This window comes from Podarcis cretensis (genome assembly GCF_951804945.1).
Source record: "Podarcis cretensis genome assembly, chromosome: Z".
In the NCBI taxonomy this organism is placed as follows: Eukaryota; Metazoa; Chordata; class Lepidosauria; order Squamata; family Lacertidae; genus Podarcis; species Podarcis cretensis.
Window position 1 is genome coordinate 7,932,276 of NC_137184.1, and position 57,410 is coordinate 7,989,685.

General features: G+C 44.4%; 1 protein-coding gene and 1 long non-coding RNA gene across 2 annotated transcripts; one reads left to right on the plus strand and one right to left on the minus strand.

Moving 5' to 3' along the window:
- Positions 1 to 17,774: 17,774 nt before the first annotated feature.
- Positions 17,775 to 22,889, minus strand: LOC307207958. Its single transcript, XR_013834891.1, has 3 exons — positions 22,480 to 22,889; positions 19,255 to 19,380; positions 17,775 to 17,842 (listed from the first exon to the last, which is right to left on the minus strand). It is a non-coding gene; the product is annotated as an uncharacterized lncRNA (long non-coding RNA).
- On the plus strand, positions 20,079 to 47,147 carry TNFSF15 (TNF superfamily member 15). The gene is made up of 4 exons (XM_079962257.1): positions 20,079 to 20,514; positions 40,127 to 40,181; positions 42,315 to 42,347; positions 43,489 to 47,147. The coding sequence occupies exons 1-4, from the start codon at positions 20,335 to 20,337 to the stop codon at positions 43,935 to 43,937; spliced, it is 717 nt and encodes a 238-aa protein (XP_079818383.1). The 5' UTR covers positions 20,079 to 20,334; the 3' UTR covers positions 43,938 to 47,147.
- The last annotated feature ends 10,263 nt before the right edge of the window (positions 47,148 to 57,410 follow it).

A 57,410-nucleotide genomic window follows, 5' to 3' on the forward strand; every position in this document is an offset into this window, starting at 1 on the left:
ACAGCGCCACTACTCCCAATGGTAAAGACGTCCCTGCACACACCATATCTGTAAATAAAACATTCCCAACACACTAAATCAGGTGTACATACAGGAGGAGAAATTTGATTCAGCTTGCATTAATAGGTGAGCAGTGGCGTAGCGTGGGTTATCAGCACCCGGGGCAAAGCAAGTAATTTGCGCCCCCTAACTCATGGATTTGCACCCCCTAACCCGTGGATTTGCGCCCCCTAACCCGTGGATTTCCCTAACCCCCAGATGTTGCGCCCGGTGCGGCCGCCCCCCCTGCACCCCACGCCACTGTAGGTGAGCCTACCAGATTCACAGTTTATGAAGCAATATGCTTCAATTTTGCAATGTAGTTCCCTAGCCAGTATCTTGAAGAGCAAAAAAGGACAGCATGAGCTGCTGCTAGTCTGAGCTGGGGGAAGAGGTACGTGCAGACGTGTGGAGCCACAATAGCCACACCCATGAGCCTCTTTCCCCATCTCGGGCTGGCAGCTGCAGTGGTGTGCAGAGCAGCCTGAACCCGAACCACTCAAACCCAAGCCCAACTCCCCCCCTCCCCACAATTGGACATTTCCCAGATGGGCATATGGGTTTTCCCAAACGTATGACAACCCTAACATATGCAAAACACTGGAAAGCCCCCTTGCCCCTGCTTGCTTTCTACTGTACATTGCATAATTGTTAGTATTTGTTGCTGCTGCTGTTTTACTTGCATTTCTGAGAATTTGGGATGCTGTTGGACAGAGCAGTGTGCACTGGCCTCCTTGCCTTGCTGCCAAACTCACATGTCTGCTTATCTCTTCTTGATGCTTTGTCAGATGGGGCTCACTCTAGCTTATGCAGCAGGCAATACAGTGGTACCTCGGGTTAAGTACTTAATTTGTTCCGGACGTCCGTTCTTAACCTGAAACTGGTCTTAACCTGAAGCACCACTTTAGCTAATGGGGCCTCCTGCTGCAGCTGCGCCACCGGAGCATGATTTCTGTTCTCATCCTGAAGCAAAGTTATTAACCCGAGGTACTATTTCTGGGTTAGTGGAGACTATAACCTGAAGCGTATGTAACCTGAAGCGTATGTAACCCGAGGTACCACTGTATTATAACAGGCTGTAAATTCCATATTTGTTTTCCACAAATTTTCCCAATCACTCATCAGAATAGTATGACCAACATCCTGGGCCCACCTAATGATCAGTGGCGGAGGAACCCTCTCTGGCACCCAGGGCGGTGCAGCCCATACAGACTGCGCATGTGTGGTATCCCATGTGTGCGCAGTCTGTACGGGCTGCCACTTGCACAGTGACCATATGGGCTGCCACTTGCACACAGCAGCCGTATGGACGCCTGTACGGACATCACGCAAGAGCAGCAGCCCGTACGGATGCCGCATGAGCGGTGCCCATATGGACTGCACATGCCCTCGGCCACTCTACAGCCGGGGGAAGGCAGGGGCCATCTTGTCACCCCTCCCAGAGTGGCACCCAGGGCAGCCCTGCCCCCCCTCCTACGCCCCTGCTAATCATTACTGATTTGACCTCCTCCTCCTTGACTTCCCAGTCAAGGAGGAGTCCGTATATTCTGGAAAGTATCTTAGTTTTATTATTTAACAATTCTGTTTCCAATTTAGAGGATTCTTTGGCAAAGCCCTTCTTTTTATTAAGTGTAAAGGTCTCGTTTAGTTGGAAGTACTGTAACGATCCTGAAAAATGTTCTTTCATATCATCATACTGTTTTAACTTTAGTTGGTGCCTTTCTCCATTAATAATGACTTATACGTGAGCCAGCCTACCTGCCTATTCTTTTTCTTTACTGCATTAGCCCCCAAGGCAAAGATCCACTGTGGGGTTTTATATTCAATCAGGTCTTTATATTTTATCCAAACTGTATATAGCGCTTTTCTAATAATGTGATTCAGAAACCCCTTGTGTGCCTTAGTCTTGTCGTAGTTAAGGTAAGCATGCCAACTGAAAAGATTGTCATGCCCTTCCAAATCAAGCAAGTTCGTATTTTGGAGTAGACACCAATCCCTTATCCAGAATAGGCAGGCTGCCTCATAATAAAGCTTCAGGTTGGGAAGGCCAAATCCACCCCTCTCTTTAACGTCAATTAACAATTTGTGCTTAATTCTAGGTCTCCATCCTTCCCAAATGAATTTAGATATTTCTTTTTGCCAAAATGTTATGCAGCCTGTTCCCCCCAAGATTGGAATGCTCTGGAAAAGAAAAGGCATTTTTGGGAGGGTATTTCATTTTAATTATCAAAATCCATCCCCAAAAAGATAATTTCAGTCTACTCCATATCTCCATTTTTTTTAAAAAAAAATTCTGACCACGTCTTGGTAAAGATTGGTAAAGATTAATATTTTTTTGGTGTTTATATAGATTCCGAGATATTTTACTTTTTGGCAGACTTTAGGTTTAGTTAGAGTTTCGATTTCTTCTTTTTCTTTCACTGTGAGATTTTTAACCATACTTTTGGTTTTGGAACTGTTTAACTTGAAACCGGCTACTTTCCCATATTTATTTATTATTTCCAATGCATTTGTTAAGCTCTCTTTTGGGTTTTCGGTTGTAATAATCCAAAATCTCCTTTCCTTGATGCTTTCCACAAAGATCCAGGGAGCCACATTTCCCCCCCCCCTCCTCTAAAAAACGAAAATTGCAGACTGCTGTGGAAATGCAGTGACCTGAACTTAAGACTGGAAAAAATAAGAAAGCATGGGAAAGCAAAATGGACAAATTCTTCCATCACTATTACCAGCTCAATCTGCTCAGAAGTAAGTCCCACTGTGTTCATTGGGGCTGAATGGAGCGTGAACTGACCCAACAAGCTGACCCATTACCATGAGATCCAGTGACATGTACCACCAAAGAACTGATGAAAACCTGGAGGATTGGAGACACCCATTGATAATCGCATAGTATCTGCTGCTGGTGGTGGTCATGCTTTCTTTCTTAGAAGATGCCAGCAAAACATAGGACTGGTTGCAGTGACAGACCTCGGGGTCTCAATTTTCAGCAGCACCCTGTGCAACACCAAAATTTGGGTCCCCCCCCCCACCTCTCACCTTCCATTCTTGCAGCACCCCCTATGGCACCCCCAAGGCTCCATGCCCTAAATTCACCTCTGCTGCTTGAGACTTACTTCAAAGTAAACATTGTAAGATTCTTGAAAAAGAGTAGATTAAGTGCAGTTGGATGTCCATGGTTATAGTAGAATCCATGTTATTAGATGGAGTGTGGGGAAAGTGTTGCTGACTCAAACTTTTCTGGTAAAGGGCTCCTGTCAAGTTGCTCTGTGGATTGTTTTGCTGAGTCAAGCTGATGTCACAGAATTGGGTTGTTGTTGTTTTACTGTGGCACTGGAACAATTCACTTTGCAAATGTTCTCCGTGCCACTTACAATACAATACAATACAAATCAATAAAACAGTAAAAAGCAGGACCAAAAAAAATTAAGTGGCAGCAAGTAAGCCTATGATAAGATGCACAGCATCACCAAAAGCACATATCAGATCTAGGATTCAGTAGATTAAAAATAAGTGTGTGTGTTTATCTCCAGTGTAATCCTCTGAAAAGTAGTGATGGATGAATCACCCTATTTCCTTTCCCTGTAAGTTTTGCATAAGTCAACTCCACTCATATCCATGCTATAAAGTGAAAGCACTCTTTCAATTTGACAGTCATAGCTTCCCCCTAAAATTCTGGGAAATGTAGTTGGTTAAGGGGGCTGGGAAATGTAACTTTTTGAAGGGTCTCCTTCTAACTCTCAGCCAGTGGTGAAGCTACCTGCTCCAACACTGGGAGCGGCATACATCTGGAGGAATGGCTGGCATGCCTCCCAGGGGGCGTGGCACGCATCGGGGGGGGGGTGCACAGCAAGCGTCACTCATCACAGGGCATGAGTGGCGAGCATCGAGCATCCCAGGGGGGGCGGCGAGCATCACAGGGATGCATGGTGAGGGCCAAGCATTGCAGGGGGAGTGGGCGCAGGCATGATGGCACCCCCCCCCCGATGGCACCCGGGCCAGGCTGCCCCCCCCGCCCCCACCTTCATCCTCCAGTGCTCTCAGCACCATTAACAAACTACAAATCCTAGGATTATTTGGTGGAAGCTATGACTATTAAAAGAGTGCTTTTGATGTATGGTGTGGATGTGACCATAGACAGCTGCCTTTTAGCAAGTCAGACCAACTTCCACCTGGTTCACGTCACTGATGGGCAGCAGCTCCCAAGTATTTCAAGTGGGAACTGCTCTCACCCCTACCTGGAGATAACATCTCCATTCAGAGGCACCAGCTTGCAAGGGCCATTGCAGGGAGGGGGGGGCGGACGTCATGCATGTGGTGTCAGTACATAAGGAGGAGTCAGGGCGGAGCCAAATTCAGCTGCAGTGCAGCTTCAGTGGCTTGTGGCTGCTCCTCCTCTTCCTGCCGCGACCACCACTGGGGGGGCTGCTTTGACCCTTCTTCCCCTCTGCAGCAGTGGGAAAAGGAGAGGAGCGGGCCACGAAAGCTACACTGTACTCAGCTCTGCGCTTTGCATCTTCCGTCCCCTGATTTATTATTTTTTACATTTATTATTTTTTACCCCCGAAATATTGGAGGGGGGGGGGTGAAAGGGCTAAGCTTCCAGGAGTTGGAGCCCCTGTCCCCATTCATCTAAAACTGTATGTCTCCAAAATATCCTTCCAGTTGTTTGGTGATTGCCAGCTTATTGCTGCCCAGTGGCCCAGGGCCATCAATCATCAGACAGATTACCCAAAACAGATGAGGAGAGGTTAAATAATTTCTGTTTTACCCACCTCCAAATTGGTAAAATCTTCTATTGTGTGTAGATTGTTTCATCAGCCAAAGGCGTGGGAGAAGAGAAATGTTTTTGACTGGCATCTAAAAATATGTGATGAAGGTACCAGGAAAGCCCCTCTGGGGAGATCATTCCACAGATGGGGAGCCACTGCAGAAAAGGCCCATTCTCATGTTGCCACCCTCTGGATCTCTCATGGAAAGGGCACAGGAAGAAGGGCCTCCAATGATGATTACAGGGTTTCAGTTGGTTCATATAGGGGAGGCGGTGCTTGAGGTATTGTGGTGCTGAGCCATTATAGCTTTATATGAGCTTTATAGGTTTTAAACCAGCACTTTGAATTGGGCCTGGAAACTAATTTGCGCCAGTATAGTCAGGCCAGGATTGGCACTATATGCCTCAGTGTGTGACCTGGCCACTGGCATCCTAGACCAGGGGTAGGCAACCTAAGGCCCGGGGGCCGGATCCGGCCCAATCACCTTCTCAGTCCAGCCCATGGATGGTCCAGGAATCCAGGTGTTTTTACATGAGTAGAATGTGTCCTTTTATTTAAAATGCATCTCTGGGTTATTTGTGGGGCATAGGAATTCATTCATTCATTTATTTTTTCAAAATATAGTCTTGCCCACCACATGATCTGAGGGACGGTGGACTGGCCCACAGCTGAAAAAGGATGCTGACCCCTGTCCTAGACGGAACAAACATGCCTTCAAATTGCAACCAATTCTGACAGAAAAAGTTAGGGGTTTTTTTCTTTAAAACAAATGGTAAAGGGTTAAAACAAATGGTAAAGGGTTTTCCCTACAGAAAACCCGCTGAATTCGTCTGCCTGTAATTTGGCAGACTTGGTCTGCTTGCAGGCACTTTTATTGGTTTTTCAACTCCTCATTATAGTCAGTGAGAGAAAGTAGTGCTCTGTAATTGTTGATGTTATTGTCCTACTCCCCCACCCCACCCCCACCCCCACCCCCCAGAACTGGGACTCAAGGCAGCTCACAAAAATCAAAGCAAACATGGATAAAACACAAAAAGTTTAAAAAGAAGATAAAAGATAATTAAACAAATTCAGGTATAATGGATCTGAGTTGGACCTGAAGAACAAGTTGAATCGAAAAGGCACAGAGCAGATCCAAAATTGATCAGTTTGCTGTAGAAATTAGGTTACATCTTGTCTAGTCTGTCCAGGGACTCCTTTTCCTGTTAACTTCCTGTAACAATGTAACATGCCTCACTTGAAAGAAAGGCAAGACTGAACAAAACTATAGAGAATGACAAAGTTCCCAGAGTTACTGTGAAGAGCACGGTGCTCCAAAACACGTGGAAATGGGTTCTGTATCAAGTGACTGGAATCACTAGGTCATCAAAAAAGAATTCTGTTGGCTTTCCAAAAGCTACTAGAGACTCAGGATGCTTCTCAGAACTTCTGACAGGTTGAAACGGCAGACTGGTGTCTCCTTTTCATGGGCTTCCCAGAAACATCTCATTGGCCACTGTGAGAAACAGGATGCTGGACTAGACAGACCCAAATGTCTCTTATTTCATCCCTTCTCCCCGTCTTCTTAGTTTGCCTACCCATGGTCTAATCTAGTCCTGCTTGGAGTAGCAGTGAGTGGTAGCAGCAGCTGCCAATCCTGATTCCTCCCTGTCCTCAGTCTGCCGTGACTAGAAGCAAGCCTACTCCAAATACCAGGTGTTATTTGAGGAGGCATTATGCACTGGCATAGTTGTCAGCCACCTGACATGCCAAACAGGAGCATGATAACTGGCAGAATTTAATAAGCTTCATACCCTCTACCATTTCTGCAAGTTGTATGTATGTATGCGAAATAACTAGACAGTTGTGGCCATTTTACTTTTCATTAAGTTATTTTATTTCTTGATGGGGGGACTTTATGGTAGCTAGCATAGCACACCCACCTATCTACCTGTCTGAAATTTGTTAGGGTTAATCTGCCCCTACATGAGAAAGCTTGTTACTGGCATTTTGGTTTCCCAGTGCAAGTCAAAAGGAGGACCGCAGTAGAGCTGGGCAATGTGTCCACGATAACGGTTTCAGAATATTTGATCTGGCAATATATCACAAACAGTGTTCAACACTCCAGGGGACGGTGAGGTCGCTGGCTGCTACCTTCCAAGTGTCAGGAAGTTGAGGAAAGCAGGATGCTCCCTCTGAATGCCTTCCCTTTCAGCTGCCTTCTGCCCCCCTTCCCTCCAGTGGCAGAACAGTCCCAGCCTCAGTACCTCCCCATAACCATGGCTGGATGCTTAACTGCATCTCACACCCCTCACTCTGAAGGCAAGCAGGAACAAATTCCCATTTCCACCTTGGCTACCCCCTCATCTCTCCTCATCTCCCCAAGGGCGAAATGCACCATGCAAAGGGTGCATCACGTGACACGTCCTGCCCAGTGGGACATGCCATGGGGAGGAGTGCAGTGCTGGGCTCCTTGCTCCACCTCCTTCACAGGGCATGCACACACGGGGGGGGGGGGGGGGGAGCGAAGAGAGAGATGCGTGAAGGGCAATCTTTGCTCCTGCTCAGAGGGCACTCGGCAGTGGATGTTGGCCCCCTCAATATTGGGGGGGCTGATTCAAAATATTGAGGGGCCTGGAGCCCCTAGCGCCCCCTATACCCAGCCCCAATGGTTTCAAGTGTAAAATAAAATGGGAGGAATTGGGGGGAAATGGTGAAAGGAGGAGAAGGTGAGCTCTTTTGTCCACCTGCCCTCCCCTTTTCCCACAGGGCAAGGAGTCACCTTGAAATGGGTTTGGGGTGCAGAAAGCAGCTCCGTTCCTGCCTCACAGGCCACCTGTAAGGCAATGTGTAGGGAAGGGAAGAGAGGAGAAGGCTTCTACTTATGATACTCTTGGTATGGGGCTTCCTGTTCCAGTATCTCACTCTTTCTCCATTGCTTACTCCTCCCTACCTCTCTATGTTTAGGTAGCAGTTGCCAGGATATTACCCCATTTGCCTCTACATAGTTCCATCCTTGTTTCAGACATGGGGATATATTGGTATATCACAATGCTTAGCTGATGACATATCACAATGTTGAAGCCAGATACCGCTCTGCCCTGGACCACAGATTTAGATTTCTGAATGTAGATTTGATTTCTGGGTCCAAATTACGTCAGAGTGGGTCCAAATCACTCTTAACAGAATTGAGGCCCATTCTGAATTGTGGAATTAGGTCTCAAAGCAAATCAGGAAAGAGGGCTTTCTACAACCTTAATAGAGGCTACAGTGGTGTCTCGGGTTACAGACGCTTCAGGTTACAGACTCTTCTAATCCAGAAATAGTACCTCGGGTTAAGAACTTTGCTTCAGGATGAGAACAGAAATCGTGCAGCAGTGGCGCAGCAGCAGCAGGAGGCCCCATTAGCTAAAGTGGTACCTCAGGTTAAGAACAGTTTCAGGTTAAAAACAGACCTCCAAAACAAAAAGTTCTCAACCTGAGGTACTACTGTATCTTTGGCAGATAGGGCCCTAGAGGTTTCTTCAGGAGGCCTCTGTCAAGCTGCACATGGACTCCCTTGCAATTAGGTCCAGTCAGCTGAACCCTTAGCTGCTGTAGCAAGGCGAACAAGTGATTGGCTGCAATCCTGAATGTATGACTGTGTGTCGTGGGCTTCCTTTTTTAACAGACTGCACAGTAAATATTTGGTTTGGCTGCAGTCTGGAAAGTGTGACTAGGGGCAGGCCTGCACAGCGAACGGCTCTTGCCTGGGTGTGTTCTAAATGCTTCTTCCGTCTAGGCTACAATCCAAATGTGAAAGTATGTCTATGTCTGACCATGGAGGCATGGGAAAAGTCAGAAATTACTGGCAAGTGATTGGTGTGTGCTGGCTGGGATTTTATTTGCATGACGGTAAGTCTGTCTTGTTAGTGACAATGTGTCAGCAACCATGTGACTTCAGCAGGTGGTGTGTAGGGAAGTTGGGCTACAATTGTTTGGCATGAACTGCTTTTTGTCTGGGGTTAGTGTTTTGCTGAGTGTGTGTCTCCAATGGCCCATCTAGTCCAGCATCCTGCATACCCTCAATATTTATCCGATGAAAATAGGGGCATCCTGTTCTACTTCAAGAAGCTTCTTCCTCATTTGATCTGACCACATACAGAGACATCATGTACGCATTGAGACTAGTTATCTTGTGCCTAGGACAACCTCTTCGCCTCACCTACCTCACAGCATTGCTGTAAAGAAAAAAATTGCAAGGAAAGGGATTACCTTCAACAGATAAATGGAATGAAAGAAAAATTTAGTTGTAAGCTGCCTTGAGTCCCTCTCAGGGAGAAAGGTGGGAAAGGAGGAGGAGGGGGGGGGAGAGAAACTCTGAGAATGATCAGGAACATAAGAGAGAGTAAATCCTATTGAACTCTGTGGGACTTTGTTCTGAGTAAAAATGCCTAGGATTGCATTGTAAGGCTGCCCAATCTTGACCTGGGAGTAAGCTCCATTGAATACAGTGTGACTTACTTCTGAGTAGACAGTGTTTGGCTCCAATTAAAATAAAGGAATCAACACACAATATGTTTCTTAAAAAATGGGTGGCTGCGGAAGCACTGCGATGAAAGAATTTAAATGAATTGGTGACATTTTCCTTCAGAATTATAATCTTAAACATTTCAAAAGAACCATGGCACATAAGGCCTCTTCAATAGGTTTTTCACCAACTTTTCTTACCCACCTGGGGTATGATACTGCCCTCAGAACTGTGAAACAGAGGTTATGGGATATTGCCTTTAGTAATTTGCAATCTCACTCACATGGAACCTGTGGAATCCAATACGTACATTTATTTATTTTTTTGTTATCTCCCTACTGTAAGAATTTCACCGTATCTAACTTTCTAAAGCTAAATTAAATGTTTTTCCATCTGAAGTTCTATGGGGAAGATTGGCTGGTGTCCCATACCAAGATAGGCTGTGCCCATGTTCCCAGGATGTTGAATGTATGGAACACATTTTATTGCATTGTAGGCTAGGGTCACCAGACATCCTCGTTTCCCGGGGGCAGTCCCAGGATCCACAAACCTGTCCCCGAACAAGTTCCGTCCCCGGAATGTCCCCGGATTTCATTAAATGTCCCCGGGAAACATGACACCCTGCACTCCTGGATTAATATGCAGCTGGAGGGGTGGGAAGATGGTTTTTGCGCAGGCAGAGGCAGAAGTGGGGAGGGATTGAAGAGTGAGAAAGAAGGGCTTTGCACCTTGCCTGGCAGAGAAACTGTGTTCCTTGCACCCTTCCTGGGCAGCAGCGCACTGCCCACCCGTGATTCCCCAGCCTCCCTCGATCTCCTGCCCCCTTCCTCCTTCGTTTTGAGAGATCGCAGGTGGGTGGCCTTTGGCCATGAGGGGCGCAAGGCGTGCAGTTTCTCTGCTGGGCAAGGTGCAAAGCTCTTTTTTCTCACGCTGTGAAACTCTCAAAAAAAAGGGGTAAGGGGGCAGGAGATCAGGGGAGGATTGAGAGTCACAGGCACCTTGCCCAGCAGAGAAACCGTGCACCTTGCACCCCTCCTGGGCAACGGTGCACCGCCTACCCATGATTTGAATTGCGATTTCTGTTCTCATCCTGAAGCAAAGTTCTTAACCCGAGGTACTATTTCTGGGTTAGCAGTCTATGTAACCTGAAGCGTATGTAACCTGAGGTACCACTGTATTGCACTGGCTGTGGCAAAATTCCTCTCAGTGGCAGTAAAAATCAGAAATCACTATGTACAGGCTAAAGCTCTTCTGTTGACTAGGAAGGCCGATCTTACAGCTTAATAACTGTTGATATATACCACTGTTTAGTGATGTATGGAAGTGAGAGCTGGACCATAAAGAAGGCTGATCACTGAAGAATTGATGCTTTTGAATTATGGTGCTGGAGGAGACTCTTGAGAGTCCCATGGACTGCAAGAAGATCAAACGTATCCATTCTGAAGGAAATCAGCCCTGAGTGCTCACTGGAAGGACAGATCATGAAGCTGAGGCTCCAATACTTTGACCACCTCATGAGAAGAGAAGACTCCCTGGAAAATACCCTGATGTTGGGAAAGATGGAGGGCACAAGGAGAAGGGGACGACAGAGGACGAGATGGTTGGATACTGTTCTCGAAGCTACCAGCATGAGTTTGACCAAACTGCGGGAGGCAGTGGAAGACAGAAATGCCTGGCGTGCTCTGGTCCATGGGGTCATGAAGACACGACTAAACGACTAAACAACAACAACATATACCACTGTTGTACTGTGTACTTTGGATCTATGGGCCATATTAAAGCTGTTTGTGTGCATTTCCAAAGAAAACATTACTAAAGGAAGTCAAATGCACATTTAAAGCAGCATAATTAGCAAGAAAATAAAATATCTTAATCATAGAATGTATCTGCTGCTGTTGCTGCCAATACCATGGATCCTGGAGAGTGGCAGCTGTGGAAGTTCAGGCTAAGTGACCTGGGTCTGCCCTAAGAGACAGCTGGAACAGTCTCTGGCTTCATTGGCAGGCTCAGCTTTTGTAGCTGGAGTTAGTCAAGGAAAAGGCCAGCTAGGAAAAGGCAGGAAGCAGGTCTTTCAGGTCCCACAGCCAAGTTTAAGTACATGCTTATTTTCTTGTGTAACTTTTTATTAGATTTTACAAATACAGTCATACCTCTTTTTACGTCCGCTTCATGTTACGTTCTTTCAGGATACGTCCCGCGGCGACCCGGAAGGGTTACTTCTGGATTTTGCCACTCGCGCATGCGCAGATGCAGAAAATAACATCACGCGCATGCACAGAAGTGGCGAATCGCAACCCACACATGCACAGACGCGGGTTGCGTTCTGCTCATGTTGTGAACGGGGCTCCAGAATGGATCCCGTTCGCAACCAGAGGTACCACTGTAATGCCAAGAAACAAACCAAGATGATCTATTATCTTTTATGCATGGCAAGACACAGCCTTATAAGAGCACTTCAAAAACAAAACAAGTTCTAGTGTTGTGATGGATGGAGAATAACTTTTTCCTATCCACTTTCTTGATGCCATGCATAATTTTATAAACTTCTATCATGTCACCTCATACACACCCTTTCTTCATAGCTCTTGAAGGCCATAATGATTCTGAACCCCAGTTGTTGGAAAACACAGGAGGGTTAGAAACTGTGAGAACATGTGGTTAGAATATGGTTAGCAACTGTGAGAACAGGGTGCAGAATTGGACCCTGATCCAGCAGGCTCTTATGTTTTTACAGTGCTACCTTGGGTTACATACACTTCAGGTTACAGACTCTGTTAACCCAGAAATAGTGCTTCACGTTAAGAACTTTGCTTCAGGATGAGAACAGAAAGCGTGCTCTGGCGGCGCAGTGGCAGCAGGAGGCCCCTTTAGCTAAAGTGGTGCTTCAGGTTAAGAACAGTTTCAGGTTAAGTACGGACCTCCGGAACGAATTAAGTACTTTACCTGTGGTACCGCTGTATGGTCTTACTAGTTCCTGGCCCCTTTCCAGAAGTGCTACTACATTTGTTCATATTGTTGCAACATCTTGAAACAATGGAGCAGGTTCCTGCTAGGATGAGAGAGGTTCTTTTTCTTGCTGAAACACACATAGCACACAGGCATTTTAATTTTAATCTTGCTAAAACAAAATGCAAATGGAAAGACAATTATTCATGTAAATCTTCCAAATTCTGTGATTCAGTTTTCCAATCAAAGTGCACGCATTGGAGAAATTGTGTGTAAATATGCATATAACAGTGAAAACAATACAAAGAATCATGTCATACTGGGGGAAATGGCTTAGCGTTTTCTTTTCATAAGCATAAAAATTGAAGACTGGTGTGGAAATGCTTATGAATAGAAAACCATTTGAGATAATTCCGTTATTTAACCCTGGTCTGTGCATCACATATGATTAGATACACTTCCCTATGTTGGAGGGGATGTCCCAAAAGAGAGACATACCTCCACATGTGGTGGAATTGTGGACATGCACATCAATTCTGGAGACAAGTCTTCAATGAAATTTTGAAAATTGTGAGGAAACCTGTTCATCTTGATGTCAAATTATGGGCTTGTCCACACTTCTGCTTACGTCGTGCCTAGAAAGCACAGGTTTGGGTGGTTTTCCACTTTACCCACACTTTCTAGGCACAGGTCTGAGTGGTTTTCCCCTTGTCACACTTCTTTCCCAGGGAAATCCCACTCCTTAATGATAGATAAGAACAAATGGAAACCTGGGGGGAACCTGAATTGCCATTTGCTTTTATTGAGCACTCAGAAACAGTTTTCTCTGGGGAAAGCAGTGGGACAAGAGGAAGTGTAGATGAATCCTGCTTATTATCAATATTTGAAGATGATAATGCTGACTTAACTTGGAAAGTTATTATATATTTGCTGGTTGTGGCCAGCGATGGAGCTAGCCGCTTGGGCACCTGCAGCGGTGCACATGACATGCACCTGGGGGTGGGGCAAGCCACCTAGGGGAGTGATCAGCATGGCAATCAGCACCCATTGGGGGGTGATCGGCATGGTGATTGGCACCCAGGTGGGTGATCGGTGTGGCAATCCACCCAGGGGGGATTTTGTCACCCCTTGATGGATGTCGCCCAGGATGGACTGCCCCCCCTGCCCCCCTCCCTATGCCCTTGAAAAGAAGACTCATGTATACAGCCTCTTTTCCAGAAACATAGAGCTCCCTGTCATTCACTGTCTAGAGGAGCTGGGAGCTGGGGGCACTGTCATGCAGTAGTTCCTCTCCTTCCTCCTGGGCTGTGTCCCATCAGGGGGTTTGGGCTGGGTGTCATCAGTATGTGGATGATACCCAGCTCTACATCTCTTTCAAATCAGAAACATTGAAGGCAATGAAGGTCCTGCGTGGAGTGTGCAGTGAAGGATGGATGGCACTAACAGATTGAGGTTGAATCCTGACAAGACAGAAGTACTGTTTTGGGGGGAGAGGGGGCGGGCAGGTGTGGAGGACTCCCTGGTCCTGAATGGGGTAACTGTGCCCCTGAAGGACCAGGTGCACAGCCTGGGAGTCATTTTGGACTCACAGCTATCCATGGAGGCGTAGGTTAATTCTGTGTCCAGGGTGGCTGTCTACCAGCTCCATCTGGTACGCAGGCTGAGACCCTACCTGCCCACAGACTGTCTTGCCAGAGTAGTGCATGCTCTAGTTATCTTCCGCTTGGACTACTGCAATGCACTCTATGTGGGGCTACCTTTGAAGGTGACCCAGAAACTACAACTAATCCAGAATCCAGCAGCCAGACTGGTGACCGGGAGTGGCCGCCGAGATCACAAAACACTGGTCTTGAAAGACCTACATTGGCTTACTGTACGTTTCCGAGCACAATTCAAAGTGTTGATGTTGACCTTTAAAGCCCTAAATGGCCTCGGCCCAGTATACTTGAAGGAGCATCTCCATCCCCATCATTCTGCCCGGACACTGAGGTCCAGTGCCAATGGCCTTCTGGCAGTTTCCTCACTGTGAGAAGCCAAGTTACAGGGAACCAGGCACAGGGCCTTCTTGGTAGTGGCGCCTGCCCTGTGGAACACCCTCCCACCAGATGTCAAATAGATAAATAACTATCTGACATTTAGAAGACATCTGAAAGCAGCCCTCTTTAGGGAAGTTTTTAATAACTGATGTTATAATGTATTTTTAATCTTTGTTGGAAGCCGCCCAGACTGGCTGGGGAAACCAGATGGGCGAGTATAAATAATAAATTATTATTATTATCAGTGACCTGCAAGCAGCACAGCTAGAGGCCATATTCTGCTTCTTTTTCAAGCATATACCACCAGCTCATTATATATACAGATCTCTCTCACACACACTCAGTTGAGTGGAATTTACCCTTCCAATTTTTTGCTTGTTGATGCTGCCACAAGATTTGTTCCAGGTTCACAGTGAAATAGAATAAAACTTTACTGCATGTTCTGTACTGTAGGTAACTGGGATGTCAAATTCATAATACTATGCATAGAGAAAGTACATTGAAGGAATGACGTGCATGCATGCACTTTTGACCATTTCAAGTTTTTGGCCGCAGGAAGAATAGATGGATTCTAAATGGATTCTTTGTGCTGTCCTTTTCTAGATAAGGATGCACATTCAAGTTTAATGTGACTGTGCACATAGGCGCATGAGCAGGCACATACGCAGAATTCTATAAGCGCCTCTGTGCTGTTTATCTGTGAGTGGGGACTGAAAATTCCACTGGTGCTTGAACTGCTGATATGTAGACAAAGCTGACCAAGGGGCACACAGCACCAAAGGAAGAAGACAAAATTGACAAGAATCACCTGCCCCTCTTTTTCCAGCAAAAGTGTCTGATGAAAGGAATTCTGCCTATAGGAAGTCTGGCTCCAAAACTGTGGATTTTTAGAGATCATCCCAGGATGCAATGTGTCATAATGGCACATGAACCAACAACAATGTAAATAATTTGTGGCTCTCTGGATGTTGCTGAGCAACAGTTTCCACCATCCTAAACTACCGGCCATGCTTGCTGGGGTTAATGGGGGTTGTAATTCAGCATCATCTAGAAGGTCAACTGTTCCCCATGCCTGATATACAGTTAGAGTAGAAAAATGGGAGAGATGTGAAAATCTGTAGAAATTTGGGGATAAATTTGATCTAGTTGGCATTTAAAAGCAAGCCTACCTAGTTCGTGTTACTCATTCTCATTTTCCAGAACTTCAAAATGGACCAATGATTAGGCTCAGTACAAGGACAGCGTTTTCTACATGGGAACTGTCATCATTTAAAAAGTTTGTCAAACATGGAGCAACTGGTATCTCTTATCACATTTTGATAGCTCACAAAGATGATTACAACAATGGGAATTAATTGTAAAAGAGATGACAGAAAACATTAGAAACAAATATAATGGGACAGGGAATGGAGATACATTTTCCACTAATGTGGCCCTATCTAATGGAGTAAATATAACTTTTTAAAAAGTCATATAGTAGGTATGTGACCTCACTCTGTTTGCCAAAAATGTATCACAGAATAATTGATGCAGGAAATGTGGAAAGAGTGTGGTGGATTCCATCTAAATATGGTAAACCAAAAATTGCGGGGGTGGAGGAAATACTGCATTCATACAAAAAATGTATTGGATATCACATACCAATGAACCTCTTACAAAATACTTTGAATTATCTCTAAAGAGAGAGAGAGAGATGTCCAACCAGACCATCATAATTTAGTAGGCATTATGTTAACTGGAGGGACGTCGGTGGTGCTGTGGGTTAAACCACAGAGCCTAGGACTTGCCGATCAGAAGGTCAGTGGTTCGAATCTCCGCAATGGGGTGAGCTCCCGTTGCTCGGTCCCTGCTCCTGCCAACCTAGCAGTTCGAAAGGGCGTCAAAGTGCAAGTAGATAAATAGGTACCACTACAGCAAGAACATAAACGGCGTTTCCGTGGTCGGTGGTTCAAATCCCCGTGATGGGGTGAGCTCCCGTTGCTCAGACCCTGCTCCTGCCAACCTAGCAGTTCGAAAGCACGTCAAAGTGCAAGTAGATAGATAGGTACCGCTCCGGCAGGAAGGTAAACGGTGTTTCCATGCGCTGCTCTGGTTCGCCAGAAGCGGCTTAGTCATGCTGGCCACATGACCCAGAAGCTGTATGCCTGCTCCCTCGGCCAATAAAGCGAGATGAGCACTGCAACCCCAGAGTCGGTCACGACTGGACCTAATGGTCAGGGGTCCCTTTACCCATTACCTTTTTATGTTATCTGCAGCTAAAATGTTGATAACAGTTAAAGTGTATGCCCATGTGGTTCCAACTGAACAAGAGTGCTTTAACAAGGTATGATAATTTGCCAAAATTTACTGAAATGTTCCATTTTCAAAAAGGAAGACAATGGATAAGGCTTCTAATGACTCCCTCTACTGTCCAAGGCAGCATGTCTCTGAATACCAGTTGCTGGGGATGACAAATGGGGAGTGTTTGTGTTTCACTCAGGTACTGATTTTGGTTTTCCCAATAGTGTGTAGGCGGCTACTGTGAGAACATGATACTGGACCAGTTCGGCCTTTGGCCTGATCCAGCAGGGTTCTTCTTATGTTAGTACAGCAGATGTACCAAGGGGAATGAGATTGAGGGCCAAAATAGTGGCAGGATAGCTATAGTAAACATGAACACTCTGTTTTCATGTGCTGAAAAGTATGTGCTAAGATTTGCAACATATTTAGCTGGGCACAATGAATTTTGGCATGACTTCCACTCATAGTAGTTATTTAAGACACTAAATGTTCACCTCTTGTTTGCTTTGTCTCTAAACTAAAAAGTCCCAACCACTGCCAACCTTTTTTCATAGGAAAGTCACTCCACCCCCTTGATTATTTTAGTCATCCAAGTAGGGTGGATTCTGATCTCCATTCCCAATGGGATAGCTTTGGGTGGTGTTTTGAGGTAAGACGCTCATGAAATTAGCACTCTATTGACACTAGATGGAAAATGCAATGAAAACCTGACATTCACTACCACAAGAGATAGTAATGGCCACCAACTTGGATGACTTTAAGAGAGGATTAGAAAAATTTATGACCTTTGCATAAATGAGCCAGAGGGATTACTCAATTCCAGCTGTGTATATGTGAAAAACCTTTTCCTGCTATGCCTTCTTCAAGTCAAAGACATCCACTTACTGAGGAATCAGTCTGTACAGAATGTCTAGTTCTTACCTTTAAGTGCTAAACCCAGGAACTGTCAGCTTTTTTGCTTCATGACTGTGGAGCTGAGAGAGCAACAGCTTTCAAATTCTCCCTCTGAGAAGTCTACTGGTCTTCATTTGTCTCAAGCTCTGGGATTTTTGTGCATGCTAGAGGATGGATCTGGGCTAGATCTTCCACCCACTGCAATGAAAGGTCAGCAATTCAAAATTTTTTCCTTTTCCCTGTTGCTGAAGCTTTGGCCTTTCTGCTCAGTCATCTTGCTGAAGCTGTTGTTCTACCAGAAGGCTGGTCCATTAGGGCAAATGATTTTACCTAGCTCTCATCTTCCTGCTTACCTGCCTTCATACTTACATCCAGTCCAAGGGGTGGCACTGTGGGTAAAAGATGACATGACAGAAGTTTATAAAATTATGTATGGCAAGGAGAATGTGAAGAGAAAAATGTATTTCTCCCTCTGTCATTCACATTAGAACTTGTGGACATTCAGTGAAGTTGAATGTTGGAGAATTCAAGGCAGAAAAAAGAAAGTAATTTTTTACTCAGTTTTTTACTCAATTAAACTTTGGAACTTGCTCCCCCAGGAGACAGTGAGCATCACCAACTTAAAGGTAAAGGGACTCCTGACCATTAGGTCCAGTCGCAGACAACTCTGGGATTGTGCTGCTCATCTTGCTTTATTGGCCAAGGGAGCCGGCGTACAGCTTCCAGGTCATGTGGCCAGCATGACTAAGCCACTTCTGGAAACCAGAGCAGCACACGGAAACGCCGTTTATGTTCTTGCTGTAGTGGTACCTATTTATCTACTTGCACTTTGATGTGCTTTCGAACTGCTAGGTTGGCAGGAGCAGGGACCGAGCAACGGGAGTGCACCCCGCCGCGGGGATTCGAACCACCGACCTTCTGATCGGCAAGTCCTAGGCTCTGTGGTTTAACCCGCAGCGCCACCGACGTCCCTATCACCAACTTGGTTGGCTTTAAAAGAGGATTAGGCAAATTCATGGATGAGAGGGCTATTAATGGCAACTAGCCACAGTGGCTCTGCTCTGCCTCCAATGCTTCTTAATACCAGTGGGTAGAACCCTCATGAGGGGAGAGTGCCTTTGAGCTTGTGTTCTGCTTGAGGGTTTTCCACAGGTGCCTTGCTGGTAAGAACAGGATGCTGGGTTAGATAGGCCCTTGGCCTGATCCAGCAGCCTTGTCTTTTGTTATTAACACAAGGCTATGCATGAGTGACAGGGACGCAGGTGGCGCTGTGGGTTAAAGCCTCAGCGCCTAGGACTTGCCGATCGAAAGGTCGGCGGTTCGAATCCCTGCGGCGGGGTGCGCTCCCGCTGCTCGGTCCCAGCGCCTGCCAACCTAGCAGTTCGAAAGCACCTCCGGGTGCAAGTAGATAAATAGGGACCGCTTACCAGCGGGAAGGTAAACGGCGTTTCCGTGTGCGGCTCTGGCTCGCCAGAGCAGCGATGTCACGCTGGCCACGTGACCCGGAAGTGTCTCCGGACAGCGCTGGCCCCTGGCCTCTTAAGTGAGATGGGCGCACAACCCCAGAGTCTGTCAAGACTGGCCCGTACGGGCAGGGGTACCTTTACCTTTACCTTTATGCATGAGTGACAGCGCCCCTTCAAGTGGCCTAGCACCATCAGCAGAGTGCCAGAGGCAAGCAAGTGCTGATGAGTTGGCTGAGGGTGGAAGAAATCCTAGAACAGAGGCGAGGCTGCTGTCCTGACCCTGGCCTGTAAGTTAGGTTAAAATGTGTGGGTGGTGTTTAATCATTATCACTTACTGTCAGTGTGTCAAGAAGGGCCTCCTCCTGACTGCCTGGTGATGTGGTATGGTTAAGCATCCCTAAAATGTGTTCTTCAAGGGCACAAACTCATCCACTTTTTCATCCGACAGGGTTGGATGGATCCTGCAGGAAGGTAAGTAGTGTTTGTTTTTTAACCCCTGTGCATTCACCATCCATGTATAAAATGACCACAAAAATTTAGGTTGGGGGGGGGGGAATACTGTCTTATACCCAGAAAAATACAGTATGTTTTCACACAGCACACAGGTATGATATGGAATTTGCTCCCACTAAATGTGACGGCCACCAGCACCTTTCAAAAATGATAAAGGTATCAATGGATGCTACTCCTAGCCATAATGGCTTTGTTCTCCCTCCACTGTTGAAGGCAGTATGCCTCTGAATACCAGTCACTGGCAATCACAAATGGGGAGATGTGCTGTTGTGCTCAGGTCCTGCAGGCAGACAGGCTTCCCATAAGTGTCTGTTGGCCACTGAGAAATCAGAGTGCTGCACTACATAGGTTCTTGGTCCCATGCAGCAGGGCTTTTCTTACATTCTTAAAGGTGAGAACCATTTGAACGACCTTGGGCCTCTTTTATTAAGAATCTGAAAGAGGTGTATGAGCTTCAGATAAGATAGGAAACGAGACAGAGACTGGGAAAGGCACCTGGAAAATGACACTCTAGCTAGTCTCAGCGGAAGCTCCTGCCGCTGCCCCACTCACTGCCTCCCTCACTCGCGTTTCTCCCTTCCCCTCGGGGACTTTCCTCCGACTTCCTCCTTCCTAAGTGCCATCCTCCCCAGCCCAGGCGTTAGGGAAAGCGAGCCGATTCAGGCGTAGGTGTGGCATCCTGGCTGAGATGGAAGGGTGTGTCTCCCCCCTTAACTCCACGTGCCCTCTAGTCGCGTCGCGGAGTGGGATGGCTCTCGCGCTCTCCCCCCCCCCCTCCTCCTCTCTCCACCCAGGAATATACAGGGCTATATAATGGGTCCCCAATCAGGGCCCAGAAGACATTTGCTATCCCCCCTCCCCCATTGGCTCGGTGATATTCAGAGCCTGGGGAAGACTTGGCTATGGACGGGGCGCGAATGCAGCAATTGGCGGAAGAGCATTACGGGTACAGGTGGGAGCGGCTGGCGGGCGACCTGCGGAGGCTCCAGTGCCTGGCGCTTTTTTGTCTCCTGCTTCTTGTTCTCTTGGCTATGCCCGTGATTTACCTGCTGGGCAGCAGCCTCAGGTGCAAGCAAGACGAGGTAAGGATCTGCGTTTTACTCTGTAGTGTCTGCACCGACCGGCAGCGGCTCCCCGGGGTTTCGAAAGCGGAGTCCTACCACGGGGTGCCAGGTATTTATTTGAACGTGGGACATTCTGCATGCAAAGCAGATGCTCTTACGCTGAGCTCCCGCGCTTCCCCAAATCAAAGGGTAGGTTGTCTCTCTGTGGGCGGGATTTATCAGAGAAAGCTGCCGAATCAGGCCATGGATCCGTCTAGCTCAGAACTTCCAGCAGCGCACCCTCCAGTTTTTTAAGGCAGGATCCTCGCCCCCTTCCCCCAGTCGTACTGGGAGATGCCCGGGACCTGGGGCTTTGGGACACGCAAAGCAGGTACTTTCTCACTGAACGATCAACATGCAAATTTCATGCTGAACATTTTAACTTGTTTTTACTCGTATTTTGATCCGTCTGTAGGCTGACTTGCTATTATCGTTTTCTGTTAAGAGGTACGGGAATGATTAAATGGTCTATATACTCTGTTAAGTAAACAAACAAATAATGCGGAAACCCACGGAGGGATCTTTGGCTAGGGAAGATGTGGAGCGGGTAGGGTCCACAGATCCGCGTCCCAAAGAAATGTTGTGGACCAGAGGAGGTGGAAGTTTGTTTCTCTCTTCACAACTGTGGAATCCGGAAGTGTAGTTGGAAAGTTACTCTTCCCTTCGTTCGTTCGTTCGTTCATTCATTCATTCGTTTCTCCTCTGCTTCTTGTCAAGGCGATGGCTGTTTGCGTGTTTTTAGGGGCATGCTTGTAGGATGAAGTTTAGATTGCAGTGCGCTCCAGTAATTTGCTCATCTGCAGCATAAGGGAGCAGGTCGCTGTTACTGCAAATTTCAAATGTGTTCATGTGCTGACTACTATAGATGGGAGGGTGGGCTTTATCAGCCCATGGGTTGCATTCGCTTTTTGTCAGTATTCTGGGGTGTACATGTGAGGGGGTGGGAGGCCAGAGGCGGTGCAGGCGAAGAAATGAATGTCCGTTTTACCTTTAAATAGTAGACTAGTTTGTACACACACTTTCACACCCCTCTCTATCCTCCAAGAAGAAGGCATAATCGGAATTCAATGATACAGTCAAGCCAGTTAAAGACACTCTCTTGGGGAGAGGGGGTGCATCTGGGCAGGCATGGTGGTGCGGGGAGGAGTCCTGAGGGCTGGACAGAGAAGCTTTGAGGGTTACCTTTGGCCCCAAGGTTTGAAATTCCCCACTCCTGTTGTAGATCAAAGATGCCACTTTTGTTATTCACAACAGCCTTGCCAGGGGACTTAACTGAGATGGCTCAAGAAGTAACCTGCCAAATTAAATGACTGAGTCCCCCAGTTCAAGATGAGTAATTCTTATCAGATTCACTCAGCTGAGTGTTAAGAGGACAGGGGACAGGACAAGGTACCACTGGACCTGATTAGGGGAGTGGAATTCTGCCCCCAGTGGAATCATTATATCAGGGCAGGAATACTTTTTTGAAGTGGACTTTTTCTGGAGGGCCCCGGACTCAAGGTGTGTGTGTCTCTGTGTTGTGTCCTCATCTCCCATGGGAGACTTGAGGCATAAAAGGTTGGGCAATATAAAGGTCTCTGATCCAGAAAATCAGAAACCTGCAACCTGATCTGGTATGTTTTATCACCACTGTTGGAGAAGGCCAGCCTCTGAATATAGTTCCTGGGAATCACATGAGGAGAGCTGCAATTGCACTTGGCTCCTGCGTACAGGCTTCCCAGAGGCAGGTTGGCCACTTGTGAGAACAGTCTGCTGGACTTTGGCCTCATTCAGCAGAACTCTTATGATGTCCCTAAGCTTTGTGACACAGACCTTTTATGGTGCTTCTAGCAGTGAGGTTCCAGATGATGGTTGGGTGATACTAGTGGTGATGCTATGGAATGTCTATAAACATTCAATTGCTCAGGTAATATAGCAGCCGAGAATAGGATGTTCAAAACTCACCTTCCGCAAGAAGGCTTGCTTTGAGAGTTTGGTCAGCTGTGAGGCAGGAGTTGTGTGGAGCAGACAAAAGGTTGGAAAAGGTGAATGGGACATGGTCCCAGAAGAGATAGTAGGTAAGAGGCAAAGATCCCACATGCAGGATGGCTGGAGGAGAGGGGCAGATTCAGCAGTAGAGTGAAATATGAGAAGGGTGATAGGATGGAGCTAGAACACAATGAGTTAAAAGAGCCCACTGAACTTCCATACCTTGAGAGGGATCCTGCAATTTAGAGAGAATCCTAACATGAACAGAGATCCAGAAATGAGAGCCAGGAGGTTACCTGAAACACATACCGTATTTTTCGCTCTATAAGATACACTTTCTTCCCTCCTAAAAAGTAAGGGGAAATGTGTGTGCATCTTATAGAGCAAATGCAGGCTGCGCAGCTATCGCTGAAGCCAGGAGAGCAAGAGGGATCAGTGCGCACTGATCCCTCTTGCTCTCCTGCCTTCAGCGATAGCCATACAAAGCCTCTTCAGCGCAACGGGAGCGTTCCTGCCTCCTTGTCAGGAGGCTTTGCATTGAGGCTTCCTTCTTGCTGTGCTGGCTTCTGGCCTAGCCGTGCGCAGCCTTTTCTGGGCAGGGGGAACCTTCATCCTGCTGGCCGCGAGAGGCTTCACGCAGCTATACCATAAGCCAGGACAGCAAGAGGGATCTCTGCGCAGTGATCCCATTTGCTGTCCTGGCTTCACTGCATGAAGCCTCTTGAGGGCAGGGGGAGCCTTCATCCCACTGCCCCGAAGAGGCTTCACATGGCAATCCCATAAGCCAGAACAGCAAGAGGCTATCCCAGAATCCAGATCCATGTTGCTGTTCTGGCTTCTGGGATTCAGAATATCTTTTTTTCTTGTTTTCCTCCTCCAAAACATAGGTACATCCTATGGTCTGGTGTGTCTTATAGAGCAAAAAAATACAGTATATTTAATTTCCATAGTCCCCCACACCTTTTTTCTGGTCTCTCCATGCTTTTGCATTTCCACAGAGTGGCCTGGTTCATGCATCACCCGTACCCAGGAGTGGAAAACTTTCGTTTCTGCCTGGGGGCTGCATTTCCTTCTAGGCAGCCTTCTAGGGGCCACATGAGCAGGATTAGAGGCAAAAGCTGACAAAGCAACACATGTAAAATTTACCTTTTTACAGTTGGCTAGTTTCTACACCTTCTCCTCTCCATCCCCTATCGAGGCAAGCAAGAGGCATCATGGGAGTCCAAGGAACACATTCCAGCCAGGCAAAAACACTCAGGGTGCAGTCCAAAGCAAGTCAGAGGCGTAGTCTGGGCTGAGTTACAAGGGGCAGAAAGAGCAGCCAGGGAAGGGGCACATTTGCCCCAAGGTTCCATACCCTTGCACTTAGCCAAAGTTAAACCACAGTTCATTATGCAAACTGCAAATCACCACAAAGAAGATCAAGCAAAGAGGGCTTGTGCCCTACTTAAAAGGGACGTGGGTGGCGCTGTGGGTTAAACCACAGAGCCTAGGACTTGCCAATCTGATGGCCGGCGGTTCAATTCCCTGTGATGGGGTGAGCTCCCGTTCTTCGGTCCCAGCTCCTGCCAACCTAGCAGTTCGAAAGCACGTCAAAGTGCAAGTAGATAAATAGAAGGCACTCTTATCCCACTTTAACATACCTGGAGAATCCTGAGAACTATGGTTTGTTGAGACTGGTGGGAACTGTAGATCTGCGAGGTCTGTACCCGTAACAAACAAGAGTTCCCATGATTTTTTTGCAGGAAGTCATGACTGATAAAGTAGAATAAGAGTTTGTTGTTTGGGCAGATGTGACCTTAGACTCTGGGCTTCTCTACACTTCTTCTTCTCCCACTGCTCACTCCCCACCCCCACGGGAAAACCACTCTTTAGCACTCAGTTGGAGCAAACCTGGGAAAGGAGTGGGGCAGAGAGAAAACCACTCGGGTCTGTGTCTAGAAAGCATGGAGCCAGTGTGGTGTAGTGGTTAAGAGTGGTGGACTCGTAATCTGGTGAACCAGGTTCGCTTCCCCACTCCTCCACATGCAGCTGCTGGGTGACCTTGGGCTAGTCACACTTCTCTGAAGTCTCTCAGCCCCACTCACCCCACTGAGTGTTTGTTGTGGGCGAGGAAGGGAAAGGAGATTGTGAGCCGCTTTGAGACTCCTTCGGGTAGTGATAAAGCGGGATATCAAATCCAAACTACCGGTACTACTACTACTACTACTATTCTTCTTCTTCTTCTTCTTCTTCTTCTTCTTCTTCTTCTTCTTCTTCTTCTTCATGGGTCAAGTGGAAAACTGTTCACACCTGTGCACGGGACTAGCAGAAGTGTGGACTTGTCTTGAGTCTTACATAGCAGCAAGTGTTTCTGTCTAACTTTACTGAAAGGGGCTTCTTCAGTTAAAGGGGCCCAGCCTTCTACAACTGTTTTTTTCACTACAAATTAGCAGGGAAGGCTGGCTGGCTGCATGAGGGCTTCTGTGATACGAGAGTCCTCAGGGTCAGAGTATGGCAACATTGCACCCTTTGGCTGGAGTGGTGCCAGCATCACGAGATCCTCTCATGGATGTGCTTCTGGGGCTGGCTCTCTCTGTAATTTCCCTTTCTGACTCAGACTCCTTGACATCCCATGAATGAGGGGAATCCAGTGCCAGGGTGATGAGACATTTTATTTTCAGGCAGGATTCCATGCTCCTGAAAACTATTGCATGAGGGAAGGGGATGAAGGATGTGACTACATAGTGTGCACTGGTTTCAAGGAATGTCCAGGAGAGTGGGTGGATTGTGGTGCTGATGCTGCTAAGATCACCTTACTTCTTATACCTCATCTCCTCTCCTGTCTTCCCCCAGTGTTGGTGCTTCCAATATGCCCCCCCCCCCCGCCACAAAAACCCTTTCCCCTTGCAATCCAGATTTGGGACTTTCCAACATGTGTAAACTTAAGGCTGCCCAGCCCAGTTGGTGAATGTCATTGAGCAAAAGACAATTTCTAACCACCACCACCACCCCACCCATTGACTAGCATCTTTATAGCCTGGTGGGTAAACAAACAAGCCACACCTAAGCCATAGTTAAGGAACTGTGTGAGTTTGCACCTATCACTGAACCATAGCAAAGTTCAGTAAGCCAACAACAAACTATGGTTCCTTTTTGCTAACAAACCATAGTTAAAGGGCTGGGCTGGGCGGTAATGGTTTAACAGCAAATAGTTAATTAGCAATAACTAATAAATACGTTTATTATTTATTTAGTAATGAATAAATTGGGATTTATTAACTAAACTTTATTTAATGGTTTAACATTGTGTGCAAAGCGTGCAAATACTGTGGTTTGCTTTTCCAAATGACTTGTATGTGTGGGGTTTTATTATTACCCCCCACCCCCTCAAAAAATCTGGGCAATCACTTGCATAGACTGAGGAACATTTAAGGAGTGCTGCAGTGTTAGCACATATCTGCACAGCTGTGTGCACCCTCTGTATCTCTCTGTATCTGCTCAAGTTTGCACCTCCACCTTTTTATTCCCTGCCCCCAACAGAAAGTGAAATTGGGTAGCGGCAGTGCTTTTCTTCCAGAAAAAAAGGTGCCAGTACTCACCATGATATTGTTACAGTAAGTGCCACGCTTTTAACCAGTGCTTTTCTTCCAGGAAAAGAAAGGTACTGGTACTGCGTACCCTTAAGTGTCTGCAGATAAAAAGCACTGGATAGCAGTGTATATACAAAAGGCCTGGAGAAAAGTGTCACACTGGGATATGAACAGCCACATCAAGAATCAAACATGACAGGGCTTCCGGGTTAGCGCCATCGGTAATGGCAGACTCCCTCTAATTCGGAGGGACTAGCTCTGCAGAAATTGGAGAAGCGGAGACCCTCCAAAAATCACAGGCGGGTGAAGCCTGTGAGCGTGGGACTCGGCGGGCACCCTTTGCGCCCCCCAATTTGTAAAGGAACCCGACTACGGGCTCCGGAGTGAAGCGGGGAGAGCGGCGCTGTGCTGTGAGTCAACTGCTTCTTCTGCGGAGCGAAGCCGCACAGCCGTTACCGGAGAGCGCTGACTTTTTCCTGTGACAATTCGACTATAAAAAGCAACTACCCGTGAGTAGGATAAACTGGAAAAATTGAAAAAAGGAAGAAGAAAAAAGGCTTAATTCAGTACCGAAGCGGGAAGGCATAAACAGGAAGTCCGCCTTCCGCTTTTTGTAAATAGACTAAAGCAAAGAAGTTGCAAGCTAAAGCTTTGGAAAGGTGATCGGAAAGGACTAAAATTCCAACATTAAAACAAGTGAACTCTCCCCTTGGCTGCAGGAGAGAGGGGGGAGAGGTTTGGATTATATTTGCCTGCAAGAGAGAGGAAAGGAAATAAAAATCTACTGCTCAAACCTGGGAACGGACTGCCAATGGAAAATAAGATTGCCACACTGTGAAACACACTGTTTGAGAACAGAGTACTTTTTGACAGTCAGCTCTGCAAGGGAGATACATTGTTTCTGGCTGATTCCCCCTGATCTTTAAAGAAGGGGAAGTAACTGAAAAGTATCTTAAATTAAAACTGTTTCTTATTTTGTGAAATGGGGGTTTAAAAGTGTTACTTTCTAATGCAACAAGCACAGACTGCTACTGTGTCCCCCTAGAGGAAGTTTCTGAAATTGTTACAATAATTGGGCCAGGGGAATTTTCCACTTTAAAACAAATTGTGGCTGTGGGATTGACCTTGGGCACTCAGCTAAAGTGATATGGCAGATGGAAAAGAAAAAGTAGACTCACTCCAAGACAAAACAACGAGGTCTGGGAAATCTTTTCAGCGAAGAGCATCAACATCTGGCCCTTCTGCCTCATCTGCGGCTGCATTTACACAATCTAAGTCAAAAGGTATGTCATCTGAAGAAGTTTTAGCACTTGCACTAGGTAAGATAAATGAATCATTGGAAAAATTAAGTAAACAAGTGGTTGAAGCATCAACTAAAATTGATCAAAACACTATAAGCATTAACAATTTGGGACAAAAGGTGAATACTAATATAGAAACTATTGAGAAATTGCTACAGGAATCTACTTTGACTCGACAGACCGCTGAAGAAGCTAAGGAAAAAGCAGCCACCGTAGAGGAGAAGATACCAGACATACAGAGGCAACTGGAGGATCACAGGTCGACGCTTTCTATGATTGAACTTAAGGAGAAACAAATGAACTTGAGGATTAGAGCTGTGCCTGAATTAGAGAAGGACAGTCTGCTGGTTGAAAGACTGGCTACTTCTAGAGAACACTGACATTTTGGACTTGGAAGGGTTCAATAATGCTTTTGGGTGGCATGCATATTTGTGGTATGACAAGGTAAAAGCTAACCGAGCATTCAAAAACCATATTGTCAGGAAAGCTGTGTTTAATGTCTGGATAAGATATAAAGACTTATTGGAAAACAAGACCCCAAGGTGGTTATCACCTATGGAGGCTAAGGCTTTGAAAAAAACTCAATATGGAGGCCAAATGGCCGAAATATTGGGAGATACTAGAACAAGATCGAGACACATTGAAATTGCAGAGTTTTGAGAAACTAAAAGATAAAGTGCGAGATTGGTTACACTATTATCAAATTAGAGAGGCCTTTAACTTGGATAAAAAAATAGGCTTCCAGGTGGAAAAATCGAAATTAGAAACAGAATTGTTGGAACCTAAAACTAAGATACTTTCGAGAATGTACAACTTGCTGTTAAAATGGAATACTCAGGATGAAACAGTTAAATCAGCTATGATTAAATGGGCACAGGACATTGGTCATAACATTATGTTTGCTGACTGGGAAAAGTTGTGGACCACCGATATGAAGTTTACGGCATGTAATGCCTTGAGAGAAAATATTATGAAAATGATCTATAGGTGGTACATGACCCCAGACAAGCTTGCAAAAATTTATCACCTGCCCGATGACAAATGCTGGAAATGTAAAGAAACTGAGGGAACGTTCTTTCACCTTTGGTGGACATGCCCAAAGGTTAAGGCTTTCTGGGAAATGATCTATAATGAACTAAAAAAGGTATTTAAGTATACCTTTCCTAAGAAACCAGAGGCCTTCCTTCTGGGCATTGTCGGCCAATTGGTGCCAAAGAAAGATAGAACACTCTTTATGTATGTAACAACCGCACAAGAATACTTATCGCAAAGTATTGGAAGACACAAGATTTGCCCACTCTGGAAGAATGGCAGATGCAAGTGATAGACTATATGGACTTGGCAGAAATGACTGGCAGAATCCAAGACCTGGGAGAAGAGTTGGTGGAAGAGGATTGGAAGAAGTTCAAAGAATATCTCCAAAAACATTGTAAAATGTTTGAATGTTAAAATGATGTTGGATATAAAGAAAATATGGCACCAGTGACATAGTAAAAAGAAATATGTAAAAATGTTTTAAGAAAAAAAGGGTAAGACCAGAGTAAAATTATGTCAAAACTAAACAAAGGATACAAGGGATTAAATTACAAAGAATATGTAAGAATGTATCTTAAAAGAAAGGGAAAATAGAAGACATAACAGGTTGGAATGTATAATATTGACTATGATTTGAAAAAGGGTAAGGAGCTGCTAAATTTGATTGAGTAAAGGGGAACGCAGGAAAGGGAGATGCGAGGAAGTCAGGAAAGAGGATTATAAAGATAAGAATAAAAAAAACCAATCTTTCCTTAATCTTTGTTCTTTTTTACTTTTTCTGTTATTTGTTTTTATATTGTTCTTTTATGTTGTTTTTCATTGTACTTCTCTGATGTTCTGTTTGATTCTAATATTTGTTTTACTATATAAAATTAAAATAAATATTTTTTTTTAAAAAGGACAGTCTGACAGACTTTCTTATGCAGGAATTTGCAGACTTTTGGAATCTGGATTTGGAGAAAGAAAGAAGTTAAGATAGTGAGTGCTTTTAGACTTGGAAGAGGCGGGAAGAAGAACAGGGTGAGAGACTGTTTGATTACCCTTCGAACAAAAGAGGAGAGAGACAAAATTTTGAGCCTGCACTTTCAGAAGACCTTGGAAATACATCAGTTAAGAGTGGAAATATTTAAAGATATTCTGAAACATCTTTTGGACCTTAGGTCCAATTACGGAGACTTGGTTGCCTTGCTGAGAAGGAATAGAATTGCTTTTAGGTGGGAATTTCCCCAAGGCCTATCTCTTAGCTTTAAAGGAAGAAAGATAAAAATAAGATCAGTGGACGACAAAGGAAAATTCTTGAAAGATCACGGAGAAGATTTGCAGAAAGAATCTGGAGAAGAGCCAAGGCACTGGACAGAGAACCAACAGACAGAGGACCAGAACAAAAAACACTGGACAGAGGATTACTAAAAAGAGGAATACTAGACATAGTAAGATTATCCTTTGGATTGGACTGTCCAGAGAAAGTAACAGTAATACCACCGACAGAAGAAGAGCAAGCACTTGGTGCAGTTGGAGGAAAATCAGAATAATTACATCATGGCCCTGAAACTATTGAGCTGGAATACTAATGGTTTGAACTCGCCTCAAAAAAGGAAAAGAGTCTTTCATTTATTAAAAAAGGAACAATTGGACTTGATTTGCCTACAGGAAAAACATGTGCTAAGGCTCCACAGGAAAGTATTGATTAATAAAAGATTGGGCCAAGAGTTTATCTCATCAGACAAAGTTAAAAAAAGAGGAGTAGTAATTTATGCAAAGGAGAGCCTATCACCGAAATTTTTATTTAAAGATGATCAAGGAAGATTTGTGGCAATTGAAATTCAATTACAAGGAGAGAAATTTTTGATACTAGGCGTTTATGCACCGAATGAGGGAAAATCAGAATTTTTTTAAAAGTTGCATGAGACTTTATTGGACTATTTGGACTATAATATGATCATGATGGGGGATATGAATGGAGTGGTATCTACAAACATGGACAAGGCACAGAGATAGGTAGTTACTAAGGACGGCAGACTACCAAAAACCTTTTTTGAGATGACTGACAACTTGGACTTAATTGATATCTGGAGAACAAAGAACCCCTTGGGCAGAGAGGGAACTTTCTTCTCTGAAGCCAAAATGATGTGGACAAGAATTGACCAAATCTGGATAACTAGAGGCCTGGCTCCAAAGACTAGAAAAGTGGAAATTTGTCCTAAAACCTACTCTGACCATAATGCTGTGAAAATGGAGATGAAACTAATACCAATTGGCTCCTTCAGATGGAGGATGAATGACACCTTGTTTAGGGATGAAGAAGTGACCAAGAAGGCCCCAAAACCCTTGAGAGACTATTTTGAGATAAACATGAACACTTCTGTCGAGAAAAGAGTTATCTGGGACGCAAGCAAAGCGGTTATGAGAGGGTTTCTGATACAACAGAATGCAGTAAAGAAGAGAACTCAAAACGAGAAAAAAATTAAAATTTTGGAGAAAATAAAAGAAGGTGAGAAGAAATTGAGAGCGAAACCAAAGTTGCAAGAGATTCTGAGAGAAATAAAGTTACACCAAGTACAATATATGAAAATGATGAACCAGGAAATAGAGTGGAAAATCAAACAGATGAGACAAAAGACATTTGAATCGGCCAACAAATGTGGGAAATTGTTAGCCTGGCAAATGAAAAAAAGACAAAAACTCAATACTATTACAAATTTGGAAGTGGAAGGAAAGAATATACAGAATCCAGTGGAGATTAGAAAATGCTTCCAGAGATACTTTAAACAACTATATACACAAGGGCCACAGAAAGAAACTGATATAGATCAATTTTTGAAAATAAATGGATTACAAAAAATCTCTCAAGAAAATAAGCTAATGCTGAATTATAAAATAACTGAACAGGAGGTAGAAGGGGCCATCCAGAATATGCAACTGGATAAATCTCCAGGGCCAGACGGTTTAACTTCAAGATATTATAGGTCCTTGAAAGATTGGATAATACAACCATTAAAGGAAGTTTGTAATGGAATTTTGGAAGGGAAAAAAAGCACCAGAGTCGTGGAAGGAAGCCTACATTACACTTATACCGAAAACTGAGTCTGAGAAGACACAACTTAAGAACTACCGCCCCATATCCCTGCTTAATGTGGATTACAAAATCTTTGCAGATATTTTGGCTAAAAGATTTTTTAAAAGTATTAGTGGAAGAGATACATAAAGACCAAGCAGGCTTTCTCCCGGGTAGACACTTGTCTGACAATACGAGAAATATAATCAACATTCTAGAAAAATTACAAGTGAACATTAATACTAAAGCAGTTTTGATATTTGTAGACGCAGAGAAAGCTTGACAACATTTCTTGGAGTTTTATGAAGAAGAATTTACAGGGGATGGGGGTTGGTCAAGGTTTTGGAAATGGTATAGGTGCAATATATTCAGAACAAAAGGCCAAACTAATTGTCAATAATGTGGTGACGGAGGAGTTTAAGATAGAGAAAGGGACACGACAAGGTTGCCCAATTTCCCCATTGCTTTTTATTTCGGTCCTGGAGGTTCTCTTAAATATGATTAGAAGGGACCAATTGGTTAAAGGTATACAAGTCGGAGCTAAACAGTACAAATTGAAAGCATTTGCAGATGACCTAGTATTGACATTACAGGAGCCAGAATCTAGTACTAAAAGAGTATTGGAACTGATTCAAGAATTTGGTCAGGTTGCAGGATTCAGGTTGAATAAGTCAAAAACCAAGGTCTTAGAGAAAAATCTAACACCAATTGAGAGAGAGAGGTTTCAGAGGGAGACAGGTTTAACATTGGTTAAGAAAGTAAAATACCTGGGGGTTAATATGACGGCTAAGAATGTGAATTTATTTAAAGATAATTATGAAAAATGCTGGACAGAAGTGAAAAAGGATTTAGAAATATGGTCAAACTTGAAGCTTTCTTTGCTAGGCCGTATCGCTGCTATAAAAATGAATGTATTGCCAAGAATGTTGTTTTTGTTTCAATCATTGCAAATTTTGGATAAAATGGACTGTTTCAAGAAGTGGCAGAGAGATATTTCTAGATTTGTCTGGCAGGGCAAGAAGCCCAGAATAAAATTTAAAATACTAACTGGATCTGGCAGGTCTGGCAGCTGGATCTGGCAGGTCTGGCAGGTGGATTTGCCCTGCCAGACCTTAAACTTTCCTATGAATCAGCTGCATTTTGTTGGCTGAAAGAATGGCTGCTTCTTGAAAACACAGACATTTTGGATTTAGAAGGTTTCAATAATGTATTTGGGTGGCATGCATATTTGTGGTATGATAAGGTCAAAGCACATAAAGCGTTTAAAAACCATATTATTAGGAAAGCACTGTTTAATGTTTGGACAAGATATAAGGACCTATCTGAAAATAAAACCCCAAGGTGGCTGTCACCGATGGAAGCGAAGGCTCAGAAAAAGCTCAATATGGAGGCCAAATGGCCGAAATATTGGGAAATTTTGGAACAAGAGGGAGATAAGTTAAAATTGCAGAGCTTTGAAAAACTAAAAGACAAAGTGTGAGATTGGCTTCACTATTATCAAATACAGTGGTGCCTCGCAAGACGAAAAGAATCCGTTCCGCGAGTCTCTTCGTCTAGCGGTTTTTTCGTCTTGCGAAGCAAGCCCATTGACGGCTTAGCGGATTAGCACTTTTAGCGGTTTAGCGGATTTTAGCGGCTAAGCGGCTAAGTGGCTTAGCGGCTTAGAAAAAGGGGGGAGGGGGGGAAAACCGCAGGAACTCGCAAGACATTTTCGTCTTGCGAAGCAAGCCCATAGGAAATTCGTTTTGCGAAGCACCTCCAAAACAGAAAACTCTTTCGTCTAGCGAGTTTTCCATCTTGCGAGGCATTCGTCTTGCGGGGCACCACTGTAATGGAGGCATACAAATTGGACAAGAAAATTGGCTTCCAGATGGAAAAATCAAAATTGGAAATAGAACTGTTAGATCCCAAAAATAAGACTCTGTCGAGAATGTATAACTTGCTGTTGAAATGGAACACTCAGGACGAAATGGTGAAATCTGCTATGATAAAATGGGCACAAGATGTAGGGCACAACATTATGCTGGCTGACTGGGAACAGTTATGGACCATAGGTATGAAATTTACGGCATGTAATGCCTTAAGAGAGAATATTATGAAAATGATATACAGGTTGTACATGACACCAGTCAAGCTCGCAAAAATATATCATTTGCCCGATAATAAATGTTGGAAATGTAAAGAGACTGAAGGTACATTCTTTCACCTTTGGTGGACGTGCCCAAGGATTAAGGCTTTCTGGGAGATGATCTATAATGAAATGAAAAAGGTATTTAAATATACTGTCCTGAAAAAACCAGAGGCCTTTCTCCTGGGCATGGTCAGCCAATTGGTGTTAAAGAAGGATAGAACTTTTTTTATGTATGCCACAACAGCAGCAAGAAGACTTATCGCAAAGTATTGGAAGACACAAGATCTACCCACCCGGGAAGAATGGCAGATGAAGGTGATGGAGTACATGGAGCTGGCGGAAATGACTGGCAGAATCCGAGACCAGGGAGAAGAGTCGGTAGAAGAAGATTGGAAGAAATTTAAAGACTATCTACAGAAATATTGTAAAATTAAGGAATGTTAGAAGGATATTGGAATGAAGTTATGTGGTTTTAGCAGTAAATGTTATAAAGGAGTATTTAAAGATGGATTATTAACAGGTGAGAATGTAAAGTTATAATATATCATGATAAATTATTAAGATAAAAGCAAAAATGGAAAGGATTTGCTGAAATAACTAACTGAACTAGGACACAAAAAAGGGAGGTGTGAGGAGGTCAGGGAAACAAGTAAATGAAAGTCAAGATATGGAAAGGTTGATTTGTTTTTAATTGTTTTTACTTTTTGTATTTTGTAATGTTTTGTTTCTTTTTTTTCTTTTTTTATTCTTGTAACTTTTTTGAAACTTTAATAAATATTATTAAAAAAGAAAGAAAGAATCAAACATAACAGATTACCATGATTGGTATTCGAGTAATGTGTACTCAGTGCAGACCCATTGAAATTAATTCATCTAACTCAACTGTACTTTAAGATGTGCTTATTGAGTTTTCAAAAACGACAATTTGTTGTTGTTGTTTAGTCATTTAGTCATGTCTGACTCTTCGTGACCCCATGGACCAGAGCACGCCAGGCACTCCTGTCCTCCACTGCCTCCGCAGTTTGGTCAAACTCATGCTGGTAGCTTTGCGAACACTATCCAACCATCTCGTCATCTGTTGTCACCTTCTCCTTGTGCCCTCAATCCTTCCCAACATCAGGGTCTTTTCCAGGGAGTCTTCTCTTCTCATGAGGTGGCCAAAGTATTGGAGCCTCAGCTTCATGATCTGTCCTTCCCGTGAGCACTCAAGGGTGATTTCCTTCAGAATGGAGAGGTTTGATCTTCTTGCAGTCCATGGGACTCTCAAGAGTCTCCTCCAGCACCAGAATTCAAAAGCATCAATTCTTCGGCGATCAGCCTTCTTTATGGTCCAGCTCTCACTTCTATACATCACTACTGGGAAAACCATAGCTTTAACTATACAGACCTTTGTCGGCAAGGTGATGTCTCCGCTTTTTAGGATGCTGTCCAGGTTTGTCATTGCTTTTCTCCCAAGAAGCAGGCGTCTTTTAATTTCTTGACTACTGTCACCATCTGCAGTGATCAAAAACAACAATATGCAAACAATAAAGAAACAATGAACAAGGGCTGTGTGAAGCACATATTAGGGTTGCCACCTGTCCTGTATAATACAGGATTGTCCCGTATTTCAATGTAAAATGCTGCATCCTGTATTGATACAGTTTTGACCTGTATTTCAAGTCTTCTCTCTCTCTCTCTCTGCCAAGTTTGGGATCCTCTCTGAATGCATTTGTTTGAAAGGGTGTGTGAAAGGTCATGTATTTAAGCTCTGGGTAGCTAAGCACAGACAGATTTTAAAATTCATGTGTATGTGTGTGTGCACGTGTTCAGTGGCGTAGCATGGGGGTGCAGGGGGGGCCGGCCGCACCGGGCGCAACATCTAGGGGTTAGGGTTAGGGGGCGCAAATCCACAGGTTAGGGGGCGCAAATTACTTGCCTTGCCCCGGGTGCTGACAACCCACGCTACGCCACTGCACGTGTTTGTGTGTGACAAATTCCAGAGATGCCATCCTGTTAGGCTGCACGAGATTGTAATGGATTGCTTTGAAGTCACTTTCAAACCAGATGGGAGGGGGGAAATCACCCCAAACTGCCCAGCCCTGCTCTGTCCTGTATTTTGTGGGAACAGAGGTGGCAAACCTAAGCACACTATTGAAGTTTGAATAAAATAAACAGAAGGTTTAGTATACTTGCAGACACCACAATAAAACAGATTCTGTAAAGGGACATATTGGAAGCATGAGTCACATATCAGCAAGGAGCCTTTCACATAGAGGTGTATATTGTTGTGGGCCTATTAATTTCAAAACTTATAAATGGAGACTGTGCAACATTAAAATAGTCTCACAACCAACCCATGATGGGATCAGACAAGACAATATCCGGCATCAGGAACCAAGCAAGACAGATGACTGTGGGTGGTATTCAACTAATGTTTATTCAGAGTAGACCCATTAAAATTAATGACCCTAATTCAGACATCTTCATTAATTACCATGGATCTACTTTGAGTAAAAGTTAGCTGAATTACACAGAACTTCTTCCAAGCTTGGGACATGCATTTGGGGGCCTACTTCTTAACCCCCCCAAAAAATATTTGTATGGTGGCACAGCTGCTGTTGTGACCTGCCTTAGATCAGGCCACAACCTGATAGTGGATACTGGATGAGTAGTTGAAGACCAATGCAGCAGCAAATACTGCTAGATGTGGTGGGTTCAGGAATGATTTGGACTAAGTTCTGCTTAGAGTAGATCAGAATGAAAAAACCTAAGCTAGCCATGCCCATCAATTTCAATGGGTCTATTCTGAGTAAGAATAACCTGAGATAAAATCCTTTGCTTGGTTATCTTATTGATAATAAATACCAGCACTCAGCATGTTTCTGTCATTTATCAATATGCAACTCGTGTAGGAGTTATTGCATAAACATCCGTTGGCAATTAGCATGAGCAGAGGTCACACCGCAAATGAGATTGCTCATTAACTTTCTACAATGCTTTCATTCAAGGAAATGCAAGTATATTGGTGTCATGTATGGAGCTCTGCAATCTGGGTCTCTGCCAAGGGTGGAAGCTTGTTGGCCCAGCTGAGCATAAACCAGGGAACTGAACTTCCTATATATGTCATGGATAAACTCCATCAGCGGATGTGGGTGGTTGCATTCTTTATTTAAGTGTTAGAGAAATTGTGTAAATAATGCAAGTGGAGCCTAGAGCAAAAAGTTCTGATAGCAGTTTACTGAACAGATGGAACAACAAACAGTGCATACCTATTTGAGGATAAAGGAACAGACAGGTTTTGTCTTTCAGTTAAGGCCTTGTACATAACAGGGGGGCATACAACTAAAAACACAGAGGAGAAAACTTCCTGAGAAATACACAACCAACCAGAGCACATGCTAGCTCATGTCACTCTACCTTGTTGCTAAGCAACATCTCCACACACACCCCTCTTGACTAGTGGACTTAACCTTTAAATGACATACTGCATTATCTCTGCTGGTGTACTTTCTACATAAAGTACTCATAGGTGCAGGAGATCCACCCTGATCCTAAACATAGTCTTTTCTGCTGATTTTCCCTGGTGGAGAAGGGATTGCTGTCCCATGGGAAACATTTCAGGTATTCAAAATGTTTGTGTCCTTGCGATTTGGGAGTAGTGGGTCACCTAATACATGTATATATGTATGTATGTATGAGCGAATACTAAGATTCTTTAACTTTCTAATTTGGATCTTGTTTCCTACCAAAGCAGTGCTTTTTCTTAGTTTGTAAATCATTTTAATTTTGACTCTTGTCAATGCAGATAAAGTCCATCATTATTATTGAAATTGTTCATGAAGACTTTTAAAAAGTATTCAGACTGAAGTGGAAATCCTTAGTCAGAAATGCAGATGGAAAGGCAAATAGAAATCAATCAAGTGGTCTGTTCACAGCCATGATTTTCAAACCAAAAACTTCACATGGTGTCAATAGCTCAGACAACACTTCCCCTGTCTTCTTCCCCACCCACTCCAGTGCTGGCAGGGCGTAAGTCCCCTTTGTGGTACAATCAGCCCATGCAGAGCACTGACTGGTTTTGTAAATAATGGTCAGTGAAACTGTGCCTCCCCTCTCCTTGGACTCCAATTTTCATAATGGCCATTGCTCAGGGATGAAAGGAGCTGGAGTCCACCACCATCTGGAGGGTGACCTTGAAATTATTTATTAAATTTATATACTATCCTTCATCAAAAGACCACAGCGTGGTTTAGGAAGCAGAACACAAATGGCAGCATGTAACATCTATACAATATAGGACTCAAGGCAGTAATATAAATACCATTACAGCAATGAGAAATAGATAATAAAATACGGATTCTCCTAAAAGAGAATCATCAGCAGGATATCTTAAATACAAAAAGTCCTGCTGCTTCTTGTACAGCCAAGTTCTATATGCAATACCTGGAGCAGACAGTCGCTTTGAATCTACAGTCCTTTTCTCAGGTAGCTGTTATATTATGAGAGATACTCAGGCACCGTCTACATGTTACTAATCCAGATTGCCCAGTGGATAACGATGGCGATGACAGTATGATTTCATTTTACACACATTTTAACTTGTGTGATTTCAACCTTAAGTGGTTGCAGGCAAACTGGCCGGCTGAAACTGCACACGTTAAATGTGCTTAAAGGGCTTAAAAACTATTCTTGTGTTGTGTCTGCTTGAGGTTTCCAAACGTGAAAAGAAAATGAAGGCTTGGTGGTAGGGAGAGGCACCAAGATTAAGTGCTGAACTACTGCACTTAATCTGATCTGGTGTGAGATCTGGTTTCCCTGCTCAGTTACCAGCTGTAAAGTGATGTCTAGACTCTAGGGGTTAAAAGTTAACTGCATGTACCAGGTGTCCTGTCCTCATGCCAGATGGGACTCTCCTGCATTCCATCTGTTTGGTAAGCACAGCTGTAGGAAGGAAATGACAATTAGTAATGCCTGTGTTGTTGTCGGGGGGAGGTGGTGTGTGTGAGAGAGAGGGGGGGCAGGGATTGACCAGTATAAATATTAACAGGACTGGAATGTGAATGTGTGGGGTTTTATTTTTGCTTGGTGCGATTTCTCTAGCCTTTCAGCAGGCACTGAAAATAGTACATACAGTGAAGGTGTCTGCCTGATGTCACTTAGGCAGGGAGTTCCAGAGTGTAAGTGTTGCCACACTAAAATACCAATTTCTTACAAATGCGGAACAGGTATTATGTGGCAGTGTAACAATGCCAGTTCTGCAGACAGACGTGGTAGAGTGAGTATATTTGGGGTAAGGTGATTTTGCAGGTAAACTGGTCTGAAGTTGTTGAATAAATACAGGGGTGGGGAACATTTTCAGCTCCTGGTGGACAACTTTGGCGGGGTCCCCCCACACACACACACACTTTGCAGTGAAAATTGAATTGAAGCCACAGTGCTGATGTCTTTCCTAGCCAATCCAAGTGGGGCTTGATTTTCACTACCCATAATCCTACTGATACACTGCAGAGTTCCTGAAACTCCAGAGTGAAGCTAATCAGCTGACTTCAGACCCTGCTTTTTGAAGGGGTTGTGTGCTCCCAGGTGGAACCAATCCCAGAGGTGCTTGGATTTGGTGCCCTGTTTAAAAGGTGCCAAACACAGCCTCAGTTTGCCAAGGAGCAATTAGGAATATGTTTCAAGGCTCCTGGTGGTTCCTTTGCACCCGTGTTGTTACCTGTCCTGTACCTTATTTATTTAGAGCAGGCATGTCCAACTCCCAAGAGACTGTGATCTAATCCCAGTGTAAAACAAACTGGCAGTGATCTACCCATTGACATTGGAGGGAGGAGGAGTGTGCGTGTGTTGGGGGGGGGTTGTATTGCCCAGAGTTGTTGAGCTTTTAGGGGGTAGGATTGACCAGAGTTCTTCAGCTTTTATTTGTTAACTTTCAGTAAACTTTATTTAATTCCACGATCGATAAGGGTCCCACGATCTACCAGGATCAGCCAGGGATCTACCAGTAGATTGCAATCTACTGGTTGGACATGTTTGATTTAGAGCACATACACCCTAATATTTGGCCAAAAAGGCTCACAGTGTGGCTTAGGTAAAGGGACCCCTGACCATTAGGTCCAGTCGTGGCCGACTCTGGGGTTGCGGTGCTCATCTCGCTTTATTGGCCAAGGGAGCCAGCGTACAGCTTCCGGGTCATGTGGCCAGCATGACTAAGCCACTTCTGGCGAACCAGAGCAGCACACAGAAACGCCGGAGCGGTACCTATTTATCTACTTGCACTTTGACGTGCTTTCAAACTGCTAGGTTGGCAGGAGCTGGGACCAAGCAATGGGAGCTCACCCCATTGCGGGGATTCAAACCACCGACCTTCTGATCGGCAAGTCCTAGGCTCTGTGGTTTAATCCACAGCGCCACCCGTGTCCAGTCAATTAAAAGAAGACATTGCCCGCCTACAGGCTCCCTCCCTCCCTCTCTCTCTCTCTCTCTCTCTCTCTCTCGCATTAGAGATGCCACACTGCTGAATTAATCACTTGTGCATTTTCCTTTATAGATGTCACCTGAAACACTTCCTATATTCCAGAAACAAGAGGCCTCTCCTGCAAATTGTGAGTTTCCTTAAAAGAAGAAGAATTGTAGTGTTTGCTTTGTGTTCTGAATAAGATTCTCCCTGCAGCAAATTTCTCCAGGCAGTAGCAGGCATTGGCAGAATAGGAGCATAGGAAGTTACCTTATAACAAATGACATCCCAAAAGACTTGAAGAGAATCTTTTTATATGCAACAGCTGCCACAAGGTTATTGACTGCAAAAAAAAAAAAAAAATGGAAGTCAGAAGAAGTACCAACATTGAACGATTGGCAAAATAATTTTTTTGAATGATTGAATTAGCAAAAATGACGGCAACACTTAGAATGCAATCTAATCAAAATCTCAAACAGGAATGGAAATGTGTAGAAGAATACATGACCAAAAGATGCTCCAACAAGAATTTATTGATATGTATAGACTGATTTTATTAAGCTAAGCTAAGCTAAGCAGATATATAAGATTGAATATTTAATTATTAAGATACAAAATTACAATATCTCAATAATAAAGTTACAAAATAATAACAAGGAAGTTACCTCAAACTGAGTCAGAACACAAGTCCATCTAGGTCATTATTACTACACTGACTGGCAGCAGTTCTCCAGTGTTTCAGGCAGGGGTCTATCTTAGCCCTGCGTAGAGAAGCCAAGGATTAAACCTGGAGCCTTGTGCATGCAAAACAGCTGCTCTCCCACTGAGAGCTACAGCCCTTCGCCCATGGTGCTTAATTGTGGGGAAAGCTCGCGGTGAAAACTGTGCTTGAGGTGATATCACAGCTTGGAAAGGGGATGCATTCTCCATGGCAGGAATGGGAAACTTATGTGGCCCTCAAAATGTTGTTGAACTCTGTTGCAGGGGGTTGGACTCGATGACCCTTGGGGTTCCTTCCAACTCTAGAATTCTGTGATTCTGTGGGCTAGGGTTGATGGGGGTTGAAGCCCAACAGCATCTAGGGGGCCATCCTCCCTGTCCAAAAAGGAGCATAGCCCTGGACTGCAGAGGTTCAGGGGCCTCAGTTCACTTCCAACATGTGCTATAGCAAGTTGCTCCTTAGGAGGTCTCTATGGTGCTGTGCAACCCTTGCAAAATGCAGACCATCCATTTCTACATCATCTCCAATTAGGGGCTCCAATAACAAAAAAACACAGGACAGTCTGCTTGATGGTCAACAAACCAGTATTGATTGAGAGCTAGTGTGATGTAGTGGTTAGACCAGAAATAGCCAGCAGGTGTCCTCTAGGTGTTGTTGGCCTGCAGCTGCCATCATCCATGACCATCCATTGGCCATCTTGGCTGAGGTTGTTGGCAGGTGTAATCCAACACTATCTGGAGGGTACTCTGTTAGCTCCCCAGGATTAGAAATTTGGTCTGGGGTCTGGGAGAGCAGGGCTCAAAACCCCACTCAGCCATGGAGCTCATTACATCACAACCATGTAAGGTAGATTATGCTGGGAGTAATCAGTGACTGGCCCAGAGTCACCCAGTGAGCTTCATGGCCAAGTGAGGATTTGAACCCTGGTTTCCTCCAGGCCCTAGTCCAACACACTAACCATTAAACCTCTGGATGGGTGATAAGCCAAGCTGCCTTTAAAACGCTGTTTGTGCCTCTGCAGCCAGGGATAGGCAGAAAACATTGTTCTTGACATTCTGTATCACTCCCTGCCTATTTATTCAAGGGACAGATTTCTTAGGAATTCTCCAGAGAGCTTATTTCCTGAACCATAGTGAGAAATCCCATTATTTATTGACAGATGAGAATAAATGCACTACATTTAAGGTTTCTATGCTCCCCTTAGCTGGTGATCGCCTGTGCTAAAACATACTTCTACACTGCTTGCACCTTTGTGAAGATCAATGATTTATAGGAAATAGATTTGACTGGCACATTTACAGAAAGTTCAACAACCATGGCATTCCAAAAAGGTTGCCCTCAAGGGAATGTAGTCCTGGAGTTTAAAACAGTTCTCCACTCTTTTATTATGGGATGGCAATATACGTTTGGCTCCAGGATCGCCGGGCTCACTCAACATCTGGTTAGAGGGGCAATGTATTGTTTATCCAGTAGAAAGTAAGGATGTACAAGATTGTGGTCTTAGAGTGCATTAGGTAATTCATTCTCTCTCCCTTTCTGTCTCTCTCTCTTACGTTGCAGATTCGGAAAGCAAGCCAAAGATCCACCTTTCAGGTAATTTTTCACTTTACAGTTGTTTCTCCTCCAAAGCTTTATGTCTCTGGAGTGTGTTCCTTCCACTTTCAGAAGCCTATCAGAATAGAAAGGTCTCAAGAATAGCCCCTGGTAGTGTTCAGTGGTATTAAAATACATTATGCAAAGCACAGTTGTCTGGAAATATGGTACTGTGCATGTGTTTAAAAGAACAGCATACACTTCTTGCAGTGGCTAGATATGGTAGGATGGTGAAACTATTAAAGTGGTGGCTGATGCTCATTGAGATTGGTAGGGCAGAGAACGGGGAGCCCAACATTAGGTGGTGTAAAAGCCAGTGACAGGAAAAGTCAGAGCCAGTGCCATGTGGAGCCAACTAATTTTAGTTTTGTCCCCATCCTCCTCCCTGCTGAGTTTTACAAGGAGAACACTGAGACTAAAGCAGAGGAAGCTGAGGGGCTGTGCCACCCCCTTGACTGGTAGGTGGGGTCTGGCTATGGGCAGGCAGAGATTGGCATGCCAAAATCCTAATGGTCCACTAGAACTACAGTACCCCTCTTCTAGGTCTTCAGTGGGCAACACTAAACAGAAATAGACCTGAGAAAATATGGAGAGGATTTGGAAGGAAGAGAGAGAGAGAGACTGGATATAGTACAGAATGGAGAGACAAAGTTACCAGTCTAGTGAGATGAACCCACTGGTTCAAGTTTCATGCACCACTAAATTTAGAGAAATGCAAATCTTGAGTGACCCTTGCATTTTTGACAGTGTTTTGTTTCAGGCAGTGAAGTAGGTAGGTTTACATTAGGATGCAACCTAAACTGAATCTCCTATCTCCTATCTCCTATCCATAGACTCAGGTAGGCTCACCTGGGTTCAGGTGGGACCTCTGGTGTTCATCTGAGTTTGTGGCAGGGAACCAGTGACCCTCCATTACTCATCAGCCTCAGCCACCACAGCCAACTGTCAGAGATTATGGGAGCTGTTGTTCAGAAATATCTGGAGGTACACATTTTCTTCCCCACTCCTGGGGTGATGGTGATGATTTGGGGCTGAATCTGAATAGCAGGCTAGAAAGTCACAAAAGCCATCAGCCTCTTTGAATGTTTTTAGCCCTCAGTGAGAGCATATAACTAAATTGTTTTGCTTTGTCTTATCACAGCTATCAAGCAAAATTCATCCTGTGCCAACAATGTGCTTCCAATCTTAGAGTGGACAGTTCGCAGAAATGAACAGCACAGTCCAATGAAGTATTTCAATGGTTTCTTGGTGATCCCAAAAAATGGATATTACTTTGTCTACACTCAGGTCACTTTCCGATGTCCTGATGGTACATGCGAAAACATAGAGTACTGTGGAAAGAAAGGTGTGGATGTAAGAAACGTAATGCAGGTGGTTTCATTGAAGAGCCCAAGCTATCCTGCACCTCGCCCAATCATGAAAGGTGAGAGTTCCATTGACAATAATGGAAAATGGAAGAAAACCATTTATGTTGGAGGTATTTTCCAGCTATGGGAAGATGACACACTCATGGTCAATGTCAGCAATCCTGCACTGGTGGGATTTGGTGGTGAAGGAGACATAACCTACTTTGGTGCTTTCTTAATCTAGCTGCCCATTTGAAACCATGGATTCTCCCACTTACAGACCAGAATTTCCACAATGCAGTGTAATAAAAGGATGCTACCTACAAATGCTTCCAGAAATTTCCTCTGCTGACATGGCCTTGATGGGGAAGTTCCAAAGTACTGGTCTTGTTTTCTGAAGTGGAGTTGAGGGATCTGGAATCCTTCCATGTCACATAAATGCTGGTTTTGGATATATTCTGTCTGCTCAGCTCCCTGAGCTTTCAATTCTTTCAGGATATTTGTATTGTGCACACACTGAACAGCTAATCCACAACTTAGAACATAGGAAATTGCCAATTCTACTCTAGCCCATTGGTCCATCTGGCTCAGTATTGTCTACACTAACTGACAGCAACTCTCCAGGGTTCCAGGAATGGGGTCCTTCCTATCCCTAACTGGAGATGCTGGGGACCAAACTTGAGACCTCCTGCATGCAAAGCAGATGCTCTACCACTTATCTAGGACCTTTCCCTGAACTTCATTTGCTCACACATAGAGTTGTGTCAGGAGTCATTTTCAAGCAATAATTTTCTGATTTGCACATACACCACCACCAAAACAAACAAATGAAAAATAAACTTTTGGTTTGGTGTTTTACCAATGACTGGGAGAGTTTGTATGCACACTTTAGCACATAGATAAAAATACTATCACACACACAATCATAGAATCATAGAATTGCAGTTGGAAGGAACCCCAAGAGCCATCTAGTCCAACCTCCTACAATGCAGGAATCCTGCCCACAGCCATCTCTGGGTGGACTCAAACCACCAATCTTTCAGTTAGCAGCCAGACACACTGATACATTGTACATCACTGGCAAAGTGTTGGTGTGGTGTTTTACCAATGACTGAGAGCACATGTGCTCATGAATAAAAACATAGCATAAAAAATAATATTGATAATATTATTGATAATAATATTGATTTCATCCAAAGACATTGTGAGGCCTGAAGCACAGCACAGAGGAATAGCACAGATTTTGCTATGATTTATACTTGTTGATTTATTATTCACATATATGCCACTTCCAATGGGAAGGTCAATCTGTAAAAAAAATTAAAAAAACAGAGGAAGGGGCAAAAGATCCAAGCTTTGCTCCCTTCCCATTTGGATGACACTAGAGCAATACCCCTGATTCAATTGTATTTGTGATCACTATGAAGTTCAGTAGCATAGACAAGAGTGAATGCAGGTTCACTGAAGGGACTGGACCCTGTAACAATTTGCTCATCTTTCCAATTAGAAAGTTAGACGTATCCTAAATTAAACTAGACCTCAAGTGTCAGAGTATGCAGAGAAGGGGTAAACAAAAACTCCATAAAGGAGCAGGAAGGGAAACATCTGTCTGGCCAGTTTGAAGCTGCTGCTCCCAAGATTATATTATCTGAAGCAATTTCTTTGTGCACACATGTTCCTGTGCTTTTCACCCTGCTTGAAATTTCCCAAGCTCAACTAATGCTGCTATTGGCTTGAAACATGCCCCTTTCCCTCATTCTGCTCTGGGACAAACAGAACACCCCCTCTGTATCTTTTAACCCAGTGCAGCTTCTGAAGCCTCACCTGCCCCTTGGAATGGAATGGAAACCATTTCAGAACCTGTGGAGCTTTCAACATTTGTCTCCGTCATTGCATTGCACTGTGTTGACCCCACGCCCTTTTTTCTTCTTTGTTCTTAGAGGGTGGGAAATGAAATGAAATAAACAATGCATGGAGATATACCTGGTTATGGGCTCTGTTTGCATGACTACAAGGAATTATGAGGAATCCAGCCTTGTAACTGGAACAGTTGTGCATCAGCAAGAAACTATAGGGCTATGTGCACATTGCTGTGAATCTTTCAGTGGAGAACCGTGGGACAAAGGGAGAGAACTACAGGTCATAGCTACACTCTGAACCTACCGGTATATTAGATTGGTTCTAATTAACAATCATGGCATTCACTTACTCTACCCCAAAGATTTGAGATGTGCAGCATGGAAATTGGGTTTTGACCTATACCATATTATACCTGCTCGTATACATGCATCACTGCATGCAAAATGTGCCATTCCTTAGTTATTATTAGAATCAGAATGTATGCACAACCTTACATTCCAGCGAGAAATACCAAGACAGAAATGCCAAGGCACAAACAAATAGCAAAATAGCAAGAACAAAGCCAATCATAAAAATACAGAGTAGTGGCAGGTTCATCCACACTGCAAATTTCTGAGTAGTTTTATACTACTTGTACATTTCCTAGATGGAATCCTGGGGTTTTGTTAAACATTCTCCCCCAAGAATTAACTGTGAAAGATTAGTAATCTGTGGCACCCGCTCTGCTCAGACTAAAATTGTGGGGTTGCCCCAGTGGAGAGGGAGCGACCCCTTAAATCAGCTCAGATCTGTGGTGTGGATATATCTCTAGGTACAGTACTTAAATGCCTTGGGGCACAAGACCCGAAAACAAATGTGTGTAAATGTAAAACAGGCGATAAGGTGTGACTGGAGTCTTAGCAGCACTGAGTATTACAGCATGCCCATCTGTCTGGTAAGCAAAGTATTGGAGGTGAGGATGAAAAGATCTGGGGGCCTAGCACAATACCCTCAGGGCTTAAGGCTCCCTAAACCACCCCTTAACAATATCCTTGTAATTAAATATGCCCCAAGAATATATCTCACTCTCTGTTGCACTATAACACCCTCTTGCAAATTAGTCCTTGGAACAGAGTTGTGAGAATGCAAAAAGGAAAAAAAAAAGGGGGGGAAGAGTTCCTATTTTACAGCATAAAATGACAGAATATATGGAAACTTCTTTGATGGATTGGGAGAACAAGTTTCTAGACATTATTAAGTCCAGGATAGCATGTGGGTATGTGAGCAATGCCTTCAGATTATTCAAAAGCCACAAGGATAATAGTTAGGAGTGGGACTCAGTACGCTGCATAGTTAACCGGGAGAACCCAGAAAAAAGAGCATCTATGCAACTGCTTCATTCAGTTTGGGGAAGGGAATGACTTGGTTTCTCTCCTTTTTCTTAATTTCCCTTTGAAACTATGGTTTTTAAGGTTTTTCAGGTTTGCTTCATGTACAAAAGGAAACAAACTAATGTAACTTCTGTTGACATAAATTCCCCACATTGTTTTCTGTTTCTGGAATACATGTTAGATGCTATTGTGTATTAAATATTTAAATAGATGATTTTTAAAAATGAGTTCTGTCATGGTTGTGTTTTTATTCAGTTTCCTCTATTCCTCAGAATAAACGTCTGAGGTTGACCCCAGAGATTTTGAAGCAGCTGTTTAATTCTTACACAGCAAAAAAAACCCCGCCATCAGCATAGATAAATCTTTGTTATTAGCAAACCAATTTGATATACAGGTATTGAGGGAGGATTGGAAGAAAGAAGATCTCAATTTCCATCACACAATGGGAAACTGTTTTAACTGCTATAACAAGGGTGTCTCTGGACCTTAAGCTGAGGCTCATAGAATAAAAAATTATATTTAGAATATACTGGACCCTATTACATTCATTTTAAAAAGGGCTATCTAAGGTATCTAACTGTTGGAGATGCAATAGGGATAAGGCTTCTCTAGAACGTGTTTTTTTCATTGTCCTATATTGAAAGATTTTTGGCAGAAGGTAACTGAAACAGAACTGTACAGAACAACCTTACTGGATAATTCCAGTTTAAAAGCAATCTACTGGGATGTTTGAAGTTTTTGTTATGCAAAACGCAGCAGGAAAATTGATGGTGGAGATGATGATGATGATAAGTGATTTGCAATATCTGTATGGCAGGGGGCAAGAAAATCAAGCAGGAGGGAAACCTGAGAGATCATAGCTCTCCTTTCTGTTCAATTTCCCCAGATTTTCCACTGCAGGTTCTTACTGCTCAGAAAATTGGATTGCAGTCGGTCAGATCGGCTTTCTTAGAATCGCATCTGAGCAATGGAAACCTCTCACAAACACACCTGAAATTACAATGCCTGGGCCACCCCTCTCCTTCAGACTGGCTGAGTTTCAGAACTCTCTTTCCCTGTGAGCCATAGGCCCCCAGAGAGCTATGCATTTCATTGTCTTGGAAACTGTCCAGGAGGAGAGCTTTTTCCACTGCAAAATATTAGGCAATAGAAAATTGGCACAGTCACAGCAAAGGAGATGTGTGTGGGGATTCCCTGTCTCCCTTTTTCATGGATGTAGCCAGTATTTTTGTTAGGAGAGAAGACCTTTTGTGGGGCATAACCTCAGTTGCCTATGTATTTTTATTGATTTTTATTGATATGGGGGTGGCAGCTGCCCCCCGCCGCCCATACTCTCTATACACTTTGGTTATTGAATCCCTTGAAAAACTCCATGGAATGTCAGAGGGAAGGAAATAAGATATTAGTTCATACCAGCACTCCTACGCTTAACAGAAGACTATGGGTATTATTATTATTACTATTATACCACATACAAACTTCAGTTAATTTATAATGTGTTCCATTTATTTCTTTATTTGAAAGCATTTCTAAACTGCTTAATATTTTAAAATATCCAAAGAATATATATCAGTACTACAAAGAAACAACTAAACAACATGATAAAAATAGAGAAAACATCAAAAGCACTGGTATAAGAGTATTACAAGAACAAATTTAGAACACATTCAGTGATGGTTGGCGCTCATTGGACAGAATGCAGGGAACCCAACAGTAGGTGGCGCTAGAGCCAACAGAGTCTACTAATTCTACTTTTTTCCATGTCCTCCCTGATGATGATGATGCTCTCCTTTGATGCTTTCAAGCTCTCTAGAGTCTCAGGAAGGGGTGTTTCACAACCCTGCCTGGAGAGTAGAGTCTGAACTATGATATTTTGCATGCCAAGCATGTACTTCATCCACTTAAAAATAAAGTACCTTACTAGTTCTCAATGTTCTGAATGAAGGGTTGAATTAAACAAGAACATCAGATGCTATCAGACACTTGGTCAGTCTAGCTCAGAATCCTTCTCCCTCATGAGTTCTACAAGAGCAACACTGAGACTGAGAAGTTGAGAAGCAGGGCCACCCCCCAGACCAGTTGTAAGGCAGAAGGCAGGCAGGCGGGCGGTGGAGGGGGGTTGAGGGTAGAGTGCATCATTCTGTCTAGTGGACCTGTTTCCACTCCAAATATTAAATAATAGGGCCCTCAATCTCATGGATCAGGGAAAGCCTGGGGAGGCGCTTTTACAAGGTGATTCATGCATGGCAAAAGAAAGTTCATTCCCAGTGCAAAGCTCTAGTTTCTTGTCAAAGCTCTTGTTTTAGTGTGGAACAGAGAGGTGGAAAGAGCCATCTCCTGAGCACCCTGTCCAGTCTTGGGGAATTCAATAGACTTGTTGGTTTACTAAGGAATTCTGGGCAAATCAAACCAGATGACAGTCAGAGGCTAGAAGGTATGAGCCTCGGCACAAATCTGACTGAATAGAGATATGAGTCCAACCACATGGCAGTGGCAGCAGCAAAGAGGGCATATCTCTTGGCCTCTACTGCATTCTCAGTGAATTTCCCAGCAGAAAAGGAAGAAAGGAAAAAGAACCTTGAAGAATACAAAATCCAGAGAGTGGCACAAATGTGGGGGACCTGATGCTCAGGAGTTGCTACTTTTGTCTATGAAATGGTCTTGAGCACTTTGAAGCACTTTTAATTTATGCAAACCTTTTATTTCAAGGAGGGCAATTTGCCCAAGTCTTGGAATGCCAGTACTTCAAATGAGCAAGATCAAAAGTGTTCCAGAATTTGGCCACTGTGGCCCAGGCAGCTATCAAAAGATACAAAACTAATTCATTATTCTTCAAGTCTTGATCTGGATCCACAAATAAATTCAAGAGTGCCAAATAAGGGAAGGGGTGAACCACTTGCCCAATTTTCAAAGAGATTCCGGAGAACCTCCTTGTCCAAAACCTGTTAACCTTGGTGTAGTCCCATCCATATGTCAGTAGGTCCCAATGTCCTGGCACCCCTTTCAACATAGGCGAGAGGCACCTTGGTGTATAAATGAAACAGATAATGGAGTTAAGTAGGAACCCTGGGCTATTTTCAGAGAAATAATTTGTTTAAAGGTGTATCATTGTTCAGGAATTATAAGAAACCAAACAATACTGCAACTTTAAAATGGATTTCTTCTTTTCTTAGTTTCTTTATGGAAAAAATACATTTTCATTCCCATGCTGTTGGGTAACCTGTAACATACAATTTTGCAAAATTTGGTTAAATTCAGTGCAAAGGGTCCATCTACTGTCTTGATTCAAAGTGGAACCTAAATGTATCCAAATATAGACAAAATATTTCTCTTTGATCTCAGGAAACGTCATGCAAAAGTCAGTTAATGTCCTGCTTCAGATGATGCCAAATCCAGCAGTCCCAAGTTGACTCACAAGAGCAATCGAAATAGCAATATCTCATCATGGTCCAAAGTCAAAAGCATAAGGGTATCATGAGATACAAGGTCCAGAAGCAGTCCAAGGTCTAAACGCATGGAACTCATGTGACCAATTAGGTTGCATGGTACATCAAGGAGCAGGGCCGTCTTAAGCATATCCGGCGCCGTGGTGCAAAGATCCCTCCGGCGCCCACCCCCCCACCCCTCTTCCCAGAACATTTTTAAAGGTGGGGACCCCCAAGTTGTTGACCTTTTCTAGGAAAGGTTCCCCAGAGCCCCAGAATTGTTGACCTTTTTCTAGGGAGCTGACACCACGCTTACACATTATCTCTGCTTGGGAAAAGAAAACAGGAAACATAAACAAACCTTTTTTAGTTGCTCATTTTTATTATTCCCTGTTCAGGGAAGTTTTTAATATTTAACGCTGCATTGTTTTTAACACTTGATTGGGAGCTGCCCAGAGTGGCTGGGGAAACTCAGCCAGATGGGCGGGGTAGAAATAAAATAATAATAATAATAATAATAATAATAATAATAATAATAAAAACAATGCACCTATATATGCACATATGTAGTCTCGGGTGCATGTGGGCCACCCAAAATCTGACAAGTCACTCCAGGTCTTAAATTGTCCAAGCAAAATGGCATAGCTTCAACTGGCTCCAAAATGAGGGGGGAAATGCTGATCTTAGATATACCTCAGTCAGTAAAGCACCAGACTCTTAATCCCAGGGTTGTGGTTTCAAGGCCCATGTTGGGCAAAAGATTCCTGCACTGCAGGGGGTTGGACTAGATGACCCTGGTGGTTCCCTTCCAACTCCGTGAATGGTTCTGTTATTCTGTTGTATTTGAAGGGCTGTTCACAGGGAAGATGGAGCAAATATGTTTTGTGAGAGATGCTTGTGCTGTGATTCCTGCACTGGAGGGGGTTGGTCTAGAGGACCCTCTGGGGTCCCTTCCAACTGTCCAGTTCTGTGATACTATGATTAAAATACTCCAGGAAATAAATAAACGGGCTTCTCTGGGGCAGTCACTGGAAAGGGCTCCAGGGGCGGCCATCCCACAGAAAGTTTGGTATGTGCCCTGTAGCCCAAGCCCCATTCACCAGGCGAGACCCGGTGAGCCGAAGGAGCGCTCCGCAGTGGCAATGGGGCTGCCCAGGAGAGCTTTCGTACGTGACTGCACGCCTGAGGGATCATGGCGGGAACTGATGGGGTTTGAAGTCCTTGGCCAAAGGTATTAAATGGCGTTGGAATGAAGCAAATCGGTGGAACTAGTGATTTTATATGAATTTCCAAAGTTTTGAGGCTTTTTCCTAAAGTCGGCAGGTTTCGGAAACACCCTGACATTGATTTGTTACGTTTCATCCAGGTTATGAAAGAGTTAACAAGATAACGAGGTTTCGGTAGACTCAGTCAGTGGGGAGATAGATCAAGTGCTAAATGAGGAAACAGAGCTGGGATGAGGGATGACCCTGGCGCTGCAGAACGGAACAGGGTCCTAGTGCCTCCGAAGGACGCTGGAGGCGCACAGGCACCAAGCCCCTGCTCCGCCTTGCTTACCTCCCTGCTCTCCCCTCTCTGGACTCTCTGCCTAGCCCCCTCCACTGCCTGGCACCCTGGCTCACTGCACCACTACTCTCAATGGTAAAGACGTCCCTGCCAAGGAGCTCATACAAGGTTGTTCCAGCATTCTCTGCTAGGAACTGGAGGCTTTTCATCATGAGACTTTGGAGCCCCACCCTGAGTACAGCTGTGCAGGCCATCTGGATTGCCTGAGGACTGTTGTCTTCTCAAGAGAAGCAGCTTCCTCATGAATAGCCCCTTATTCCCAAGGAGTCTTGGTTTCTTTGGGCAGGAATTCCAGCATCTGGAAGCTGACTGGACCTGCAAATCAATGTAGGCTTGAAAGCTTCAGTCCACCATCTTGATTCGAAATGGCATATGCTTCTATCCAAACATGAACCTGAAATCTGCTCCACAACAGGAACCATCATGACAAATCTCACTATGCTATTTTAAGAAGTGTCCAAACCCACAGAGAACAGACAGAAACAAAACATGTCAAAATATAGATCTAGATATTTAAAGTTTAATTATTTGTTTGGTAGCATTTCACATTGTATCTGTTCTTATTTTACTTTAAGGTCCTCCGAGGCCATTTGCTATACATGGCTACCCTTCTGGAAACACGAGCAGGACATTCAAATTCAGTAGTACAACAGGATATTCTAGGAAATTCCCCAGACATGTGATTTAAAAATAATAATGAAAGCCGTGTCATAATACCTTGTCATGACTATCAGCAAAAAAGAAAAGAAAAGAAGTGTTTGCTGTTTCAGCATCACCAACAATCCTTCTTTGAAGTTCCTGAATTAATTGTAAGAGTGATTATGAATAATTCATCACTTTCATAAGTCAGGACACTTGTCACCTTCCTGTCTAATCCTCTGCACTTTCTCACATACTCACTTCAAGTCCTCCTGACAACCCTGATGCAATGAGCGTCATGGAGAAAATGTGTTTGGAACAACTGAACTGCTCCACTAAGATGGTACAGTGGAAACGAAAATCAGTAAGGCAAGGCACTTTACTGAGGTTAGGTCAATCTGTGAGGGCCGGGAGCCTTTCCCCAGAATTTCAGGACATCCTTGACAGCCAGAATAACCACATGAGATGCTGCATTTTGAACCTGAAATATCTGGACATATTATGCAGCTGTAGGTCGGCTTCCTCTGGCTTCTATGGAACTCTGGACTTTAATGCTTCCTTTGGACATAGGGGATACCTTTAAAAAAAATTACTGCTTTGAAAACCGTTCTGGCCTTACCAGTAAAGCTAAAGGCCCCCTGACCATTAGGTCCAGTCATGGCCGACTCTGGGGTTGCGGCTCTCATCTCGCTTTATTGACCGAGGGAGCCGGCGTACAGCTTCCGGGTCATGTGGCCAGCATGACTAAGCCGCTTCTGGCGAACCAGAGCAGCGCATGGAAATGCCGTTTACCTTTCCGCTGGAGCGGTACCTATTTATCTACTTGCACTGTGTGCTTTTGAACTGCTAGGCTGGCAGGAGCTGGGACTGAACAACTGGAGCTCACCCTGTCACGTGGATTCAAACCGCCGACCTTCTGATCGGCAAACCCTAGGCTCTGTGGTTTAACCCACAGCGCCACCCGCGTCCTTATCATTGTTGTTGTTGTTTAGTTGTTTAGTCGTGTCCGACTCTTCATGACCCCATGGACCAGAGCACACCAGGCACTTCTGTCTTCCACTGCCTCCCGCAGTTTGATCAAACTCATGTTTGTAACTTCAAGAACACTGTCCAACCATCTCATCCTCTGTCACCCCCTTCTCCTTGTGCCCTCCATCTTTCCCAATATCAGGGTCTTTTCCAAGGAGTCTTCTCTTCTCATGAGGTGGCCAAAGTATTGGAGCCTCAGCTTCACAATCTGTTCTTCCAGTGAGCGTCCTTACCATTAGGTACCATGAAAGGGCAGCAAATTTGTAAGTCATTTAGGAATGTAAGATGCTGGCTTATACTCAGGCAGACTAACTTCCATCTAGGGCAATACTGTCCACACTGACTGGCTGCAGTTCTCCCAATTTCCCTAGTCCGACCCAGGGATACAACAGATTGAATGTGGGACTTTGTACATGCAAAGACCTTACTATTATTTACAGGAGTGCCAAGTGGTGGGGTCTGAGTGGTCTTCACCCCCCCCCATTTTTCAAGGAGGGAGCTGGGCTCCCACCAAATCCTATGGCCCGCTCCGTCTCCTCCTTCTTCCCGCCGATGTCACATGGGGAGGAGGAGGCTGAGCACGAAGTCCAGCTCCATGCTCCCCATTCCCCACTATGTGCGCCAGCACTGGCATCATGGCTGCGGGATGCCCGTGTGTCCCGACCCTGCACACAAGCGCTCGCGTGCTAGGTGGGCGTGTCATGCTTCACATGACATGTGACGTGAAGAATCATGTGATGCGCCCTCGCAATGTGGGGGGCGAGTCGGTGCCCTTGATTATTTAGGTTAATGATCAATCACAATTAACAAGTGATGATCATCAAGGAAATGAATGGCATTGCTCATTGCAATCAGGCGTGTGCAGGGCACCTTTTGAGTAAGCATGTGCACAGGTCTTCCCTGAGGCAATTTGGGAGGTGGGGCTGAGGGTTTTCAGAACCCTTTTTGCAACATATGATCTGCCTCCTAACCAGGAACAGGTAGGCTTGACCCTGTGGCGTGCTGCCCCTTTGCAAGCAGCTTTTTTAAAAGCAGGAGCAGCACCCAGGACCACACTGGATCAAATCCTCCTGCTTAAAAGTAAAGGGTAAAGGGACCCCTGACCATTAGGTCCAGTTGTGACTGACTCTGGGGTTGTGGCACTCATCTCACTTTATTGGCCGAGGGAGCCGGCGTACAGCTTCCTGGTCATGTGGCCAGCATGACTAAGCCACTTCTGGCGAAGCAGAGCAGCACATGGAAACGCCATTTACCTTCCCAACGGAGCAGTGCCTATTTATCTACTTGCACTTTGACGTGCTTTCGAACTGCTAGGTTGGCAGGAGCAGGAGCTCACCCTGTCGCTGGGATTCGAACCACCGACCTTCTGATCGGCAAGTCCTAGTCTCTGTGGTTTAACCCACAGCGCCACCTGTGGATGGTTAAAACCTTGTGCAGTGCTATTTCTTCACAGCAACAACCAGCACTGCACATGACTGAAAACTTCACTTAACAGCTGATGAGCAGGAGGATTTGATCCTGTGTGGTAGGTACATCAGGAGGTAGAAAGGAGGAGGTATTTATGCTGCTGAATATCAGTTGCTTTAGACCACAGGAGAAGAGTGTCTTCTTGCACTGAAATCTTTCTTGAGGGTTTCCTGCAGGCATCTGTTGGGCCACTGTGAGAACAGGATGCCAGACTAGGTGGACCATTGGCCTGATCCAGCAGGCTCCTCTTACGTTCTTATAAGAACCTGCAAGAACCATCAAGGGCAAACTTTTCCACCTGCCTTGCCGCACCCCGGGACCCTTATAAGGCAGAGGTATCTACTGTACTTAAGTATCTACTTTTGATCTTCAGTTATTCTTGTAGGAAATTCTCTTTGACTCTATGGCAGGAACACAAATGTATTTGGTTTAAATACTTCTGAGATATTAAGGTTTTGTTTCACATTTTTATCTTTTGTAATCTTTGCAAAGCCAAGCAAAGCAGGGCTTTTGGCACATAGTTAAATAGCAACACAACACAAGTAGGCCTTTGGTCTGATTCAGCAGCATTCTTAGCGGAGGCGAGTTCATAAGGGCACTGCCCCACCAACCCCAGGCTACCTTCTACCTTCCGCAGCTTCTTACTTGCAACCAGTCATGGTTCCTTTGCCAGCCATTGGCTGTGATTCTACCTACTATTAGCCTCCCTTCCTCCCCCACCCCCCGCCCCAGTGCCAAAGGATATGAGATACCACTGAGAACTTTTCTTGTGTCCCAATCAGCCCTCTGTTACACAGACCTCACACAAGCAGCCCCTGTGCGCAAGTGTGGTGTGTTAAGTATAATCGTTTAATTGACACTGGAATGTGGAATGTCTAAATGTGAATTACTGAAAAAATTTAACGTGGGTCGATTCCACTGGAATACAGTGGTACCTCTGGTTGAGACCGGGATCCGTTCTGGAGGCCCGTTCACAGCATGAAAAGAGTGCAGCCTGCAGCGGAGCGTCTGTACATGCGTGGGTTGCGATTCGCCACTTCTGCACATGCACATGTCATTTTGCGCATCTGCGCATGCACAAGCGGCAAAACAAGCGGCCAGTAACCCTTTCCGGTACTTCTGGGTCGCCGTGGGACATAACCTGAAAGAACGTAACAATGAAGCAGATGTAACATGAGGTATGACTGTATACTAAGTGGTCTCTGAACTGCTTGATGGGTTGATAATTGGCTATTGTTGTTTTCTGCTAGGTAACACTGTGAGTGCTTAACCTTAGATGAGGGTGACAAAAGTATTGTTGCAAATCTCCATTTCAAAAGGGTTCTCAGGTCCTGTGAAAGGGTGTTAATGAAGCTCTCCAGAAGCACACAACCTCATGCTATAATGACCTCTGTATGATCTCAATCCTGTTTAAAGTTATTTTTAAGAAGCTGTGCTGGACTTGCACAAGTTATTGTATGGATATTTTGGATGCATCATTTACTGTTTTTATTGTTTTGAAGAAAATTCTGCAAGTAAAGATTTAATTCAACTTATGGGTCTTGACAAAGTTTTATTTCCAAAAGGAGTCAGCTTTTATGCATCCAGTCGCTTCAAACTGCACAATATTAATATCTGCAATGTTGTGCAGCCTGCTATAATCAAGTGTTGCTTTGTTTTTAGTGGGTGGAGAATGAAGATTCTTACAGGGCTTTCCCGGAGACCACATGGAATTCTGGAGAACTGGCATGTGATGATCTCTGTAGCACTCAATTTTGACAAATGAGAACAACTGAACAAAAACTGCTGTGAGTAACAAGTCTAAGCAAGCAGCAGGCATGTAAAAATAAAGAAGCTGTTAAGAAATTGCTCTGTGAGCTCTTGCAACACAGTCTCTAGAGAGATGGTTAAGCAATGCTTCCTGATGAAATCCTGAACAAACATCAAATGCACATTTAAAGCATTACAGTACTCAGTAATCATCCCCTCATTTCAGTCAATGAGCATCAACACAATTTACCAGTTATCCTGTCCCCACGGTATATGCCCTTCTTCAGCTACAGAAGACCTTTCCCGATATTTCTGTCCAGATTGCCCCACATTTGACACAGATGTAGTCCCACAGAGTATCTTTCTACCTAGGGTTCTGCAAATCCACATCTGGATCCAGGGCCGACCCAACACAGATTCTGGCCCCAAACCAGTTTGAAGACTCTCCATTTTAAAGCCTAATTAATCATGTAGTTGGGAGGAGGAAGAATGAGGCACCTGCAGGCTGCCTATGTGTGTCTCTTTCCACCACACCCTCTCATTGCTACCAGGTTTCCCCACATCTCTTGGTTCCAGGATTGTTCCAGGCAGGTGTGCCAACTTGAATAAAAT

Bases quoted from the DNA above. Each gene is read 5' to 3' on its own strand.
- TNFSF15 (XM_079962257.1), top strand. From the start codon at position 20,335: ATGGACGGGGCGCGAATGCAGCAATTGGCGGAAGAGCATTACGGGTAC. The intron at 40,182-42,314 runs GTGAGTTTCCTT...CTTACGTTGCAG, and splicing joins AGAGGCCTCTCCTGCAAATT to ATTCGGAAAGCAAGCCAAAG. The intron at 42,348-43,488 runs GTAATTTTTCAC...GTCTTATCACAG, and splicing joins GCCAAAGATCCACCTTTCAG to CTATCAAGCAAAATTCATCC.